At 34.9% G+C, this 71,096-nt stretch overlaps 6 protein-coding genes across 13 annotated transcripts in view; 2 read left to right on the forward strand and 4 right to left on the reverse strand.

Moving 5' to 3' along the window:
- Positions 1-2,700: 2,700 nt before the first annotated feature.
- Positions 2,701-4,406, reverse strand: LOC125193356 (transcription factor JAMYB-like). The gene is made up of 3 exons (XM_048091130.1): positions 4,147-4,406; positions 3,750-3,879; positions 2,701-3,534 (listed from the first exon to the last, which is right to left on the reverse strand). Exons 1-3 carry the CDS (start codon positions 4,310-4,312, stop codon positions 2,928-2,930), a joined length of 903 nt encoding a protein of 300 aa, XP_047947087.1. The 5' UTR covers positions 4,313-4,406; the 3' UTR covers positions 2,701-2,927.
- A 16,018-nt stretch (positions 4,407-20,424) lies between these two features.
- LOC125191717 (E3 ubiquitin-protein ligase UPL6) lies at positions 20,425-34,162 on the forward strand. Its single transcript, XM_048089124.1, has 26 exons — positions 20,425-20,734; positions 22,836-22,933; positions 23,091-23,218; positions 23,437-23,548; positions 23,817-23,997; positions 25,251-25,430; positions 25,732-25,911; positions 26,799-26,871; positions 27,023-27,141; positions 27,278-27,579; positions 27,690-27,786; positions 28,257-28,400; positions 28,589-28,672; positions 28,796-28,882; positions 28,998-29,138; positions 29,269-29,394; positions 29,847-29,945; positions 30,325-30,392; positions 31,060-31,126; positions 31,697-31,867; positions 32,030-32,119; positions 32,331-32,411; positions 33,097-33,170; positions 33,402-33,473; positions 33,568-33,657; positions 33,743-34,162. The coding sequence occupies exons 1-26, from the start codon at positions 20,576-20,578 to the stop codon at positions 33,807-33,809; spliced, it is 3,090 nt and encodes a 1,029-aa protein (XP_047945081.1). The 5' UTR covers positions 20,425-20,575; the 3' UTR covers positions 33,810-34,162.
- Positions 34,163-34,203: 41 nt separating this feature from the next.
- Positions 34,204-36,756, reverse strand: LOC125191718 (30S ribosomal protein S1, chloroplastic). The gene is made up of 7 exons (XM_048089125.1): positions 36,357-36,756; positions 35,753-36,028; positions 35,452-35,532; positions 34,969-35,250; positions 34,781-34,891; positions 34,591-34,677; positions 34,204-34,483 (listed from the first exon to the last, which is right to left on the reverse strand). The coding sequence occupies exons 1-7, from the start codon at positions 36,651-36,653 to the stop codon at positions 34,382-34,384; spliced, it is 1,236 nt and encodes a 411-aa protein (XP_047945082.1). The 5' UTR covers positions 36,654-36,756; the 3' UTR covers positions 34,204-34,381.
- Positions 36,757-38,892: 2,136 nt separating this feature from the next.
- LOC125191691 lies at positions 38,893-40,608 on the forward strand. 2 transcript variants are annotated; one of them, XM_048089096.1, is made up of 4 exons: positions 38,893-38,994; positions 39,221-39,257; positions 39,348-39,700; positions 39,771-40,608. In XM_048089096.1, exons 3-4 carry the CDS (start codon positions 39,356-39,358, stop codon positions 40,386-40,388), a joined length of 963 nt encoding a protein of 320 aa, XP_047945053.1. In that variant the 5' UTR covers positions 38,893-38,994; positions 39,221-39,257; positions 39,348-39,355; the 3' UTR covers positions 40,389-40,608. The 2 variants fall into 2 exon arrangements, with proteins under 2 accessions (XP_047945053.1, XP_047945052.1); XM_048089095.1 differs by having other exon boundaries at positions 38,911-39,257.
- Positions 40,609-47,190: 6,582 nt separating this feature from the next.
- Positions 47,191-53,579, reverse strand: LOC125194206 (eukaryotic peptide chain release factor GTP-binding subunit ERF3A). 6 transcript variants are annotated; one of them, XM_048092292.1, is made up of 20 exons: positions 53,400-53,579; positions 53,276-53,317; positions 53,008-53,076; positions 52,719-52,793; positions 52,545-52,598; positions 52,090-52,182; positions 51,403-51,514; positions 51,140-51,185; positions 50,955-51,026; positions 50,454-50,516; positions 50,201-50,355; positions 50,055-50,119; positions 49,799-49,949; positions 49,574-49,679; positions 49,108-49,243; positions 48,747-48,811; positions 48,485-48,649; positions 48,029-48,101; positions 47,867-47,939; positions 47,191-47,533 (listed from the first exon to the last, which is right to left on the reverse strand). In XM_048092292.1, exons 1-19 carry the CDS (start codon positions 53,431-53,433, stop codon positions 47,884-47,886), a joined length of 1,632 nt encoding a protein of 543 aa, XP_047948249.1. In that variant the 5' UTR covers positions 53,434-53,579; the 3' UTR covers positions 47,191-47,533; positions 47,867-47,883. The 6 variants fall into 6 exon arrangements, with proteins under 6 accessions (XP_047948249.1, XP_047948248.1, XP_047948247.1 ...); XM_048092291.1 differs by having other exon boundaries at positions 52,719-52,790; positions 53,008-53,079; XM_048092290.1 differs by having other exon boundaries at positions 53,008-53,079.
- Positions 53,580-56,193: 2,614 nt separating this feature from the next.
- Positions 56,194-71,096, reverse strand: part of LOC125194160 — a 36,488-nt gene continuing 21,585 nt past the window's right edge. For both annotated transcript variants that reach the window (XM_048092225.1, XM_048092226.1), the window contains 26 exons: positions 71,013-71,096; positions 69,679-70,383; positions 69,268-69,586; positions 69,003-69,161; positions 68,761-68,924; positions 68,473-68,653; positions 68,118-68,387; positions 67,816-68,022; positions 67,331-67,385; positions 66,815-66,945; positions 66,248-66,733; positions 65,354-66,160; positions 65,164-65,240; positions 64,177-64,624; positions 63,997-64,083; positions 62,059-62,211; positions 61,794-61,978; positions 60,644-61,180; positions 60,300-60,477; positions 60,080-60,222; positions 59,859-59,985; positions 59,289-59,510; positions 58,255-58,611; positions 57,515-57,667; positions 57,150-57,437; positions 56,194-56,818 (listed from right to left, as the gene is read on the reverse strand). The exon at positions 71,013-71,096 is cut by the window's right edge and continues 1 nt beyond it. In XM_048092225.1, the coding sequence (XP_047948182.1) occupies positions 56,675-56,818; positions 57,150-57,437; positions 57,515-57,667; positions 58,255-58,611; positions 59,289-59,510; positions 59,859-59,985; positions 60,080-60,222; positions 60,300-60,477; positions 60,644-61,180; positions 61,794-61,978; positions 62,059-62,211; positions 63,997-64,083; positions 64,177-64,624; positions 65,164-65,240; positions 65,354-66,160; positions 66,248-66,733; positions 66,815-66,945; positions 67,331-67,385; positions 67,816-68,022; positions 68,118-68,387; positions 68,473-68,653; positions 68,761-68,924; positions 69,003-69,161; positions 69,268-69,586; positions 69,679-70,383; positions 71,013-71,096 (6,667 nt within the window). In that variant the 3' untranslated portion in view covers positions 56,194-56,674. The remainder of the gene's footprint in view (positions 56,819-57,149; positions 57,438-57,514; positions 57,668-58,254; positions 58,612-59,288; positions 59,511-59,858; positions 59,986-60,079; positions 60,223-60,299; positions 60,478-60,643; positions 61,181-61,793; positions 61,979-62,058; positions 62,212-63,996; positions 64,084-64,176; positions 64,625-65,163; positions 65,241-65,353; positions 66,161-66,247; positions 66,734-66,814; positions 66,946-67,330; positions 67,386-67,815; positions 68,023-68,117; positions 68,388-68,472; positions 68,654-68,760; positions 68,925-69,002; positions 69,162-69,267; positions 69,587-69,678; positions 70,384-71,012) is intronic.

The following is a 71,096-nucleotide window of genomic DNA, read 5'->3' on the forward strand; positions in this document are numbered from 1 at the left end:
AAAATTTGATGCATTTGTCATATACGCATACAAATCTATCATATGTGTTTAGTTTTTTATATATGAGTAGTCTTTGTTCTTGTCTTAGAAGTTCTAATTTGTCCATATATGTAATGAAAAGAATTCAAATTTTATGGAAAGCCAAGAAAAAATGAAATGAATCTTAAATATGATCTTGAATCATAAATATGATCTTGAATCATGTTGTTTGATATGCACAACGAATCTTGATCTTAAAGACTTCTTACGCAACTTTTTTATTATTACACAATTATAAAAAAAATTGAATTCTAAAAACTCTCGAGCACTCATTAGTCATCCAAATATCAACTCTGTGTGGTCAAACCTAATTAACATGAAAAATTCGAGTTTCGTTCAAATTTAGTAATATCTTTTAATTATATGCATAAAAAAATTAATGGTCTTCAATCTATTAACAATGAAAATGAATAAAAGTAACTTTAGGGAATGCTACATAGTATCGTGTGATGGATAAAGAAAAGGTACACTACATACATATAGCTTTAAACCAAAGAGTAGGAGTTATTAAAAAAATATACAATTCGAAATGTTTGAAGTTGTCGATCAATATGAGGTACACATAAAATCTAATTAAATTTTGAGATCAAATAATCTTTTAATTGTGATGATAATTTAAATAATTAGGATGGCTATTCCACACGTGGCTAGGAAAAGGAAATGGGCATCTAGTTTGGTGGCTTTTTATTTCAAGGGTTGCGGCTACATAGTGCTTCCGTCTAGGAAGCCCAATTTTGGCAATTAAATAATATTTCAATCTACTTATTTTCAATTCGAATGAATTAAAATTTAGAAAGTTGAGGTGGACACGTGGAAGCTCATTAACACCTCCTCCATTGGGACCACTTCCGGTGGCTTCTCTCTCTCTCTAAAAGGCACGCTGCCTATGAACATTCCCGCCGCCAACGCTTTCTCTCTCTCTCTAGGCACATAAATACACACTATTTTTATTTATTTTATACATAAATAAATATAATTAAAATGCACGTAAAATTGGAAATGAGAGTTTTATTTGGAATATATTATTATAATTTTTTATAAATGGTTGAAACACGAGACAATTAACTAAACATATATACACTTAAGAATTATGTTGCCTTACATATAAATACCTCGCGGTGTAGAGTAAAAGTTACCGACAATTTTAATTGCTAATAAGTTAATTGAAAGTCATATATAGCTACTAGACAAACATATTATAACCACTAGACATTTTTTTAAAATGCTACTTGATCAGCTACTAATGCAATTAATGAAAGCTTTGAATTAAGTTAATTTAGCATCATTAAGTGAGTACAACTCAGTTGAATTCGAGTTATCAAATATATTCCACTTTAATTGTAGATCCAAAATTTATTGTACATTAAATAGGAAAAAGTCGTCTAATCAAGGAAACCATTCTCCTTTCAGAAATCCATTTGAAATATAAGAGTATTAATTTAACAAAAGTTTGTTTAATTAAAAAACCTTTTTATTGGAATCACTTGATACGAAAAATCAAGAATAAAGAGGGGTTGCTGAATCACTTTTTTTAGAGATTTTCAGATTCGATTGATAATGATATAGATTTATACTTACTATTTTAGTTAAATCTATATTTAGCATATTTTTCCTATTATTTATCCCTTAATGCTCTGAATTTGTGCGAAGTTGACATGTGTGACACTATAGAATAAAAGTAAGCCCCCCCCCCCAAAAAAAAGACTATATGGGAATAGAGTTTACTTTGTGTGGGGTTATGTTTCTAAAAATTGAAAAGATCTACCATAACAAATCTTTCTAATAGAACTCATAGTTAATCACATATTTGTTGTATCACAATCCTATGTGATAAAACACATATTGACACTAGTATTAAGCAAATTTGTAACATCCAAAATGAACCTTTGTCCGTACTAATAATGTGGTTTGATTATTATAATGCTTAAATGTGTATACTTGTAAGCCACTCACGTGGCATTTTTCAATGACATGATAAGATCATAGTAATTGGATGTCTTATTTTATAACAATATTGGGATATTTGGCATATAAAATTGCAGAATATTCTATAGCCTTAAATCATTACTGAATTGCTTTTTTCCTTAATCTAGACAACTTAAAAAGCATGGGGGGCTTCTCATCTGGTTCAGGCCCCAATGGCTATGTTCCCAAAATTCCACAAACTGAATAAATTGATTAAAATAACAAGCAACAAAGACATTTATGTTTGTAAAGATAGTGGAATCAATTATGCACACCTACAACTATCTTTTTATTTTATTCAATTAATCCCAAATCTTATGCTACATGTTCATCTCCAAACTCCTTACCCCTTCACCTTCTTCTTTCCCCCCTTTTTCTTATCCATCCTTCCCTCAACATATCATTTTAGCTCCACTTGGATTGCTTATGTGTCCCATCGTCAGAACTCTGAAGTTAAGCGTATTCCCATTTCAGACCTGTGATGTATGAAAATTATCATTTATTCATTAAAAAAAGAAAATAGGAAAGCTATATATAATCATTTTAGTTTATGTTGGATTGGTTTTGTCATACTCGTCAGAACTCCAAAGTTAAGCGTATTCATACAACTTCCTTCTAGAAAGTCATATTCAGAAATAGAATGCATTGAAAATATTGGAAAACAAAAATAGAAAGAAAGATATGAAAGCTAAATCATTAAACAAAAGAAAATAAATAATTAGACACTTGTAGTGAAGTTACAAATTCCTTTCAGTTATCCCCCACAAACAAAATAAAAAAGAATTACAAGCATAAAAACTACTCCACAAATACTATGAAGACATGAACCTATTTTAATTTCTAGGGTTTATGTATCCTTTGTGATAAAATGTTGATTAATTAATTAACTACATACACATATGTATTTCCATATATAATCAATCTCAAGCATTCCCATTGAACTGCTGCTGCAAGAACCACAAATCATCCGCACTCCACAAACTCTCCGTCGCATCTCCGCCGTTCATCGCCGGCCACTCTCCGGCAAAATCCAGCCCTTGATTGAAGTATCCACTCGGGCTAGTTAAACATTGATCTCCATAGCTAAATTGATTATTATTATTATTGCAATTCGCCGGATCATAGCCGTCCTGATTGCCGCCGTGGCTCGCCGGATAATTATTGTAGCAATCGGTTAAGTCCGAGGCCGGCGTCCCAAACGAGTCCGAGGAGGCGGCCGTGCTCGAGTTCTCCCGAGTGAACCCGGCCCCGGCCCAGCCAATGGCTGGGTAAGTGGGCGCGATTTGGGCTGGGCCCGCGTCGGGATTCGCGGTGTAAGAAGGGGCTGGGGCGGAGGGGGCCGTGGCCGAGGCCGAGGCTTGGATGCGCTCGACCAATCTCGGCATCCAAAGGTAGCGCATGGTGTCCTTGAATTGCTTGCTGTTCACGTCACATTTCAGCTGCTTCGCATGCTTTTGCACACGTGTGCGCCAGTAGTTCTTGATCTCGTTGTCTGTCCTCCCCGGCAGATGTTGTGCAATTTTCGACCACCTAGAAATTCAAATTTTTGAATAAATTTAGTTTCACAATTTTTTCTAAAGTATTTTCTTGGATTTTGTTATATTTTCTAAGTTTTATTCGAGAATATATTTTTCATATTCTCGAATAAAATTTAGAGAATATAACATGATCAGTGATTGATTTTTTTTTTCTGGGTCTGTCACTGATCATGTGTATATTTTACGGGAAAATGGAATGAAAAGTACCTATTGCCCCAGCGAGAATGGAGTTCGAGAATGAGGAGCTGCTCCTCGAGAGTGATGTTGCCGCGGCGGACGTCGGGGCGTAGGTAGTTCAGCCACCGTAATCTGCAGCTCTTTCCGGTTCTCTTCAAACCTTAAAATAAATCAATAAATTACTTAATTAGTTAATTATAATTTTAGATATATAATTAAAGAAGAGAAGGGAAAAAATAGGAAACAAGCTATAATTGGTAAAGTTTCACACGTAAATTCTTGGACCTTTTGTATGCTTTTTTTAGTGGATTTTAGACTCGAATTCTTTGCTTGTACGGACATAGATCTTTATACATATGCATATCTCAAAATTCAAATCAATTTAAATGATTTTTTTAAAAAAAGAAATAAATACTTATATATTTACCTGCAGAGCGAGCTAGGGAATTCCAACGGCCTTCGCCATGATGGGCTATGTAGTTGATGAGAGTGAAATCTTCATCAACTGTCCAAGGCCCTCTTCTTAGCTCCAACAAATCTTCTTCACTTTGGTTGTAATTTCTTGATGATGATTTTGTGCCTTCTTGATCCATGTTGCTAGCTATTTTCTCTCTCTAGAAATTGATCAAGAAAAGCTGGTGATGGATATTGAAAGAGAGAGAAGAGAGAGAGAGGAGTTGAAGTGGGGTTGTGTTGATGTGGATGAGGATAAAGAGGGAGGGGCTTTATATAGATGGAATAGAAGAGGGTTTGAAAATGGTGGCATGTGAGAGAGAGAGAGGGATGGTTAATTAAATTGCTAATTGTTGGCTAATTAGTTTAATCTCTCTTTCTCATCGGAAGTAATAAAAAATTGGTATTTAGTTAAGCGAGTGAGGGCTTTGAAAGTTGACTGTTTGACTTAGGCTTATTTCTCTTGTGTGGAAAATGGCTATTTTTTTAATTAGTGTGTTATTTTATTTATTTTTATATTTATATGTGTGTATTTTCGGATCAAGTTGCATTGAAATTTGACTGCGTCACTTGTCTTGTATATTTCCACAACGGAGAATGTGTTGGTGCGATAGCTAGATTTAATTATTTAGGAGCTATGGCATGTAGAATGGTTATTGATTATAAATAATGCAATTATCGTTAATTGTTGATGTGTGAAAGTACTGTTTTCGAGTCTTGGATTTGGGTTTTTGATGGTTCCATTTGGACAAGGAATAGTGTGGTGATTTATATACTCATTTAAAGGTAAACTTGACCTTTAAAGTACAAAAAGAAAATATATATTTGACAAGTTGATTTAATCATGGGCATTAGAAAATATTATTGTGGAGGCCTTGGTGAAATAATAACGACATTTAATTAGTGATATTTCCTATCACAAATTAAATATTGTAAATGTAATTATTTGGGCTTAATACTATACCGGCCTAATATTGTTAATTAATTAACATTTACTATATGTTCTGTTCATTAGTTTGAGTAATTAATATTCACTGTTGAAAAAATTATCAAAAAAATAAAAATGAGCTATTTTTATAGGACCAACTAAAATGAAAAAAGTCTCTATTTTTATGGGATGGGAGAGAGTATTTTATATATTTAATATATAATATATACATCATATATTTAGTAGATCGACCTAATTAATGAGGTGTATAGTTTATTAGGAATTAGTAATAATAAATATCGTAATAAATTAATCGTCGGCATTTTAATGTTAACACACAGCTATATATATATATATATATATATATATATATATATATATATATATATATTTATATACTTCAACCAACCCCGTTTAATTAATTATTGTGTTGCAAAGGTTTAATAAGGTTGTGATAATATAACATACTAGGTAAGAAAGTAGTGTTTTCAGCATGTATTTCTATAAGAAAAAAAGTAATTGTTTACACATTTTCTAAAAATTACTTACGTGATTTATATTTATTCATTAAATTTGATGAATTTTTAGCTAGCTTATAAATTCACAATAAAAGCTATTAATCCTATTAAATGTTTGATAGTTATGGAGTGTAAGTCTTTGGTACTGTTAAATTTTGGGAATTAAATCAAATTTACAAAAAGATTGCACGAGTTTTCGCTTATTGAATTTATTACTCTGTGTTCACGAATTAATATGTATAGAAGGCACATTTATCCCTGATTAATTGAACTTTAATTCTAGCTGGACTCTTAAACTAGGATCTCGAGCCTATATAACATAGACGGAATTATTCATATATATCTATTTCTTTTAAATCGTGTCACACCCCCCAGGCAAGTTCAATTGTCAAATGCTCTTTTGTACTTTACATTTAATCCTTGGTGAAAGTATTAAATGTGTTAATTATACATACTGTATAATATGAAAGTCTCAATGCTAGACTACACGGATAATATAAAATTTGTTTATTAGTATCATAATGCATAAGAAATTCATGTTTATCTTGATTTTAAATGTTCTCATTTTTGGCTTGGTCTTGGTTGTTTATGTTTCTCTTCATTCAGCAACTCATCTTTCTTAAGGTTCGAGCATTTTAAATAATATAAAAAATTTCAATCTATTTTTTTTTCTAAAATTAAAGTATGAACATTTAATTTGATATGAGTTTTAAAATATATATTTAATAATTTGCTATATATATCTAAGTAAGAAGATACTCTAGTTCCTGCGTAGTTAAATTTTAAAATATTTATCCAAGAACGCCTTAATTATTATTTACACAAAAATAGATGCACCTTTTCTAAATTAATTTTTGGCTTTCCGAAGAGAAGAACATCTCAGCCGGACGTTCAATTTTATTTTAACGTAAATTATAATATTTGTTGAAAATCCTCGATGATTTTCACAAAAATCAACTTGATCGATCCTTCTAGTTTAAAGAAGGAAATTCAACTAGTTGACATTCTATATACTAGTATTATTTATATGAAACGGCATTTTGCATGAATTTCGCAATATCACAGTTAATTAATGCGTAAATAAATAACATTTTGACTTAATTTAAAAGTATCTGTTGATTTCAAAAACAAAATTTCAGTAATGAGTTTGCTATGGAAATTTGTATGTCATGACATTAAACTTCCTTATTGCAACTGGTATCTTGAATTTGTAGGCTATAAAGTTATATATAAATAATGAACTCTTTTGCATGTATTCTTGCCATTAGTAATCATATAATTCTTCATTTTAGTTTCACCCATGCAAAAGATTTCCCTCCAGCTAAATGGCTACACTAGATATACATTTTATTATAAAATTAATATATAAAAATACAAATTTTACAAAATTTAAAATAATACAATAGTATATCTTAAAATTCATGTTAAATCAAGGTAAGGGTGACATTAAATCACGAGAAGAGTGAAAAAATAATACTAAGGGTTATGTCGATCATGCGCGTGCAAAATTTATTTTATTATTGTCTCGACAAAAAGAAATTAAAGGTAGTAAAAATTGTCTTTCAAAAAGCTAGTAGTATTAATTATATAAAAAGCTACGTGTGTATCTCCTATACCTAGTAGGCGACATCTTTTCTTTTTGTGCCACATATAATATAATCACACATATGATTTCCTATGATAGTGTTTCACTAGACACGAAAAAATATCAATCAAGATTAGACTTTCCGATGATGTGCTTTTTCAAAATGTTTATTACAAACTATTATATTCGCAATTAAATTAATTACACATGACAAAAATGAAACTTTTGCCCTCTTAATTAGATTTCGAACATAGATTCTACATTTATGCATTCAATTCAAAATCGAATGACTGAAAATGGTTATTCGTGCTCACCGACGTAAGCTTAATTATTGATGCCTAAGCATAATTAATTGTATAAATATCCAAAACCATGTAAAAGAAAAAGGCATCGTCTAGGAAAATGTGTGGCACATCGTAAGAATAGTTAACTATACTACTTTATAAATTGTTGTCAATTATATTCTCTGCATTGATTATTAGCTCTAAAGTGATTCTACTGGGATTCATATATTCTTTTGCTAGTATCTTCCACAACTATTGCAGATTAAAAGCTCTAATCGTTCAATTAGATTCATTTGATTTTGGCATATCAATTTTACACTTTTTTATGTCGAGGCACAATGCATTAGATACTTCTCTACAAGTTGAAATTAAAAAATTTCAAGTAGTTGTGCTCATAAATTCAATCCGACCTATTTTTCAAAGCTCAATCCGTTAGTGTTGATTTTATTACTGTCTACTGTTTAGATAAATTATGCTCACCAATTTCTAACTTTTGAACAATTTTATTCACTAAAAACATATGAAAATAATTTATAGTGTAATTAATTTTTGTATATTGATCCGAAATGTTAAAATTACCATAAAACAAAATTAAAGGAGAGTGTGAAAGGATATGTATATAACTGTGGCCGAAATGGGGAGGAAGAAATAAACAACAAATACACAGTTGTTTTTTTTTTTCTAGAGGGATTCCAAATAATTATGACTTCTCCTTAAAGGGGAGTTGCCAGAAGGAAAGGGTGAAAAGTAAATCAAGAATATTTATATTTTTACATTATATAATATGATAAATATATGTTTATATGAATGTCCACGTGGCCCATCAACACAAATTCTTTACTTACAAGACTCAAACTCTCTCCGAAAACATTCACCAATTCTTTTTTAATTAGCCCTTTTTTTTAATCATATCTGGTCACCTATAAGTCTAGTTATAGTAATAATTTATTTTTGTCACATTTCATCAATCATTTTCTAATATACTTTTAATTATATTGACTTTGTTGCAAAGTTGGATCATAAATTAGTCAATTTATTTTAATATTTCTTTACTCGGAAATGCTTATATGATTGATTCTTGCACAAATTCGGACAAAAGTAGCTTAAATTTTGTTTGTTTCTTTTTTTACATTTTTCTCTACATGACTCATGAGAGTTGAGACTCTATTTTATTTGAGAGAAAATATATAATTAAATTAATGATAAGTTCCAATTTTTTCAAAAGCAAAAAACTTTAAAGAACTAATAGTAAATCTCAAATAAAGTAATTATAATACTCACATATTTAGTCATTAATTTTTAATTACCTCATAATTATCCCTAATTCAGAGTTGCAGACGTCCACACACAAGCTAATTATTGACAAAAACTACAATAACGATTAGCTAACAGCATAATTAACTATTTAATTGTAAGTAACATAAAGTAGGAATAGGTTTTTCCAAAGATTAGTAATATATCTTGAACAGTATAGCCATTAAAATAAATATGATTAAGACTTCAAGCAGACTTGATTTTGTCAGTTAGTCTAATCTCTGTGGGTTTTGATTCGCTGTCTTAATTTCAACAGATTCTTGCAAATTTTAATCAATCATAATATTGTAATCACCATCACAACACTAGATTTCTTTCTCATTTTGTCGTTTTCTAATTCATGGCATTCTTGAAAATTAAGTTATTTACTTTATTTTGTTTTATATTCTGATAAAAAATAATATCATTTTGAAATGTTGAAACTTTTTTTTATATATTTTATTAATTTTTCTTTTTCTTTTTCCTCTTATTTTATAAATTTTTTAATAAAACTCGTACTTTTCATAAATGTGACTATTTTATATGAACAATGAAATAGTGTCTAATAGCTGAACTATTGAACTATTTTCACCAAAATTTATATTTACTAACGAGTGACGACTACACAAATATACAGTAATAGCACTAGAAAAATAAAGAAACAGCGAGATTATAAGACACTATAGATTCTCTAATTTTCCTCATATAGTAAACACTCACATTTTATTTAATCTTCGTATTTTATATAAATAAATAAATTATGCATATAATATGAAAAATGAGACCATGCAGTGAATCTCTTAATAGGGTCAAAAGATTAGCCTGATTTTGGGCTTTTGACTTTTACTGTAGACTGTTAGCTATACTAATTCCATCTTATCCTCAAAATTTTTGTATTTAAATATTTTGGAAGTATATGACAGTCGAACATATCCGAAATTAAATGAAATTCTTTCTCAATAAATTTTCTCGTTAGTCCTTACTTATTACTAGTTTTTTTTTCAGTCTATCGTCCAATATTTGTCACACTTATTTCTTTACTATATTTTTTATAATGAATTCAGATTCCCCTAATTCATTTCACTTAATACATTTTATTGTTAAAGTGATATATAAAAGTGATAGTAAGATCCATATTTTACTTTCTCATTCAATTTTTTTTATATTTATTAAAAGAGAAGGATCAACTTGTGACAATTAACAACGAACGAAAGCGAACGAAAGGAAGGAGTACTTCACTAGTGTTACCAATTACTACCATATATAAACATATTCAAAATATTGAGTAAAATTCTATTCCATGTAAAGTGTTAATTTCTTTCCCTTTAATCTAGATTAAAGACTAGATTAATCACTTTATTATACTAGTAGTAGTATTTAAAACTCATTATACCATAGTTGATACGATTCTAATTGGTTTAATTATGTGAAAGTTATGCTTGTGAAACTGTCTTGTCAAGAGGCGTCTTTGACCCAAATGCAGACTGTCACATTGTGTTAAACTATATACTTTAATTTTCTTTTATAATCTTTTTGACCTCAAAAGCATGCGTATTTGGATAATTGTTTTTAAGGTAATTACAATTGAAATTTCTAAATAAAACATTTCAATTGAATTATTGGTTATAAAGTTAATTAGTTTTGATTTAGAGAAAAAAGCTCGAACTTGCATAGGGTATGTTTTGTGACAAGTGGTTAAAAGTCTTGCCACATAAATCTAAATAGAAAATAGCATTAGAATCCAAATTAAACCACAAAATAAAAAATAATGCCAATGCTCTAAGACCATCTCCAACCATTTACGCCAAACTCAAACCCATTTTAGAATATGCGTCATAACAAAAGTAGTTTTACTCCAAATTCAAAACCTACACCATTTTTGAGTTTTTGTCTAACAAAATTTTTGCAACAACACCATATTTGATGTTGTTTCACTAAAAACACCAAAAATGAGTTTGAGTTTGTTGTATGATTGGAGAAGATTTCTACACCAAAACTCATTTTTTAGAGTATGATTGGAGAGGTGTGTGATCAAATACTAACTAATTTATAGTAATAACAAATAACTAATATCAATTTGGTGTGTTAAAAATATCAACACAAAGACATCAATTTATCAATATTCTTGTGTTGATAAACTTACGTCTTTGTGTTGATTATAAAATTATGTTGCATTGATATAATTATGTCTTTGTGTTGATAATTTTAATACACAGAATTGAAAGTTATTAGTTATTATTGTAAATTAGTTAGCACACTAACGTAACCCATGACGGGTGATGGTCTAATAACCAGTAATTATAGGTTTCTGCACTAACTATCGTTATTTTTTAACTGAATTATACTTAAATTAGTTTAAAGATAGTTCGTGCATCCAATTAATACCCTAATCCAAGACATTTCAACACATATCCCAAGACAATTTTGTTGGAAGGTTAACGGTTTAGAACTTTTTTAATAGCCAAATTTAATTTGCCCATTTTTTATTGTGTGTACACGACCATAAAATACAAAAGACTATTGGCTGAATGGAGTATACATCCATCGTAATCATACATGAAATTCTAAGAATACATGAACCTTTTATGTTTCAGTCATATGAATTAAATTCTATTATAATTTCTACATTGGCTAAACTATTGACTTCCTATCATATTACATAGGCAAATTGATGTCATGTAGTATAATAATTTCGTCTTGTGAATATTTACCAAACTCTGTATTTTTAAAAATAGCGAACTAATTAGTATAAAATGGTCAAAAATCTCAACTTATGACAACAAAATAAATTCAAAAGCCATCACATACGCACAAAGAATACATGGTGTGGTTCAAATGAAAATATTGTTAGAATTATGAGAATTATATAATTTCTACATTTAATGCAATAAAGTGCAGGCGTCGTTCAATAAATTAACTTCGTGTCATTTTAATATATTAAATCAAACAAAAAAATACATTCAAGAAAACTAGTCTACCTAAAAAAGAGAATTTATTTAATATGTTACGGACTAATGTCACGCTTCCCTTGTTCTTGTTCCACAAAATTTTTTATATTTTTTTTAAAATAAACTATCATTAACACATTCAACTATATCTTTCTCTTTCTTAATTATTATTACTTCAGTTACATTTTTCTCTATCATTAATTCGGTTCTTTTAAACATACCATTTCATTTCCTCCATCTCCACCCATTTGCTCAACTTCTATTTTTTTAAAATTTTTTTTATTCTTTTACTATCTTTTTCTCCCTCTCCACCTCAATTATTCTCTTCTACTTCATATTTTATAAATCAATTGTACTTAAATCTCACATTCAAAAGAAATACATTAACTCTGTCAACTCATCAACACAGTGTATTAAAAAAAAAGTCAACCTGATGACATTAAAATGTCAACACAGTATATTGAAATGTCAACAAAATTATGTATTGACATTCTAATGTCATCATGTTGACATTTTTAATATACCGCGTTGTTGAATTAATGGAGTTAGCAACTTAAAAAGTTAGCAATTGATCATACACCAGACGAAGAAACTATACTAAATAATACAAATTTCTTATAAAATCTTATGTCATCTCCAAATGTGACAACTAATCCGGGATGGAGCATGAGACAATTGCACACTCCGTAAACAATTTAATACAAATCTTAATATCTAACTGAACTCAAATATAATTAACTAAGAGAAGATAATTATGCAAAAATGGGAAACGAAAGCATAGACACTCGATTCGATTTCAATTCTATCCGAGTTCACTCCACCCATCTACGAGTTCACTCCACTCCACCCACCCCTATCCCAACCCCACCCCAAATTATGACAAAGAAAAGAGCTCAAGTGGTTGCACGAATGGACTTTCTCTATCTCATCATAATAAAGTAAATTAGAAGTAGCTCTGCTTTTAGTGAAAATTAATATTTTACGTATGAACTAGTTTACATCCAAATTTTTAAATGTGTGAAGTTACCTTAATTATAAGCATTGTTGGCGCAGCTAAATATGAAAAAAGAACAGCCATCAAAAAAAAGGCCAAGGCGACATTATTATTGTCTCATCTAATTAACAATATTAATTGGCTGTTTTTTCTTTCTTTTGCATTGTAAAATCTTCTACATTTTTCAACTATGCGCGTAGCCATGTAGCTGTCTTAATTAGTTTTCTTATTAAATTTTCCCCTTTTTATCTTTTTTATTTATAAATTATTGGTGTTTTCATACACAATTTGTCCTCACTACAATCGAGTTTCAAATATTTTCTTATATTATTTAACATGTCTTTAAAAATGCAATCATGCATGCTTCAAAAGGCTTTTCAAACACGAGATTTTAATTAAGACAAAAGTTTTACTATCGACCTTATATTTAGGTGCTTAATTCATATTTAGTTTATTATACTAATATACTGTATGTGAATCAACATATGTAACTAGACGTCCTCATCTAAGAAGTTCGTATATATAATATATATATCACATCAATGAATTATTGACAAACAGAGCAATTTGGGTCCCAATTACTCAAAGGACATTGACCATAGTTTTAGTTTTAACTTTATTTTATTTTATTCCTCAATCCATCGTTAATCTTGCATCATCTGCACTTGTTCTTGATTCACTAGGTGTTTTCTATACAATACCAAATAATATGTGCATTGTACGATGATTATACTTATATCTATTCATGATAGAGTCGTTATCAATTGATAACTAAATTCAATTAAGAACATGATAATTTATTAGTTTAATTGCTGATTAATTTATATCAGTTCTCAGTACAAAATCCGACTGATATTCGAGAATCAGCAAACTGATATTGATTCAGGAATTAATATGTTTTAATGACAACTGATATTAATGAATCAACAAATTGATAAGTTCCTTATAGTTCTCAACTTATCACGACCCAATTGGCAATATACCTGTGGAGTAAGGACTGTGATCAATACAAAACCATTCTTAAACCTTAAACGCCGAACAACATCATTATATGATAACATGTAGTTCATTATAATGAACTAATAAAAAACTTATAATGAATTTCAGATTTTAAAATTATGCATGATGATGCCATTGTTTTAAAATCTCGGAATTCCCTATAATGAACTACAAATAAAGTTGTAATGAACTCCACGTTATTTTATAATGATGTGTTTGGCGTTTAACGTTTATAACCTGTTTGGTATATAATACGATCCATTTAATGGAGTAATATTTTATGTTTAGATTTGTCTCATCTCATGTAATTGAGAAGTCATGAATCATGATTATATTATTGTAGGTGTTATTTTTATGCATTTTACCTGCTCTGTTTTTATTTTTTTTCTGGAACGCATAATTATACACACACACATACATAAATCATTCGAATTTGGTTTAGTTTCTGTAAAACTCTAAGTCAGCAAGGAAGATATCCGAGTAGGTGATAAGAAAATCTATCTGACAATCCACTAAATCTGGACTATTAAGTTGATTTACATTGTCCAAACCCCCAATTTTGTGACATTTGGAATGCAAACAGAGAGTCTACAGAGGGGACCAAAAGCCAACTAATATTTATATTCACATAATCACATTTAATTATGAAATCGTGTCATTTTTTTGCTAGTGATAATGAAAAGGATGTGGTAAATGTAGATGTTTTATTTCATAATCATAGTCAAACATGTAACAATGATGAGTAAGGGTTGCCAACAGCAACCACACTATTTGATCGGATACTTACATTTTACATCAAGCACGATGATGTCCTTGCTGACGTGTTGTTTGGATTTGAGTTACGCGTGGACATCGTCGAGTCAGATCGAATAGGGTCGGGTTTGAGATTTAGTTTGACTACACTATTTCAAATATCTGACGAATTACTTTATTGCAGTGATAGATCTAGAAAACAAAATTAATAGGGCCAAAACTCGTCATCTAAAGAAGGTCATTGCCGACTCGTGAGTTTGGGCTAAGGAGATATTCCCTCCGTCCCACAATAAGAGTCACATTTCATTTTTACCATATATGGTAAATAGGTCTTACATTCTTCCGGAGGGAGTATTTTTCTTTTCGCTCTTCTCTCCCAATAGAAAATATATGACCAATAAAATAACAAAGGCTTCCTACTCAATTATTTCCATTTTCTTCCAAATTAAATTGTTTTTTTTTTCACATAGCAAATCATATTCTATAAAATTCTCAATTTAACATCGACCATTTCTCTTTACGTATCAAATTTTATTCCGTGAAAATCTCACCAATCGATGATTATAAAAATATATAAAGAATCAACGACGTTTAAAATAATACTCTCTTTATTCTAGTTAGCGCGATAATGGATTCTTTTCTAAAGAATCCATTACTCGTCTTAATAAATTGCACATGCACACGTAGACTATATATAGCAAATCTTATAGACCAAAGCTAGTCAAGGTAGAACTAGAGGTAACCTCAACCAATAAATCTAGTCCAAGATTGTCCTAATGAAAATTTGGATCTTCAAAGGCAAATAGAATATGCCAATGTCAAGATTTCACTCGTTACAGCATCAAATTTACTAGACCTAAATCAATAAACACGTGACACATACATTTTTCATTTAAGATTTACCTAATTCAGATCATACAGCTTGGCAATATTTGATGATAAGACAAACAGATTTTTTGATGTTGATGGACTAGAATTCAACATTCAGATTAGATGCAAACTATCCAGATTCAGTGCTACATGTTTTGATTGATGTTTTTCCAAGTCCACGCTTTGAAACGACGTCTCATTAAGATTTGCAAAGCTTTAAATATAAATAATTATAAATGACTTATCAAATCATGCAAACATGTCTTTATTATACTCCAAATTAAGATTTTATTCGATTGATTTACTTATAAAATGTAATATAGAGCACAGAACTCAGAAGTACATTACGGGTTACAAAAAAATATTTGTCACACATGTATGTATAAATATTACTACTAGTACTACTATAAAAAAGATTATCATTTAAAATTCTAAACTATTTTGGTATATATGTTCAAATTATATTATTATGCGTAATCCACGTGTTTTTAGCTTTGAAAAGTTGAGGTGGCTCGTCAAATTGGCATAGTGTACTTCGCATTAATATAGAAATTATAATTAGCCACAAATAAAATCATGATAAAATTATCAAAATTACTGTAACTTGATCAAATTGCACATTCCATGTGGGCTCCATATATGGATTATTTTATAACGATGAGAGACTAACCGGGCACCGACACGTTTCATAGTTGGCTGTTTAATTTTATCCAAAGTTACAGTTTTTCAAAAGGCAAAAATTAATTAAACTAGTAATACTCACAATTTATTTAGTTGGAGTTTAAAAAGAGCTTTCCCTTTTGCTAATCTACGAATGAAATTGCTCCGCTATTTGGATAATTAATCCAGAGTTAATTAAGTTTATTTCGCAATATCTATAGTACTATAGTATGATATTTTTTCGTTTTAAATAGTTCACAAATTGGATCTATTTTAATTCAAAATGATGGTATCATCAAATTTTTACCATCAACTCAATTTTAACTCAATTTGATCAAATTAGTCAATTAAATAGGCAGAATATAGGAAACATCTCATTTTTAGTGGGAATGATGGAGTATTTGGTAAAGTAAGAAATATAGAAAGAAAAAGTTTGCTAGTGAAGAATGAGACTCATCTGATTTTAAGGATCGGCCAAACAAATTAGTCTATTTTTAGAGAACAGAATGAGTATATGTCCTAGCGTGGTCCATTTGAGATATTCGTAATAAAACAATATCCCAAGAGCTACAACCCAACAAGGAGAAAGAGAGAAATGTTTGTTTTCACACTTTTGTAATTAGACTAGAAATTGATGTCTAAACTACTTGCACTCTTTGCTCGCATCCTAAGATGGTTTGTATTGAGTTATCTTACTTTACCATTTCTCCATTTTAACTATTTATTATCATTTTTATAAAACGTGTGAAAAAAGTCAACAGGACTACTAAAGTGGGACTGAGAAAGTACTTTTTAATTATCCAAAAAATCTCGAATAACCAAACAGAAAGTATTAGTACAAATTGAATAACTAAAGATCACCAATATCTACCAATATATCGTCAGTAACAACTAGGGATGTCAATGCAGCCCGTAATTTGTGGGCTGGCTCGAATACCCGTCAAATTTATAGGGTTATGGTTAAACTTTTATAACCCAGAAAAAATCACAACCCGATTAACCTACAACCGCTGAACTAACCCGATTGACATCCATACTAACTAACACGTCCATGTAAATATGATACTCCAACAACAAATAAAAATACAATGATCACATCATCAATATAAAATTAAATACACGTATAATATGCTACCTAAGAAGATTTTACACACATGAAGGAGTTGATGAGAGCGCCAATATATACAAGTCAAACTTTTGGCACCTCAAAGAAAATGGCTATAAATTTTTGCACATTTAAATCGGTAGGTAATATAGCAATATTGTGTTTTTTGAGAAATTTAAAACTTAAACAACATATAGAAATGCATTGGCATAAAAATTGCAAAATGTTGAACTTGTACATGAATGCGATTTATCAAATTAAGATGACGATTTACAAAAAAGAAAAAGCAATCGTGTATGAATTTTATGTGCCTGTTGTTTGTTAAAGCTTGTCCCACTTATGTTCAAAAAGTTCCTATAATTGGATTAGAAATAATTGTCAAGAAAATAAATGGTGGAAAAGTTGCCAAAAAGCAAAAAAATCCTATGTATGAACTCAACAACCAAAAATCGGCGTTCTTCACAAGTGAGACAAACTGTAGGCAAAAAGTTGGTACACAAAAATGTAAGCTGATTCACAGTTGCATTTTGGATAATATAAAACTAATTAGTGTTGTACTATTTTTAATTAATATCTATGTCACTAATATTAAACTACTTAAGATGTAGTGTTACAGTTCTAGAATGTTTGGATTAGTTTACTTTCTTAATCATTTAACATTGCGGGTCTAATTTTACTTTAATTTTATTATATTGGCAGCTTAAGCCAAGTTGCCCGACCATTAAGGTTTAACTAATTCGAAAGTTTGTAACATAAATGTTCTTTATCACTATTAATTACATTTTAATAAGTTTGTGTTTAATTATGAATCAATTAAGCATGCAGGTCAACGACACCATGTAATTGACCAAACGTGTATGGAGACTGAAATAAAATTCCTTAAGCATTTCCTTCTTTGACAAGAGATAATTCAACTTAATAATGAATAGTTTTCTCAAATGGGCTATAACCAAAGTATCAATTAGTGCTTTAGTATTATAATCAGCTTGCATAATTAGTTGTTTTCTTGAGGTGATTTGAATAGTAGAGTGGACGGTTTGATGACTATTCAAATTTCATAAATACATACATTTTCTTTTGAATCCTCACATTTTTATAAACCAGTAGAGTGGACGATTCAATGACTATTCAAATTTTATAAATACATACATTTTCTTTTGGATTCTCAAATTTTATTTACTTGTTTTATTCTTTACAAATTATGTACAAATGACTCTCTTTCTTTTAAAAAGAGTAGTAAAAATTCGCAACGGTGAATAAAACCAAGAGAGAACAAGTCCCAAATAATTATCAAACATTAAAGCTCCTATGCAACACCTTAAATTGATAGTTAACATCAAGACACTACAAACAAAAAAAAAGAAAAACAGTTGAGTTAGAAAAAGGGGATTGGAGCAACCAAGAATCTGGTCATATCGTGAGATCCGACGTCAACTTCTTTTCGACTCTCTTATTTCCCTCCAATCATCTCCATTAATGGTTATGTTGAGAGGGGAAATTTCGTGCGCCACTTTCTAATTCATGATTGAAGCTGTCACTAAGTTCTCACGATCGTGAAAAGTCATTTTATTCCTGATATTCCAGATTGACCACAAGATTGTGTAGAATGGAGGACTTGTTTGGAAAACATTAGTATTAGATAAAGTGTGATATATTAAACTTTAATATATTTTACTATTAAATAACATATAATTATCATAGTTTGTCGCTAGGATATATTAAAATCAGATTAATCGATAGATTTGCTACATTATGGTTTGTATTAGATATATGATCAACTGGAGGTGGTATGTATCACATTATTCGTATGTTATTATAAGGCTTTTGATTTATAAAAAAATCGTGTAGTTTAGGTCAAATAGCATAATTAGGATGTCATACATATATTATACGCACTCATAACTCGTACACAACGAATAGTTTTGTACAATATTTATCTAAGTACGTCTAAATAAAAACCAATAAATTTATGAAAATAAATTTTCATTTGATAAATGGAGTACTAAATAAGAAGAACGTGGAATTAGATTTAGTTTGAATGAAATATTTATATTCAAAAAGTTATGTGCAAGTTGAGGCATAATGCATGCTAAGATGGTCACTCTCAATTCCTCTACAACCCCATTATTATAACAAAATTCAAAGGGTCAGTTGCAATGTCAAACCAAATCTCATTGGCTTTCCATTTTGCCAATTTTGGTTATGGTCAACAACACACAACGAAACCTAGGAGTTTGTTGTGGAAAGCTAATAATATAGTCATATATTTTGACATCATATTATGTATATGCATGTATTTTTCTATGAATATTGAAAATTTATTTATGGCGCAGCATGTTATAGAAATACTACAATTTTCTTTTGCAAGAAAACCTAATTACAATTTGACATTCAACGGTGGGCTTAACTCCACTTTGTATCATGGTTGCTTTCCATCCTTTGCTTTGTTATCAACAATATGTATTTATTTAGTTTTGAATTTTGTTCATCCACACTAAAAGATTAAAAATAAAATAACTAAAAGATTTCTCCAATTGACAACCTTTTTTTTTCTTGTTTTGATTTTTCAAAAAGAGATGAGAGTGTATATCACTCTACAACTCATAGGATGTGATAATGTGTGGCAAATAATTTTATTGTGATACTTTCGTAACATGTTTGATAGAGTAAATTTAAATATCTGTGATACATAGTCGTTTATTAATTTAATTATTTTAAATTAGAGTGTTGGATAAGTCCTACTCAGATTGCAGGCTAATTGGATTGAATTACAATCGAATAAGAAATTTACAACATAGAAATCTTAGAATTTTTCTATTTCAGGACATGGATCCCACAATCCACTAACTCTAATTTCACTATTTTTTCTCTTCCTCTCTTACTTTACTCACTTTTCTTTTCATCTTTCTTACTTGACTAATTCTTCTCACTTACTTTAGTAATTGTGCATTAAAACCTGTGTCGTTTTAAATATTTTTATTTTTTGAATACAGAGAGAGTAATAACCTTTTTTTATACTAAATGCGCCATTGAGATCGATATGCGAATTTCGAGCGGGATTAACATCCTAACTTATATTCTGCTATCTATTTAAACATACAATAAATTAACTCCTAAAAACAAATTTTGTACTCCATTACCATTAATTTTGGGCTTCACTGATATTGGGCCGAAAAACTTATTGGGCCCATTAAAATATTAATAGGCCCACACAGAAAAGGATAGACTAAATCTAACATTTGATGGGCTTATTAAAAGCAACAATTAAATGCTACAGTTTAAAATGCAACTTTTCTATGAAAATGAAAACAACTGTTGAATCACTGTAAACTACTCCACGTTTTTCTCTATACCTTTCTTCGGACTAGGAGACTTCGCTTGATTTCTTCATCAACAAGTCTAGCTTGTGCCTTGTGAATTAGGGTTTTGGATTGGCGGAGACCTGAATTTGGAAGAGGAGGAAAATATGTTTTTCAGCGGTGATCCGACGACGCGGAAACGGGTGGATTTGGGCGGTCGGAGCTCCAAAGAGCGAGACCGACAGAAGCTTCTGGAGCAGACGCGATTGGAGAGGAACAAACGCCTATGGTTGCGCCAGCAGAATTCGGCTGCTCTGATAATTCAGGTTTTTCTCATAATTATTTATTTTTAATTTAATTTTTGGTGCTGTTTGATTGTTCGTGGGCGAGTGAGCTGACTGGTGGCGCAATTGCTGCCTTTTTTTCGAATTGTGTGGGGGATATGTGGTTTTGTTCGAATTTAGTGATTAATTGCGTGAATTAGAATCTCAGACGATTGAATATGTGGTGCTTCTGTGATGTTCTGAGTTTGAACCATCTGGACTGGAAAATATTGAAAATATTAAGGTTTATGAGCGTAGGTGCTGACTTTATGTTGTAGGATTGGTGCAATTCTTCCTTTATGTTTGTCGGAATTGAACTTCACAACTGGAAATCTGGAATAAGGAATACGGGATGATTATGTGATGTTGAGTTTGTGAGGTAGGATTAATGCAATTATTCCTATATATTTGACATATTTGAAATTCACAACTGGAATTAGGATCACGGCCATGAGAACTTCCATACCTTTGATACATTATAGCTTTCAACTATTTATGAGCGAATGCAGCCTTTTTAAGAAAACTAACATTAGGAGCTCTTGTTAGAGGCACTGGTTTTAATTTTCCTTGATTATTCTAGTCTCGTTTGAAATTATTTCGAACCGAATATAGTAGAGAGTCTAGTGACTCCTCATAAAGAATGATGGATCACCTGTTGTGCTTCAGTCTATTCATTGGGAAAGAAGCTAGTATTTTCCTAGGTAAGGTTTATATTGTCCTTGTCATTGTTAGAAATATTTTCCATTATATAAGCAGGCCTGTGCATTTTGCGCTTTCATAGTCGAATTTGTCTTCTCCTGAGAGAATCTGACATAAATGTGGTAAAAGGTTTATTTCCTTTAAGAATAAGATATGTTTAGTTCCTTGTGAAGGTTCATTGCATTACAAAGTGATATAATTGTCTTTGTGATACGTGACCTAGGGCCTGGGCTAAAATTTAGCTTTTAGTCAGAAGACCCTCTGCTCTTCTAATAGTGTCTGTAAACTATTGCAAATCCCCTTCTCATCACTCATGCTCAAGTTTTGAGTACTTTTCAAACTGAAAAGAATTAAATAATAGTACTTCAATTATTTCTTGTTAGGCTAATAGTACAACAGGCTTAACAGGATGTATAATTTTCATGTCCAGTGTATGTGATGTGTAATTTTAGTGATTTGCATCAGTATGCAACAAGCTGCATGTAATCAGTTATCAGACATAGACGTCAGTTCTTATCTTACCTTAGGGTTATAGTCATCTTTCTTTAATACATGTCACACGTGTAATACAAACCATGACTATCATTAGTTTCTGCTGCAAAGTCCTTCATGATAATACTTTTCTCTTTGGTTATTCAAATACGTTATCAAAAAATTGATATGGTGTTAGTGGTGTTTCCGATGGAGAAACCTTAAGAATGAATATGTGGTTGCTAGCTGAACGTGTTATAAAGTCCTTGAGTGGAACTCCATTCGTATTGGTGTATACTGTTCTTATAATGGACTGTAAAATTTTGTGGTCCCATCCAAATTACTGTTCTTATTTTCTATTTTAATGTATAATCCCTCACATGCATTCTCTTACCATAATTACTTAAATAATGCTCACATATTGTACAGCTTCTATCATTTATGATTTACAAAAGACAGAAAGAAGAAAAGTGTGGCTATTGTTGTATAACTAGATAAAATAGTGATGTATAGCAACATCTAATTTAATTCTGGAGATTGGATGTAATTACAAAGAGCTAGATATTGTTGTATAACTAGATAAAATAGTGATGTATAGCAATATCTAATTTAGTTCTGGAGATTGGATGTAATTACAAAGAGCTAGATGCGTGAAAAACCTAAAGGTTATTTCTCAACCTTTTTCTGCAGAGTTAGTTTTCTTCCTTCACTTACCAATTAGTGAACATTATTATTTCTTCTGATGTTTATACTAATAAAGTTCGAGAATTGTTTCTGCTAATTCTGTTTCAATTTATCAATTATGATTTTACTTGTATCTGTCTTCTCATCTCATGGAGATCAATGTTAGTGTATCCAAATTCTTGTTTGAAATGAGTTCTTGTGACTGTAAAGTCCAAGAGTTTTATGGATATTGACTAATTGTTACCCGCAGAAATGCTTCAGAGGAAGACGGGTGGTCGAGGGTGAACGTTCCAAAGTCCGTCATAAGTTTTTCCTGAACTATGGGCAGTATTGTCAAGATGTTAACAGGTGCAGAATTGTATTAAATCTTTGCCTTGAATGTCTGTCCTGAGTATTAATTCAGTTGTTATTTTCAGTTCAAGTCTTATCTAACCATTAATGTTTCTTGTTCTTCTATTGCATTCATCCTATGTCCGTCTCTTATTTTTCTTATCAATCTTTTCAGGCAGTGCTTTGGACCAGATTCAGATTTTATCTACCAGTTTCTTTTCTTCTTTAACCCGAGATATGTAGCTGATTTTTCCGCCCTTGTGGAGATATGCCGATTGCTTCTAGAGTTTGTTCGTGATAGTGGTGTGTTTTCTTCTTATCCTCACACATCATTCTTGATTGTCTCTATTATTAAATGCTTATTTGCTTGTTTAGTACCTAGTTTTGGTGTTCATGCAGCTCCTTGTTTTTCATGAATTGTACTGATTTTCAGTTCTGCGTTTTTGTGTTTTGAGGTTGGTTTTGCTATTTTCAGTTAATAGCTTGATTTTACCTACTTAGTCTACCTGTTCTTACTGCAGGTGATGCGGTGAGCCTCTTTGCTGGCATGGATTACTCATCCAAGCATGCTCTGGTGGAGTACAGGGTTAAAAATCTTGCTTATGCTTGCCTTCGTGCGATCTATGAAAATAGGTTTGTTACTAGGAGTCCTTTTAATTCTTTCACACAGCAGTTTGTATTGACTCTTGAACTCTTCCCATTTTGTCAAATATATGAGCGTCCTATATTCTCATCCTTCTGTCTCAAGCATTAATGACGTTAGTTTATGTGTAAGTCAACCAGAATAATTACCTAATTGGTGAAAATCACATTTTCAGGTCTTTTATGAATCACAAGATGTTGAATTAGGCTATTGACTTATCTACCTTAATTAATGAGTCTATCCTTTTGATCTGAATAGGGATCGTTTGAATGATCAGTTATTTTCCACACCTGAGAAGTCCAATCAATCAGCGAATGTATTACTAGATGCTGTTATTTCACTGATTGATCCAAAGCTACCTTGGGCATGTAACATACTATGCTATTTGTCAGATAGAAACATGTTCTCCATGCTCAGAGAAATTTTCCTGCTGGTGAAGGTAATCAGCATGAATTTTTCTGTTCTTTAATTACATGTGGTGTAGGTTTTGCTTTATGTAGTTTATCCTACATTTCGGTCAATTAATCTTTACAAACACAAGTAATTTGATATCTATTCTTTTTTGGTTGTACGTGTGCTCTCTTTTGCAACTTGTAAGCAAATTTGTGTAATGTAGAGGTTCATTGATGAAGTCTGCGCATTTGTTGCATACTGTAATGTGGGTTTGGGATTATAAATTTATTGACCAACTTAGAATGTGTGACATTTATTAATAAAATAATAATTTACTTTAAGAAGAGAACTATGCAGTCCTGCACCAACAACTTTTCATTAAGTCACCTATTGTGGCAAATGGTTTACCACTTGAAGAGTAACAAGAGTTTAGAACTGCAGTAAATTGAAAAGGATTCTTATTCACTCTACAGTAGTATGATCTTTTCATCATGCAGAATAGGAGCATTTTAGATGTCCCATAAGCTTAATCTCCATGAACTTGTATATAGCCTAGATAAATAATTACATTAATATATCAATATCATGTGTGCCTCTTCTTGTTGGCGGAGTAAAATTTGATTAGGTTCAAAGTTTATGTCCAATAATTTCCAAAAATAATGTTCTGGACTTTGTTCATAACTTCATTCTGATATATGCAAAGATGTTCCTTATCATTTATAGAACTGAAAATTTCCTTACCCGGGTAGAAATGGGAAATAGTCATTTTGTAAGTACTTCGTCAAAATTAAATATATAATTCCTAAAAAGGTAAATATATTAGGAAAAAAAAATCTTAATTTGCATAGTTGGATCTGTATATATCGATGCCAACTTTTGAATACTATGTCTATAATTCAATTCATGCTTGCATTTGGTAAACTTTTTTCAAGTTGAGTCAAAGCTGAATTCCATTATTGTAAATAAAAATTTATAAGTTGGGCCATACTTCGCTGAAGTTCAAAGCTTTCCGCTTAGTGGTAGCCTGGTAGGTGAACTCTGTTATTACATACATGGAATTGAATGGCTAAGGAAAACATAATTTTAGTTGAATTGATTCCACTAGCTTTTGTTGTGCTGGCGATGAAACTTAAAGGGTACGTTATCATCTCATTATATAGACATAGCAAGGTGCCTGGCATTTTTTTGACTATTTGCTGCATGAATACTGAATAGTTGGTTACATATACATGCACCATGCAGATTTTATGTCTTGAGTGCATACCAATGAGCAACATTGACAAGCTTTAATCTTTGTAGAAAAATTTTTTGCAAAGCTCTACGGGGACTATCTCTTCATTGGAGAGCCTTCTTGCCCTTATACTTTCCCATGTTGATCAAGCATCTTGTACATGTTCAAGTAGTGATCCTCGAAGGAGCTTCTCATCCCAGATACTTGTGGTTCCTTTTTTGTGGCGGCTGTTCCCACACTTGAAAGAGGTAGTTTCTACCTTCTTTACCTCTTAGTTTTGATTTTTCGCTAGTACTTCCTCATCCATCCGAGACATGATTCACCGAGTTACATGCAGTCAGTATTTAGGTGAATGTGGTTTAGGGCCGAGTCTAGTGGCTCTCTGGCTCTGGAGATATCAACCCCTTGCTTTATACTTGGTTTAGTAAAGTAACTTTTAACAGTTGTTTTCACATTGTATATGTTTTCTGTCTGTGCAGTTTAATTATTGTTACATTTCTTATTTGTGTTTTTGATGACTATTTGGCTAACTTAATCTTACATATTCAGATTTTTGCTGCACCACATTTGAGTCAACATTATCTTCATCAAATGGTATCATGTGTGAAAGATCATACCAATGTTCTGCCTGGTGATATATCAAGTGATTTTCCCAGTTATGCTTGTCTTCTAGGAAATCTGTTGGAAGTTGCTGGGGTTGCTATTGCTCAGAATGGTTCATTTGCTTGGGTAAAGTAACTTTCCTTCTTCACCTCAATGCTAAAAGCTTTAATAGATGTTTTTCAGTACGTAATATTGTCAGCTGCTATTAAGTGTTGGCATTGGATCTCTGAATCTTTTATAACCATTGGTGGCATTGCTGCATTTGTTATGGGAACTCTGTATGCTTTCCTCTGCTCATAAAATATTCTGCACACAAAATTCCTCCTGTGTTTTACCTCTGTTTATTGTATACATAATTCTCAAATGACCCATTCTTATAATGATCACTTGGGGGGAGGGTGTTAGAGAAAAGAAGCAATGGAGACGAATCTGTTGTCGACAGTCAGACAGCGTTTGTGAGGAAAAGTAATAAAAATATGACTCTTTTCTCATTGGAAGTCCGGATAATGCATTCAATACAATACTTGACGAAACATAAACTCCTCTTCTAACCTCAAGGAATACTTATAGAAGCAAATGCAATAATTATGAAATAAAGATAGCATGATGCCACTTCCTCTTACCATTTAAAAATTGCCACAGTGTTAACTACACCTAGTAACAGTCCCTGTAACAGACGGTGACAGCTCCACTTTCTTCAACTTAATAGCCTACGTAACTTTGTTACAGACAGGAGGTTGCGAATCAGAGGGGGTGGACTTGTCCTGAACTATTTTTTCTTATAAATCACCGATCAACAATTTTGTTGTTCTTGCCACCACCTTGTGAGTTGGAGCCATACATTTACATCTGCCATAGTTTGGTTGTCATTTTGCTTAGAATTCTGTATCATTGCCTTCTTTCTAGCTGATGGAAGTTGATTGCTCTGATTTGTTTTTAACCCCATCCCTCAATTCTGTGGTTGACTTGCACGTGTGGCTCTGAATTCATGGCTTTCGATCTCTATCTGTCAGGCTATAGATTTTGCTACCGTTTCAACATACTTAGTCCAAGCACTTCCTCCTCTCCGAACATCAAATCAAGGAGGTACAGATCTGTTCTATTTTCTTGGCAGAGTTGAACCTTTTATACAAGATACTAGTACAGTAGTACTACAGTCATTATTCTATTTTAAGTTACATTTGTTTTTCTTATATAAATGAGCTGGTCCATTATAACATTTTTCTCCATAATTCAGATTCTTCCATGAATGAAGATGAAATGCTGGTTGGTGATGAGCTGTCACAAATTACTTTGAACAGGGACCTGGAACAGCAGATATTTAATGCTTTAGATTCTCGATTTCTTCTACAATTGGTACGCTAGATGTTTTATCTTGTGTAAGGTCAGATACAATAATATTATTTTTGCTTTAGTTTAGATAACATGTTTACTTTCTGTTTCTCCCTCCATCTCTCGGTCTCGCCCTCTTTTTTTGTCCTACACCACACAGATTAATGCCTTATTGGGTGCGCTTGTTCCTACAAATTCACGTAAAGGCAGGCCTGATGACAAAGAGGTGGCTGCTGTTGATGCGGCTTGTTCTTTTCTGCACGTGACTTTCAATACTTTGCCCCTAGAGCGGATTATGACTGTGCTAGCTTATAGGACAGAGCTGGTTCCCATCCTATGGAATTTCATGAAGAGATTGAATGAGAATAATTCATGGTCTTCTTTGTCTGAACGGTCAGCTTATATGCCTGCCAATGCTCCTGGTTGGCTACTGCCTTTAGCAGTTTTCTGCCCTGTCTACAAGTATGCATTCATTTTTGTTGATTCCGAAAATTCTGCAATGCATAATATGCACCCAATTATATTTGGCTTATTATTTAAGTTAAGTTGATAACTTATTGCTTGTGGATTAGGCACATGCTAACGATTGTTGACAATGAGGAGTTTTATGAACAAGAGAAGCCACTGTCGCTGAAGGATATTAGATTGTTAATCGTCATCTTGAGACAGGTAAATGCTGTACCATCTATTTTTTCCGTACAAAGCTTCATTTAAGTTTCTAAGTCGTCTAGCTTGTTAACTCAAACTTCTACATATCATGTCACTTAACTAAGATACTACATAGGTATAGTGACCAGTAATGTCACTTTAGAACTATGTCGTGACTCGATAAACAGTTGTTCTTGCTATATGAGCCATGATACTATGAAAGGAGACAAACAGATCAGTGAGTGCAGCAACTTCCATACTCTGGATTTTCTGAGCCTTAATAGTTATTAGTTTCATCGTCCATAGAAAATTTAGTTTCTGCTTATTTGATCATTTTCTGGAGGCTTTTGGAGCCTTAGTACCACTAATACTTTTAAAGAAAAATAACCACTCATCAGTCATGAGTCGTGTGGTTCTATAGTATATTTTAGTGCTTTAATATTCTTATTTCATTTGTTATAAGTTAACTCAATATTCATTCCTTTGTCTAGGCCTTGTGGCAGATTCTTTGGCTTAATCCAGTGGTAACACCTGATTTCTCAAAGTCTGGTGATGGTCCTTCTGCTATGAAGAGGCAGCCCATAGAATTTCTTCAACACAGGGTTTGTGTGGTTGCTTCTGAGCTCATGTCACAGGTACATTAGGTTTCATGCTCAGAGTTTTACAGATTTTAGGAATTTTTTTCTTTACCCATTTTTATTGATTCCGGGGTTTCTCAAGTGTTACTACACTTGAGTGTTTCTGTTAGATATATCTTACTGTTGTTGTGCATGTGTAATTATATTGTGCTCATATAATCATTCTGAACCGAAATTGTTTACAGTTGCAAGACTGGAATAACAGACGGGAATTTACCTCCCCTAGTGACTTCAATGCAGATGTTCCCAGTGATTTATTTATGTCTCAGGTAATATATTGTCTGTCAATGATGTTGGATACAATATTAAAATCATTAGTATTTTATTTTTATTGCTACCATCTCCTCCACAACTACTTACTGACTGACCAATATTGCGATCAATCATCTCAGGCACTGACGGAGAATACACGGGCAAATGACATTCTTAAACAGGCTCCTTTCTTGGTACCTTTTACAAGCAGAGCTAAAATATTTCATGTGAGTGTGTTGTGCTATGTTTCCTTTTTAGATTTAATGTAGCTTTGATAGATGTTGATAAATATTGTAGAACTATGTCTGTTTTAATCCACCACTTGATATTGACTTCCTGCAGTCACAGCTAGCAACTATGAAAGAGAGAAATAGTGCTCATTCAATTTTTACCAGAAACAGATTCAAAATAAGAAGAGATCATATATTAGAGGATTCCTTCAGCCAATTAAATGCATTGACTGAAGATGATCTTCGGGGAGTGGTAAGTCTCTATATATCTCTGCATGTTGTGCCTGTTTCTCTCGGCAACATATGCTCAACATTATTAACTTTTGCATTATTGTCTGATCTAATGCCCTTTCCTATATAATCTTCCTGTTCTTTTCATCCAGATCCGTATAACTTTTGTTAATGAACTTGGAGTTGAGGAGGCTGGTATTGATGGTGGAGGTATTTTCAAAGATTTCATGGAAAACATTACTCGGGCAGCTTTTGATATCCAGTATGGACTGTTTAAGGTTGTGAATTCTTCATGATTGAGAGATTTTTTTCATCTATGTTACTATTTTGATGTGCTTGTATTCTGTATACGTCAATGTATGAATTTAGCAGCCCAACTTTTGTACTTATGCTATACTAAGATGCGATTTGACTACTCTCCAAGTAATAACACTTATGATTGCCTGAAGTGGCAGTAGTGAATGAGTGGTAACCATTAACCAGAAAGTCCTCTGTACCCTATTTGTTTCCTTACGTATTTAATCAGAGTTATGCTTATCTTGGCCCTAGGATGATGTAACACATGAAGTATAAATTTTTAAGCTAACCAGTCCGAGAAATTGATGTGCCTTTGCTTGCTTTTTTTTTTGCTTACTTTTTCTTACATACCTCCCCTTTTATATGACACGATCTTGTATTACGTGGTACTTTCTATCCTCTTATTCCATATTGAGCTGGCTTGCATGTTCAGGAAACTGCGGATCACCTCCTGTACCCGAATCCTGGATCTGGACTGGTACATGAACAGCATCTTGAGTATTTTCACTTTCTCGGAACTATTCTTGCTAAGGTATTAATGGTTTCATGGCTTGGATTGCTAACATCACACTTAGTATTTCCTGATTGCTGATTGTTGTTAACAACGTCATGATTTTTGCTCAATGATAAGAATTGAGTTAAGGAGTTACTTTACACGCTCAAGTTGTGATGCCTAAACTAAAGTTGACTGAGAATTGATGTTCTTCTGCTTGCTACTTGTCATTACTTTCTTTCTTCATCAATATTGATGTCTTTTCCTGTTGTCTTTTATTTCATGTAACTTTCTTTTATTTTTGTATGTATTCGATTAGTTACCTTACTCACCTGGCAAAATGCTCATCAGTGTTCCAGTGAGTAGATTTACTTTCACTTGTGTTTTGGCGATATGCTGATACAAAATTTGCTTTTAGGCAATGTTCGAGGGCATTCTGGTTGATATACCATTTGCTACATTCTTCTTGAGCAAATTGAAGCAAAAGTAAGTTCCTGCTCAATGGCCCTGTTGTAGAATTAGTATATATGCAATATACTTGTTCTGCATACTTAATAGCTATGCTTTAGTTCTAATTGATGCGGATTCATGAGTCATGAATGTATGAAAAGACAATTTCCCAGGAAAGAAATCCAAAAATATAGGGAAGTAGGGCATTTGTGATCGAAGGTTGAACCTTCTAAATATGTAGCATTTGGATGTTCCCTTGTTCAAAATCCGGTTAAAGCACTTTGCTGTCAGATATCCTGCAGCATTTTTAGGCTCTAAATCTCTGTTAGAGTGTTTTAGCAGTAGGTTTAAAGCTTACCATCTGTACTGAGGTTGTAACTTTATAAGCATGAGGGTGTGCATGTCTTTGATATAAAAGGGTATATATATAATTGCAAACATGTGGTTCTTAGATCTGGGCTAATAATTGGCTTCTGCTGTCATGGGATAAGAAATACTGGCTTTATTGGGACCCATTAACAGCAACTATATTGCCCTGCACCTTCATAGCACAATTTTGGTAGCTTAATAGTGACTGCTAACATCTTTTTGCAAATTTTTCATATTCCACTCTTGAAATGTGGATTCATAGTCTCTGAACTTTTTATCAGGAAAATTATTCTTTGGTGTGTGATTCAATATATTGAGTAGCTCATTTTTTCAGGTATAACTACCTAAATGACTTGCCTTCCTTGGATCCTGAATTGTATCGCCACTTGATTTTCCTGAAGGTAATTTCCTTAACACCTCCTTTACTAATAAATATCATGATGTATTACCTCATGCATTTCTAGTAACAATGAGTTCACATGCTCTTTCTCCTTCAAAAACATACCCTATCTTTTGTACCTAGTAGTTCAAGTAAATACTACCCCAATCAAGTCTTAAACAACAGGGAAAAGATGTAATCATCTGATCTTTGAAGACTTTGCCTGAATGATAGTTGCACTATTCTAGCTGGAACTGATCATAAAGCCTGGAAGATTTGCAAAATGGTTATTTTATATAAACTGACTCCAAATATGACGAGGGGTAGCGGAAATTTTATTAAGAGATGCTAAAGTAGAGATAGAATATAGGCTTCCAGTGGCCTCTACTGTATGCTTCTTGTCCTTCAGCTGCTTTTACAAATAATGGAAGTTAAAATCACATTATAAGAAAAAATCTCTTGAAACGCACAAAACCCCTGGTGATGGATATGCAAGGACGTATTCCCTTAAGCTTGTACACGTGTAGTGTTTTGTATCAAATTCAGTCTTATTTATGTTTTTTATAATTTCATGTTTTATGATGACTTGCAGAACTATGGGGGTGACAAAACGCAGTTAGAATTGTACTTTGTAATCGATAACAATGAATATGGTGAGCAAACAGAAGAAGAGCTGCTTCCAGAAGGAAAAAGCAAACGAGTTACGAATGAGAATGTCATTACTTTCATTCATCTGGTAGCCAACCATCGGTTGAACTTTCAGGTAGATGCTTCTTGGATTTGGTCTACAGCTCTTTATTTATATCCATGTCAAGCCGTCCAAAAGTAAAAGAGGAAATTACGAAATATTTCCAGAATAATAAGATCAAATTGTTTAAAGCTCGTCTTGATATCAACTTCTTCCATTCTTGGGACTGTTGTGCAGATACGTCAACAAAGTTCACATTTTTTGAAAGGATTCCAACAGTTAATACCAAAAGAGTGGATCGACATATTTAATGAGCATGAACTTCAGGTAAACTGAGTTTATGTATTGCTTAATCTGACAATAGGGTTGTTCTGTATTCATCTGAAAATTGTTTAGCTTTGGTTTAATTGGTTTCTTGCTGATTTTTCCATGCTAGAGGAAAAAAAAATATATTTGTCATTGGTCACAATATTATTCAGTAGGAAATTTCATCTTAGCTTCCCTAAATGCTTGTTTGTTGTTGTTGTTGTTGTTGTAGCTTCTAATATCTGGTTCAGTAGATGGATTCGATGTGGAAGATCTTCGAGCTCACACTAATTACACTGGAGGCTATCACGAAGTAAGTTTTTCTGGTTCCACTTCAACTATTTTGATTCTCTCATTATGTTTACCTTGTCATTTAATTCTGCAAACTGCGCATGAAAACCCCCCGCTGTTATTTTGTCTTCTCGAGTGTTGAGTTTATGCAAAGAATGTTGATAGTTATTGCTCCCTCCGTCACAGAAAATGATGCACACTTCTTAACTTTCATTTTCTCGACCACCTTTCCTTCAATCTTTACCCTCATTTTGCATACCTATTTACAAGAAGGAAAAAAAAACATGGACCACCATTATGTACATTTTACTAACATAAAAAACAACAAAGTCGGACCATTTTATTACTCACAAAACACACTAAGGTGAACTATATTGTGGGATGGAGTGAGTATTGTTTTCTTTGAGATTTGTGTTCTTCAATTTGAGTTTTACTCATGTTTGTTGTTGTATTCGTAGGAATAGTACCTACTGTTCTTCCAAATCTTGCGGTATACCTATATTTCCTCTTTGAACAACCAATTTCATCTACAGATGTATATACACACATACACACTTTTGAAAGTAGTTCCCAAATATGCTCTGCTCTATTCCCATTCCTAATGGGTGAATTCACTCTAAAGATTAGTGTTTGTGTCTGCTGGCCTTTATATTTGTCCGTTGTCTATTTAACTGTCTAACTACTTACTTCAAAATTATTATTGTCAGGACCACTATGTTATCGAAATGTTCTGGGAAGTAATTCAGAACCTTAGCTTGGAAAATCGGAGAAAACTTTTGAAGTAAGTCTTTCATCTGATCCAGTTTAGAAGCATTATTTAACGTTTGCTATTCTGTAAAGTCGGATGTAATTTATGTTAGTGTATATGAGAATGCATAAATATCGAACTTTAATGGTTGAAATCTGACTACTGCAAGTTATGGTGAATTCCATTGGTCAGTGACCATGTAATTATACTTGCTGCATCTATGTTGTGGCATTAGTAACACTTTCTCTTCATCTCTGCTCTCAGATTCGCAACCGGATGTTCTCGCGGGCCTTTGCTTGGATTTAAATACTTGGAACCTACATTTTGCATACAGAGGTGGCACCTTTATACATTTTTCCTATAATTAGTCCATCTTTTTATGTGCAATTTTCTTATACATATGCTTATGTTCCCCTCTTTTCTCCAACAGGACTGCTGGTAATGCATCTGAGGAGGCTCTCGACCGGTTGCCAACTTCTGCTACTTGCATGAATCTTCTCAAACTTCCTCCATATAGAAGGTTTGTATAAGTTCAGCCGCGACTCTGTTAAGTTGTTATTGCTAATGACAAGGGGTCTTGTTTAATGGTTATTTTGTTTGTTCAGTAAAGAGCAAATGGAGCAGAAACTAGTATATGCTATAAACTCTGATGCTGGCTTCGACTTGAGTTGATCGAGGCAGATTACCATCCAGCAAAAAGATTGCTTTCAAGCTTTCCTAACAAGCTCTCAACTCACTGTAAACTGTCCAACAGAAGAGACAGTTTTCCGTGGAGACAGCCACACAACTCCGACTCAAAGGTAATGAGTCACGCTCTGCTACAACAGTACTGTAGAGTTCAACCACACGCGTTTCAGGTGGGGATTGATTGCAATTTTAGCGAGACGTTGTAGATACTACCATTACTGTATAAATATGGCTGGGGGAGAATCAGTTGTGTATATTTTGGGTATTGCAGCAGGACCTGCGCAAGTGGTCCTGTTTGTAAACTGTTTTTAGTGCAAGTAATTTCAATTTGATATCCATCTACACAGTGAACCATATTATTATATGCAAACATAAACAATTTGTTCAATACCAGCAGATGCTTTATTGAATTTTGCCAAATCGTTGAATAAAGTTAATGTTGAAACAAGATTGCAATTTAGAAGAGGTAGATCGATTTACATATATTTGAAAGGTTAAAAACCCTTCAATGAATCATAGGAAAGAGAAGAAAAGGAATAAGATGAGGTTGTCGTTCTTTAATCTAATGCTGGGGGGATGTCGCTCAAGTCCATACCGTCTTCTGGCAGCTCTGAAGTCAGAGGTCCTAAGATCCCTTCAGAGCTTAGAGACAATCCGCTCTGGAGAGAGAGAAAGAGAGAGAGATTAGCTTAAATATGGCATCCACTATTTAGGAAAGATTCCAAACCCATCCCATGTCCCAAACCCAAGGAAGAACGCCCATTACCTCAGGTTGGAATCTTAGCATATCAGCACGAGCCATGGCTTCTGCTTGTGCTATTCGTTGCCTGAAAGTCTGAGCCATCTCTTCGGCCTGTCAGCACAAACCACAATACTCATGCACACGACAATAGTATTCAAGGCACAACATTAAGCTTATATAATATATTTTGCAGGGGAAATTATGCGAATCTGACCTTCTCAAAAACTAGTTTAGGGTTGCGAATCATGTCACCAGGAGTAGGCTCCAACTTCTTGGTTGATAGGCTGACGCGACCTCTCTCCCGGTCATGGCTAAGAATCATAACCTACAAAGAAAGATGTGAGAGTTGAATATAAAACTATTGGGACTATGTTGCAGGGACATAAATATGGCGATATGCACCTTCAAAGAGTCACCAGGCTGAAGAACTGTAGCTATATCTGAGACACGATCGTGACTTATCTGGCTGACGTGCAAAAGGCCGTTAATTCCCCCAATGTCAATGAAGGCACCATAAGGTTTCAAGCTCTGAACAGTGCCGACTACTACAGAACCAATTCCAAGCTGTGCCTGGCTATCAGCCATGGCCTTGCGGTTACTGAGGACTAGCCTTGACTGTTCCTCATCAACCTCCACAAACTTAAGAGGAAGTTCTTTTTCTAGAAGATCCTCCGCAACCGATTTCTGATGCAATATCAAGAAACGTTAATCTTTATCTAAGCATAGAATGAGCTAATATAAACCTGAATTGATACTTTTGTGATGATCACTGAAAACTGATAAACATGGGATATCAAAATAAGGTGATCGGATAAAAAATTTACAGTAACCAAATATCAACATTTGACCATGATAAAGAATCACAAGGATGGAAGAGAATTTAACTGTTGATATTTGTGAAAATGGAACAAAACCACGAAGACCCTCCACAAGTGCCACGATACCACCTTTGTTAGCACCAACTACCTGTTCATTGAAGCCAAAGAGAAAAGGTGAGTGAAACGATGTCCTAACTTTTTTTGCTGGAGTAAGAGCAGATTATAGCAAGCTATCAGAAAAAGTTGGAAGTGTTGAACAGGAAGGATCAAAATGACAGCAAATGGATTATATATATAATATTGAGTAATAAGATTAACAAAGAACACCACAGCAAACTCTAATTGGCAGAATTGTAAAAATTACTCACCTTACCCTTCACAACAACATCTTCAGCTTGAAGCTGTCTGCATCGTTCCCACGCGAGATCGTACTGAATTGAACGAAGACTCAATATCAAACTATCATCAGCCTCGTTCTCTCCAATAATCACAAATTCTTCAACCACACCAGCAACAATGCCGGCCTCTTCTACGTGTTTGATATTATAGATGGATGCCTCTCTTAGAGGCAAGTATGCTGATGACTTTGCAGTTATGTCTACCAATGCTCCATTTGAGTCAGTATTGTAAACCTTTCCTTTTACCTAAAAAACAAACCCAAAATCAAGCCAGATGGATAAACCTCTCTCTCACACACAAACAAACTCAGAAAGACGAAATTAGATTGCTATATGTCTATATGTAAAAGTAAAACTTATGGTTATCAGCATAATTTGAAGATTCAGCCTAACAACTGAGGGCTAGAAAATCATGATGACAGAAAACCAAATGAATCGAGTTCCTAGTCGAAATTGAAATGCTAACTAGGTCACCTCAATCCTATAAACTACAAACATGACGGAAACGGTCAATAGAGTAGCTACCACAACCACAGAATCCACAAATTGAGTGAAGGAGGTACTGAATTGAGACCTTGGCGCCAATTTCGGAGGTGAAATCGTATTTCTCTAGGGCGTCATTGAAGTCCTGGACGGTGAAGGAGACGCCTTCCATGGGCGCGGTGCGGCAGCGCTCGTAGGCGTCCTCGAACATCTCCTTCAGCTTCATTCTCTCTCTCGTCTGGGCGTTAGCAATGACTGAAGCCGCTGTAATCACGCTTCTCCTCCGCGGCAGCACCGACTTCGAGTTGGATAAGAATTTGCTACTCTTCCTACCTGCTAAAAACGGCGGGCACTTCAGACCGCCGATTTGCTGCGCCAGAGATGCCATGCTTGTCGCGGCGCTCAAATTTGATTCCTCGTGATGAGGAGAAGCGGAGAATGCTCGACTGTGTGTGTGTGTGAGAGAGAAAATTGAAATGTAATTTCTGGATTATGAAATGGTAAGGTGAGATAAGGTGAGGAAGAAGAAGGAGAGCGTGTGGGGCCCACTCTTGTTCTGGGCTTTGAAAATAAGCGGGCTCTATATAATGGGCCCGGTACGAGCTTGGCCCATGCAGGAATATCTGGACCATTTTAATGCTTGAAAGGATGTACTATTAATGTATACCCAAAAGGAGCAGTCCCTCGTCCCATTATAAATTAGTTTCACAGTAAAATGTGATTGAAAAAAGTTGGTGTAACGTGAATCTATTACTATTTATGGAATATTTTAATTGGGATATTAAGAAATGGTCAATTGGAACTCCTAAAGTAGGACGGAGAGATTATTTTTAAGACATCACATCAAAAATAAGTCATTTGTTTTTTACCAAAAAATAATACTTCATTCGTCCCGATTTAGCAGTCCAAGTTACTTTTCTGCACTCGTTTTGTAAAAACAGATAGTAATAAATAGTTAAAGTGGAGAAATAGTAGAGTAAGAGAGAGAATCATGTAGAGTTATCTATATTATTCTCTCTCTTACTTTACCATTTCTCTACATTATTCTCTCTCTTACTCTACTATTTGTCCACTTTAACTATTTATTACTCCCTCCGTCCCACTTTAGGAGTACCGGTTTACCATTATTGAGTGTCCCACTTTAGGAGTCCCGGTTGAAATATTCCATAAATGGTATTAGGCCCCACATTCCACTAACATTTTTCCATTCACATTTTATTATAAAACTAATATAAAAATGTAGGACCCACATTCCACTATCTTTTTTCACCAACTTTCCTTTACATTTCTTAAAACCCGTGTCGAACTCAACCGGGACTACTAAAGTGGGACGGAGAGAGTATCATTTTTATAAAAAGAGTGCAGAAAAGTAATTGGGATTGCTAAAGCGGGACGGAGGGAGTATTATACTCTTCACTACTTTATTTACTCTTTAATTCTTCAAATATAATTTTTTTTTCAAATTTGATGTCCAAATATGTGTATCGCTTATGGCGGGACCGAGGGACCGAGGAAGTATAGTAAACATTTAAATGAAAAATATGGTTACCATTTTTCCTTTTAGTTATATCTTTCGAAATTGTGAAGATTACCGTTTGAGAACAATATGATTACTATTCCCCCTGTCCCACAAGAATATGCAATTTAGATTGGGCACGGATTTTAACGTACAATTGATAAAATAAGATAAAAGTAGAAAGAAAAGGTAAAGTATTGTCAGTAGAGAATGAGTTTCACCTCATTAGAGAGAAGAATTTCTAAAATTAGAAAATGCATACTCTTGTGAGATGATGGGAGTAATATTTCTTAACATCTTTGTGCTCGTGATGTGTTAATAATGAGCATCACTAGCAACGGTTGGCTATTAACAAATTAGTCTAAATAATCACAATGCCATTAAAAAAAATTCATTTATGCTAAGTTAGGTGTGTGATCAAATACTAACTAAGTTATTAGTTATTACTAATAACTAATATCAATTTTGTATGTAAAAAATATCAACACAAAGACATAAATTTATCAATCTTCTTGTGTTGATAAATTTATGTCTTTGTGTTGATATTTAAATTTACGTGTTGTATTGATATAATTATGTCTTGTTTTGATAATTTTAATACATTGAATTGAAAGTTATTAGTTATTACTGTAAATTAGTTATCACACTAGTGCTACCCTGCTAAGCTAACTAGATTTATCAACTGAAAGGGTGACAATATCGGATCCTAGTAATGATAATAAGTAGTCGATCAGGATTGTCATCAATAACACATAGATTATTGATTAATGTTTAAGGGCGTGTCTGGTACATTGAATGCAAATAAACCCATACTCATTGATAATGGGCTATCAGTAGTGGGCTGATTAACTTATCCAGTGTTTGGTTCAGCCATTTTATGGTGATTGGGCTATGCAGGGTTTGGTTGAATCTTGGATTGTAGGAAATCAAATAATATGGGTCTGAATTACCCTTTACTGATTTAAATTAGCGCCGGATTTTTTAACCCAAATTAGCGCCAATGACCCAAAATTTGTGGCTAAATTAGGCGGTAAATCTCTGATGAATCCCACCAAATCAGGGTCAGACCTCATAACTTAGCCTAACAAGGTTATATAACAATGAGAAAGTCATAACACATCATTGTAGATCGACCTCCTCGTCCAGCAATAGCAACAGGCAACCGTCGACGAGCTTAACCCACCTATAGTTTGAAGTGGGTTCCCGATTCAAGGTTAGTGAAGCTTGAACGATAATGTTGGATTGTATATATTCTTGTATGGTATAACTCATCGTCCACGCTACATCTTGAGCACATAATTATTCATTTCACATAATTTGTGAGCAAGCTTTGTACTCCGCCTCGATTTAGTTGAGTTGTAGTTCAGCCTTCAGTGTTGTTAAGTGCTATTCGCCTTGATTAATATGATATGTGTCTCGTTACAACCATGGCGTCAAAGGGCAAGGCGAAGGTGACGACCATCGGGAGTCTAACTGGTATGCAATCGTGCTTATAATGTGGTTGAGTAATATGAATTTGTGATGCGATTATATAACCATGTTGTATTTTGTTTGCTGTTGTTGTAGTTGGTTCTATGGGTGGTCCGTCTGGTGTTGCTAAGCCGGAACGCACTCGGCGTTCTTGGTCGAGGCGCGAGGAAGATGTTATGATAATGGCTTTGCACGACATCGTTGCGGGAGGATGGAAGGCGGACAACGGCTTCCGCCCCGGCCACTCAAAGATGATCTACGTCGTGCTGAAACGGGAGATCCCGAACACTGAGCTGAGGGTGTCGCCCCACATCAACTCGAATATCGCTACTTGGAAAAGAGACTACCACTCTTTGTCAAACATCCTAAACCGTAGCGGGATCGGGTTCAACTCCGATGGTGGGCATAGAATTGAGTGCAATGATGATCAATGGGCTCAGATTGTTAAGGTATATCTCTGTTAAAGCAATGGCATTTCCTCCCTCATGGATCTCCTTTAACATTAACCTTGTTCTGTAGGCTGACAGCCACGCCAAAAATATGCGGTACAAAGCTTGGCCCTATTACGAAGACTGGAAAACGATCTTTGGAAAAGATCGCGCAGCGGGTGGCAGGGCAGAGGAGGTAGCCGAGGCTGATGAAGTCCTCCATGGCCCAGCAGCCTCCGTGGCCGATGAGTCCAAGCCGAATATGAGTCCTTTCCACCTCGATGATTTCTACACTGAGGAACAGATCAATGAGGGACTCCAGTATGATGGTCAGGGGTATGCAGCTTCTCTGGACAACGACGTAACAACCACACCAAACCTTGCTGCTCCGAAGAAGGCACTCCGCAAGCGCAAGGTTGAAGATCTTATGGAGTTGATGTTGAATGCGATGAACAAGATGAATGAGAATACCAGTGACCGGCTCAACACTCTATCGATGCGTATTGGATACGACTATGATCTCAGCGCAAAGCGAGTGGAAGTTGCAAAAATGCTAGATTGCATCCCAGAAATCACAAAGAAGCAGAAGTTCATTGCTTGTGACATACTGGTCAAAGAACCGGAGCGTCTGGACTTATTCTCGGGCTTCTCCCTCGTCGACAAATCGGACTACATTATCCACATCCTCGAGGAGAAGCTTGGTATGTAGTGTTGGTCGTGTATCGGCTGGTAATATCGTAGGGCTGTGGAATGTGGACGAAGACAATTCTGTATGATGCATAAGTATTAGTTATCTAGATGCATAAGTATTAGTTATTTTGGATCAACATTCCACTCATTTTGTGATTTGCATCGGCTGGTAATATCTTACGGCTGTGGAATGTGGACATATAAATCCAAATATGATGCATAAATATTAGTTATCCAGATGCATAAGTATTCGTTACCTAGATGCATAAGTATTCGTTACCTAGATGCAAAAGTATACGTTTACCCTAGAGTACTGTGGTGCGGTATGGAAGGTTAAGATCTCGACGGCTAGTGGGAGGAAGCGCACCGGAACCGGATGGCATGAGTTTGTGAGAGCCAACAGCATCAAGGTCGGCGATGTGCTTGCTTTCCATATGGTCCCGGCCCGAAAGCTCTACTTCGTCGTGAAAATCATCCCATGAAAAACGTTCGGACGCTTGGTGTGTTGATGTTTATTATTGTGGTCGAACTGTAGGCGTGTGTTTCTATTTCTAGTAGTTAAGCGTGTGAAGTAGAGATGTCAAGTGGGCTGGGCCAGCCCGGCCCAGCCCAGCCCGGTGTGGGCCGACCCAGGCCCGGCCCGTTAGTGAAATGGAGCGGGCCTGGACTGGGCTTTGTTGTTTAATCGGGCTCCAATTGGGCTGTTTTCTAAACCCAAGACCGGCCCAGGCCCAGGCCCAGCCCATGACAACTCACTTATGTAATTAGTAGGTAAATTTGTTCCATATATCATTTCAATATTTCAAGTGTTTCACTTTTTAATAACTTTTAAAAGAATAACGCATACAATCAAACAATATAAATTTATTGTTACTTTTACACCACCAACTTATTTGGCACAATTGATGAATTCAATTAACAACATCATGTGAACTAATTATATTGATTTGCATAATGATTAGTTGACTATTCTTTTCCTTTCAAGATTAATTGATCTTATTTTTAGATTAAATCATAATTTGCATAATTATAGGGATTACTTGTTCACTAATATATCCTATAATTAATCGTGTAATTGTGTTATGACAAATTTTATTTGTATAATTGTAGAGATTAATTGTTACTTAATTTTCTTTATGAAAAATATTTCCATAATTATAGTGATGGAATATTAAGCGTATGCCTTAGATATATACGTATAAAAATTATATATTGTTTAAATACTAGCATATCTTAATATCCAAGATTGATCCATAACCATAGTGATTAGTTAACTAATTTTTCTCTATAATAATAGTGGATCATATTCTTAGAATAAAATTAATCGTTATTTCCATATCAATAGAGATTCATTGTCAATTAATTTCTCTTTACAAAATAGTGGATTCTAAAGTCAAAAGTAGTGATTTACGTAATTATAGATATTAGTAGTTAATTGATTTATTTCTATCAAAAATAATTCCATAATTATAGTGATGAATTAGTTAAATTTTTATAAGTGTTAGATTAGTAGATTTTGATTCCAGATTTTGAGGGATTATATAAAACTATGTGGATATTTTTGCTTGTATATAAATCAATATACATATCAAGACATTGGGGAGACATTGGGGAGTGATTAATTGTTAACTCATCACTTAATTGCTAACTACAACTAATTTAAGGTCATAGGATTTTAGAAAACGTGTGGTCTACAATTTGCCACGTGTAATTTTCGTTTTTATTAATAAAATAAAAAAAGATACAAAAAACGCCAAATTAGGGTTTTAGATGAAAATGTCAATATAGTGTTTCGGAAATATCAACACAATGCTTTGAGAATGTCAACACAATGCTTTAAAAATGTTAACCCATTGCTTATATTGACATTCTACATGTATTATATTGACATATTTTATATAGTATGTTGACATTTCTGCTTTACGAAAAAATTGATAAAATTTTGAATTTTTTTTCAAATTTTGACGTCGGAACATATGCATGTATGATATCGTTGGAATCCTTATAAAATTATCTTTAATTTGATATATGTTATATGAATTTAACGTTTTGGAATTTCTTTTAAAAGTTAGTCATAACTAAACATGTAGTTAATTGACATTAATACCCCTATTGATATTTTATGGAATTAATACTATGGCATTATTGACGTTTTTTGTTGATCGTATTGATATTTCGTGGTTGATGATCTAGACCCTTAATTTGAATATCTAATGGCTATTATTTAGTTGTAGTTAGCAATTAGGTATTGAGGTAGCAATATAACACTCCCCTCAAGACATTAATATGGAGTATATTTTATGAGTGTATATATGCGTGTAGTATGTTCTTATGTTGAATACTAAATTTGTGGGAAATGTATTTATGTGCTTATATATACAACTACTACTATTTCAATATATTTTGAGTAGATTTGACAATAAATCACATCTTTTTAACTCTACCCAATATTCCAATTAACATATGTAAGTTGGCCCAGGCCCGGCCCGGCCCAGGACCGGCCCACTTATTAACTGGGCTCGGGCTGGGCCGGGCTCATCTATGCAAACCAAAACCCAGGCCCGGCCCGGCCCGTTCTAGACATGGGCTGGGCCGGACTGGGCCTAAATATCATCGGGCCTGACCGGACCCGGGCCAGGCTGGGCCGGCCCGGCCCACTTGACACCTCTAGTGTGAAGTAGTAGTTGGTTGCCAACGCATTATAATCTTATGCTTAAGGTAGGACGTAAATTGCGGTTGTATCTCCGCAAGTGTTGTGAATGTTCCTTCAACCGAGAGATGTAATTTTCCGGTCAGCCATGTCGTAGTGGCTGTTAAATAACATTTCGTCGGTCTTGACTAGCCATAAGCTTCGACAAAAATCTTGCAATATCTATCTATGTCGGCACAATTATGGGACGACATATCAATGCGTGTTGTATCCGAATGAGAATTGTCGGTATCCAGAGCACTACACAGTTTACCTAGCAAAAAGGAATGCATTAGGGAACCAACTCTTAATTAATACAACCCACAAGCACCCAACAGTAAGGACAATACAAAATCAGTTTATAGAGGAACAAAGTCAACAAATTACACATCGAGTCCTCAAACTTATTTCTACTGATTCTCCCACATATAGTTCGCCAAGTCGACACGCATTTGATTCCAACCAGGAGACGCTTCAATCGTATCGATAAACTGGGTGTCTGCGGCTGGATCAGGCTGCCCTCCCTCAGGTTCCTCGTCACCATTCCCGTTCAGGGCATCTAGTTCAGCTTCAACCGGATCCACACCCATTTCCCCTCGGATATAGTTGTGCAAAAGGAAGCAACACATGACCAGCCGGTTTTGTGTTTCGATTGGATAAAAACTACCGATGCGCAGTATACCCCACCGCATCTTCAGAATGGAAAACGCACGCTCGATGACATTGTGGGCCATTGTGTGTCGCATGTTGAATATTTCCTTCGGTGAGGATGGTCTCTGATTGTCGGGGCGCCACTCCTTGAGATGGTAACGAACGCCCTTAAAAGGTGTCAAGAAACCCTCGCTGTTGGCGTACCCATTGTCACACAAATAGTATGAACCTTACACGTAAAGGAAGTAAAGTTAATGAAGGAAAAATTAAATCCTCTGGACCAGTAGCTGTGTCCCAATCCAATCCACAGTGAATCATAATAAAGATGCCAATTTGATAAACATAAGTTTTTACCTTTTGGAACCTTGAGACCATTTGGTCTACTAACGGCATCCCTCAACACCCTTGAATCTGCAACAGACCCCTCCCACCCCGGTAGGATGTACACAAACTGAAGAAATCTGTCACAAACTGCTAGTGTGTTTGTAGCGATTTCCCCCTTCCTAGATCGATAACGAGGAGCATCTGCGGTACTGACCCGGACATTAATATATGTCCTATGAAAATTTGATCATTTTGGTCCTCCGTCAATAATTCCGTTAAATACTAACGGTCAACCCAATTTTGACCAAATTAAATTCTTAATTCTGATTTTTAATTCACTAATTAATCTCCTAATTATTTTAACAAATATTTATTTACAATCTCAATAATTCACTAAAACATGAGACATGGAAACAAGAAAACTCACAAACCTCAAGATCGCTACTGCAGAATTGGTCATTCCTCCCAAGACAAGAGAAGAGACCAGAATCCTAGTGGGACATCTCCGTCATGGATTCAGACACGGGTAGACCGTCGGCCGTCCATCCCACCGGGACATTCTTGCTGATGGGGACGCCGGATTTCTTCTCGTTTGCCATCTCAACTTCTTCTTGATTTGGTAAAAGTGGATTGGGTTCATCAGAATTCGCCATTTGCACTAAAATTGTTCTTAAAAAGTCGCAGAGGAATTAGGAATCAACTATCTCAGATTTCAGCTCCCAATCAACAACTGATTTCAGCCCAAGCCTTGGAAACCCACCACTACCTTCATCCCTAAACCCCGCCACTCCAAATCATTCTCCGCATCCAAGAATGAAGCTTTATTAGGGCAGGCGTAGCAATCCTCCGAGCTCCAATCTCCGTCAATTAGAATTATTTTTAATTGTAGTTGTAAATGGATATTTATTAAAATAATTAGGAGATTAATCAGTGAATTAAAAATGAGTTTAGTTTGGTCAAAATCAGGTTGACCGTTAGTTTTTAACGGAATTATTGACGGAGGACCAAAATGATCAAATTTCCATATGTGCAGGACCAAAAAATCTAAAAGATAAAGTTTATGACCAAAAAGGTAAAATGACCATATGTTCAGGACCAAAAAGGTAAAAATTCTCCACAAAAAATTAAGCTTCACTACTACCAGATCGACCCTCAAATAGCGATAAATACACATACCCGGACGACGGTAGAGCTAACGGACCGGAATTGAAAAAATCCAGAAAACAGAAATTAGAGGATGCCGACGTCGACCAATTTTTCCATGCACAACACCGACGCCTCAATATCACCTGAAACGGTAAGCAAAACGAAAATGAAAAACAGCTTGCGAGAGCATTTCGGGTAGAATACCCAACCTTTCAGCGATATCAGTGGATCCCCAAATCTAATACCACTCCTCTCGCTGATTGTGTCTCGATGTCACGTATACAAATGATTGGCTAGGATATTGCCGGCACGCGTCGCGCGACGAGATGTCTCGTCTCGTCCAGAAGAGCTTCGCAACGTTGTCTCGATGCTGGTTCGTCTCGTCGAGACGAGACCGAGCCAGCATCGAGTCAGCGATGCGGATGCTCTTATTCTCATATTCGCATGTTACGTCGCACGATTGACTAAGTAATTAAAGTCACAAAATCCACCCAATTAAGTACGCATCAAATGCCCACCTCATTTTTTTACCTTAATCTTAATTGGGTGGATTTTGTGACTTTAATTACTTAGTCAATCGTGCGACGTAACATGCGAATATGAGAATAAGAGCATCCGCATCGCTGACTCGATGCTAGCTCGGTCTCGTCTCGACGAGACGAGCCAGCATCAAGACAGCGTTGCGAAGCTCTTCTGGACGAGACGAGACATCTCGTCGCGCGACGCGTGCCGGCGAGGCCGGCCTCGAGCTGCCGAGACGACGCGCGCGCCACGTAGCATGGCCTGACGCCCACTCGCCGGCCGCGAGTGGGCGTCGGAATTATGACGTAATAATTTTTTTTATATAAATTCAAAAAATTCGAATTTAATAAAAAAAAAATTCAAACAGTTAGGATTTTGAATTATGTATTTTTTTTTATTTTTTAGGCTTTTAAATTGTAATATTTATTTTATTTAATGAAGTGTGTTTTTATTAATTGAATTTGTTGGAATTAAAAATAAAAAATGAAATTGAATGAATAGTTAAGAGATGGTCAAGAGATGGAGGGATGCAGGTTTTGTCTCTTAGTTAAGAGATGAGCTGAAAAATACAGTAGGGCCTATAAATAGTGAAGAGATGAGACGATTAAGAGAAGGATAAGAGACAGCGTTGCGGATGCTCTAAAAGACATTTTAGTCATAAATTCATTTCAATGACAATATAATTAGGCATGCTTAGTATGATGGAATGGAATGAGGATGGAATGGAATGAAGATAGGAATGAAATGCCAATTTCCTTATATTTCCTTTGCATTTTTATCCATTCACTCATTCATTCTATCACACCAAGCAAATGAATAGAATGGAAGTAGGAATCACGTTATATTCCACTATTCCATTCCATCGTACCAAGAAGCTTATCAAAGTATTAAGAGTACTATTAGGGCGTGTCTGGTACGCCGCAATATGCGTGAAACACAACTCTTATAAGCCTATTCCACCGTTTGGTTCGCCTTGCGGAAATCGGCCGACCCGGAATAGATCTTTCGGGTTTCACGGCTATACATACTACAATCAGAGGGGGTGTGTCAACACAATCAGCGAGACACCATCTCTTAAAATAACACCATATCATCATTCCTAGCCAATCATTTGTATACGTGGACGAATAATAATCTCACATGACAAAAAATTAAAAAAAAATTCTAAAAAAATCGGCCAGCAATATTTTATACACTATACAACAATTTTTCTTGCCCAGCAATATCCAACACGCTATACAACAATCTATAGATTGCTATGTAGCTTTTATAATATTGTTGTATAAGTGGTGTCACTTTAAGAGGGGTTGTCATTTTAACACAAACATACTTTACCTAATGCGAAAAGAATTACATCCGTGAGTAACGGGATTAATACCGTACTATAACATCTACATTGGAATCAACACAACGAATTAACATACTGTAATATATTTCAATATTCCAACCTGAACACACCACATTTATTTCACCAATTCCGACACCAAAATAAACATCTGAGGCCAATTTTGAGCAAAGCCCAAAAGAGGCTATATGTATAATAAATGAAAGTGAATTGTTGAGGAAACATGGAGCAAGTTCATAATAAATGCGACCACATAATCTGTATATATCGAAACTGTCTATGAAGAGGACTCTAGGATAAATAAGAACCGCACAAACTTACAACTGAGCCACATCTTACACTCTCAACCAAAATAATAACAAACCACCGAAAAGAGCACCTAACCAATCTCATTCCAATCACCCTCAAATTCATTTGAAGGAGACGATACTAGAACCAGGTGCTGTCATGTTGCCTCTTTTCACCAGAAAGCTCAGAAATCAGCCAGCTAACCAGAAAGAAAGAAAAAGAAAATAGTTATGTTTTGCAAAATATTACGATTAGCATTTTCATGCACACCAAGGTATCGTATTTAAGCAAGAGTGTCACTACAGCTCATGAATGAATATCTAATAATGGCCTTTTAAATAGTCTAGTTGTAAGTCAAAAAATCAATCTAGCCACATAGCCAGTCCTCTTGAGCTAACAAGAATGTCCCAAATACACTTTCATAATTCAAAATATGAATGGTTTGTTGACAACGGAAGGTGTCGGAGCTGCAAGTATCAGCAAACATGAAGCTGCAGTGTAATATGACATTTAACAAGTCAGAAATAACCACCTCTCACGACAAAATTTTTAAGCGCTCTCACTTGAAGTCAGCCCAGTTACTTTTCCCACAGCAACAGTTTTCCCTGTGAAAAATTGTTAAGAGTTGTAACTTATAATTTTCTTGGAGAAACAGTTCCAATCCAGTAGAAGCAGTACATAATGCCACACTAACCTTCAGTGCGGAGAGTAAACCGCCCAAGCTGTGGAAAGTCCGAGTACTTCTCAATGCAAATCATGTTGTTCACCTATACAGAGAATGAATCAAAAGAAGATTTTGGTAGTGAATACACAGATGTCATCCATAAAGCTAAAACATAAATATTTTAGGAGATTATCTTGTCAATTAGTTATAATCGTCAAAATACAGATGCATATGACAACTACTGAGCAAAAACAGTTACAGATTCTTCACTAGCATCAATAATACAGTAGCTCAGGTTTTTCATTTGGGAAAAGGACAAAATCTAGGACAGCAGTAACCATATTTAAAGTGACTTTTACTCAAAAGCTTGTATTTTATAGTCACTACAAATAACAAGATAATATAAATTCTATATTGTGCGAATTAAGTATATGCCAGAAAAAGACACATGGATATAATTAGTAACCCGAGTTGCAAATGTAATACCTGAACGCGGCATTCCACAACAGCACCTTTTTTAACAAAAAGTGGTTTCTTTTTCAAACGTTTTCTGGTTTTTGGATCAATTTGCTGTGTCAACTCAACAATCTCACATTCTTCCACAACAGAATGGATGTGTAGAACAGCCTTGTACCCAGCACAAAAAATTGCCTGAGGATGGAAGGGACAGCAAGTACAGTTAACAACAAAGATCATGAAAACAAAAAACGGAAATAAGAGAACCGAATGAATAAATTTTAAGCTTTACATTGTCGAGTAACTCCAAAATTGACAGCTGGGCAAGAAACTCTGATACAGCAGCTACTGGTCTTGCTGCAAAAGCATACAATGTTTAGTATAACCTAAGCACAGATCAACACCGAACTTCATTGCTTTAATTAATCAATACAATCAAACTCTTGTAAATGTGATAATTGCATTCAAGCATAAATTTATATCCATAAAATCGATTCTTCACTGTAGAATAAGCTAGCTGCAGGTCTGAATCCAGATGTCTAAACCAATCAAAATTAGATTAGGATATTGGTGCTTGGTGAAGAAAAAGAACACCTGATACAAACAAGACTGAAAAGGAAGAGAATGACAGAAAGCCAGACCAAGAAACTCACCAACGCTACTTAAAACAAACCCGCCGATAATATCCTCTTCTTCAATCCCCGACAACCTGACACGCAAGTTTTCACCAGGTCCAGCACGCCTCACTCTATTTTCATCACAGAAAATGGCAAGAACTTTAACTTGTACCTGGCACAATATATTATAATGTTAGCTAATAGCTACAAACTAAAGAAAATTATCATACTCCCTCCTTACACAAATAGTACGCAGCATTTGATGGGCATAGGTTTCAAGAAAATGATTGGTAGAGCATAACTATGGGTCCCATTGTGGAAAAAGTTTGGTTTAAGAAGTTTATAATGTCAAAATATTAAGTAGAGTGTGGGATCATATCCGAAAAAGGAAACTTGCATACTTCTCGTGGACACCAAACATAGTAAATGTTGTGTACTTCTTGTGGCCAGATGGAGTATATCTTATGTACCAGAACATGAAGATATGCATTTGAAAAGGCACCTTATTAGGCATGACTACCATAGTGTCCCCATCACGGACGGTCCCAGATTCTATTTTCCCCATGACAACAGTTCCCATGTCCTTAAATTTGTCGATAATAGGCATTCTGCCAAAGAAGAAAGCTTATATAAAGTTATAAACAAAAGTACCAGTTCATCTAGATTTAAAGGTCAAGTTGTGTGCAATAAGAAAGTGAGTGGAGAGTAACAAAAACTCCTATTTCACCTGAAAGGACCTTTGGGATCACGTGGTGGAATTTCAATAGCATCAAGAGCTTCAAAAAGACATGTACCGTTCCACCATGGACATATATCTTTGCCCATTCTAGTCTTCATATTTGTGCCCATAAGACCAGATATTGGGAGAAACTGAACATCTGCAAAATTATATTTTACCCAAACAATCGTAAATTAAGTGGAGAAACAAAAATTGCAAATGAGAAGCACACTTGAAACCACATAAACTTTCAAAGGAAAATTACCTTTTTTCACATTATAACCTGAGGATTTCAAAAATAGAGACATTTTTGACTCAATCTCATCAAATCTGAAAGATAAAATACATAAGAAAATTGCATACAAGAATAATATCTGACAAACAAGAGAATCATCAAAACCAATAAATCACCTCTCTTTGGACCACTTCACAGTAGGCTCGTCCATTTTGTTGACAACGACAAGAAGCTTAGAAACTCCCAAGGTTTTTGCTAGCTGGACATGTTCACGTGTCTGTCCACCTCTCTCATAACCAGTTTCAAATTCTCCCTTTCGAGCTGAAATCACCTAGGAGTGTAGATGAGACGACATGTATCAGTAATAGAGACTACACAGAATCACAAATACCATCTAGTATAACAACAAAATGATGAAGCACTACTTACTAGTACACCTATATCTGCTTGAGATGCTCCGCTGATCATGTTCGGCACATAGCTTTTGTGTCCCTGGAAATTAAAAGTTAAAAGACCTCTTGCTGAGGCAGTAGAATATACCAGAAACAAAGGGCTGCCTTCCAAATTGATCCAATAGCTAATAATGTACTTCCAAGCAAAAAACATAATACAATGTTGCTTTACTGTGCAATAACGAATGAAATGGAGAAATAGCTTTATCTAAAGTTGGCGGTAAGAAGAAAAAATTAAGATATTTCATCAAAACCAATTTGAACAGTATGTATAATTCCAACTTGTTCACTGAATTTATAGGTATCACTATCCATTATCAGCATAAAAAGGCCCTATTTCTGAACAAATCAATTTCAAACGATAGGTAACACCAAAGAGATGTAACATATATGATTGATCATTGCTTGTGTCAATATCATCTAGATATTTCACATTTTTTAAGAAAAAGAGTAATAATTATGAGACTTTAGGAGTTACCGGGGCATCCAATATTGTAAACCTTGTGGTTTCTGTCTCAAAGTGAGCTCTCCCGACTTCAACAGTTTTCCCCTATATATTGGGAAAAAATTATGCATGTGCTCAGCAGATGAGTTATTTTAAAAAATACATGGCTGCAAGGATAAGTGGAATAGTCTAAAACAGCCTAAACCACAGATACATACCTTAACCCTCTCTTCTTCGTTTGTGTCCATGATATATGCCATATACCTGATACGTTTACAACAAAATGCTTAGTAGCGAATGACCAAACAAGTTTGAGTGAAACCATCAATGTCCATGACCAGAAAAAATGGTAACACAAATAATACACATGCATTTTTTATCAAAAGGATTCACGAGTGACATCTCTCGGCATCAAAACAAAATGCAAGCACATACGTGAGACAATGCACTGGTTTAAATCGATTCGACTGAAGTTACTTACCAACTCTCCCTACTTTTGTCCTTAGCTTCTTTCTCATACTTTTGTATTGTGCGTTCATCAACTTGCCCACTAAGATAAAGAATTTGCCCTCCAATTGTGGACTTCCCAGCATCTGCAGAAAAAATAAGACTTCTAATAAGATACTGCCACATGATATCTAAAGTGGATCTACATGAACTTTCATATTCAGATTCTTTATCCTTACTTTAATATTTTATTTTTTGTTTCAAATGCTCAATCTAGGAAAAGAGGAAAACAAGCATCCAGTTTTCCCATACAACACGTTATTGATATAGCTCATGGGAAATTAAAGTTAAAAAATAATGAATATATACTGAATAATCTCTTGTGAAGATTAGTGGAAACCAATGGAAAACTCCTTATCATAGAAGGATGTCCACAAAGAACGCCAAGTTTACAGAACTGACAGGACAACCCAATTACTTAAGGGAGTATTATAGTTCTGACCATACATTATATATCTACAAGGAACTACAGATACATCATCAGTGTTATTTTCCCTAAAATAGTTTTAATCAACCAGAATACTTACATTTAAGTATGACGCACGGATGCATTTTAGATGTAAACTTGATTTTTCTTTCTTGAAAAGTAGAACTCGATACAATAGCATTCAGTTATGGGGGAAAGGATTATAAATTGCGACTTTTAAGGAAATCCCCTTACCAACATGACCAATGAATACAACATTCAAGTGTCTCTTTGTCTGCTCATCCACATCCTCGACATCATCCAAAGGAATGCTTTCCTTCTCTTTCACTGGATAAAAGAAAGTGGAAAAAATCCATAAATAAAAGCATTAAGTAACAAGTTCATGAGGACAGAGGAGATTAATTCATATGATATTAGCAGTACACAATTTTTGAGGTAGGTGGGATAAAAACATAAATTAGTGGAATACAGAAATACATTACAACATGCAATAACTTACGAATTATCAACAAACTACCATGACTAGTCTTAATTCGACATAGGCTGAACTAAAGAGCTGTAGGAAATAATACCATGTGTGCCAAAAAAATGCACTTACAGAATCTTTAAGTATGTAAGCTAATCAGATAGGGACTGTGCACATAACTTAGCCTGAATACAACCAATTATATACTAGCAGGTCCACCTACCTCCATCTGTTGTATCATGCTTCCCATCTTCTGAAGTAGCCATCACAGCATCGTCTGCAGCAATCAACAAAAATTGAGCAACATAAAGCGAGAGATAGTAAGACACCAACAAGATTGATGTATATCAAACTACCCTAGGTCCACATAGCTCACTTGGGACTTGTTAATTCATACCTACATCCGTCTTGTCATGATTTACAGATGTATCAGGCTTCCCAGCTTCTGTATTCGCCATCACAGCATCCTCTGCTAGCAATCACCAATGAGCCCCAATAGAGAAAACAAAAAGTAAACTCAAGTTACACACATAATTTGCATGCCAAAACCAGTTACCAAAAAGAGTATCAAAGAAGGTTGTTATTAAGCCACATATATTTAAAATAATAGATTCGTTAGCAAGCAAATAACTCATTAATTTTAACAGTATTCTTCACACCACAAAATCATGTTCGTCACTATCTACCTCCGCTGGTATCGGGATTTACAATTATATCATGCTTCCAGTCTTCTGTGTTAGCCATCACAGTATCCTCTGCTAACATCCAACCAGAATTCACAAAAAAACACGGCATCATGAGTGTTACCTTTACAAATTAATAACAGCAACAAGAACAGTTCGTCATACGCATCATAAAGCAAGTTACAGAAATTGAATACACAGACAGATCGTATGCTAGAACAACTATCCAGAAAAAGGAACAAATATTTTTTCAAAAAAAAACGTAACATACCAGCTGAATCGAGTTGCAGAGCCTTGATATCATCCGCGATATCTACAAAATGCACAAATCAATCAGCAAAAGGAAAAAACAAATCGAATTCAGCAACAAAGCGTAATTGGATAAGCTATCGGACCCTGCGTCGGATGCGTGGTGGCCGATTCCGACATGGCTGGCGGAAAAGTGATACGAAATCGCAGTAAGTTCGAAAACAGGAAAGTGAACCGAATTCGATTGACTAGTAACAGAAGGCTGCGGAGCGGAGATTTTTTGGGGGTGGGGCGGTGGAGGTGTTGATGATGATTCAGAAGGGAGTAAACTAGTTCGTGATTTGGGTAAGGGGGTGGGGAGGGGTAGCGGGTAGGGTTTCTAAGGCCCAAATTTTAGTCTGCGTTAGTGGGCTTTACTTTTTAATTAGTTAGGCCCAAATAACTAAACTCCCCCTTGTCTCATCGATTTGAGGCATTTTGTTAGATACGAAAATTAAGATGATTATTTAGTGAAAGAGTTTAGGAGATTTAGTGGTAGAAATAATGTTAAATGGATTATATTTTAAATTTAAATAATTATTAAATAAATTTATAGGGTATTATGCCAATTCTTATATATTTAGTGAATGAATTTAAAAGATTTAGTGGTTGAAATAATGTTAAATGGATTATATTTTAAATTTAAATAATTATTAAATAAAGTTATAAGATATTAATGTCAATTCTTATATATTTAGTGAATGAATTTAGGAGATTTAGTGGTTGAAATAATGTTAAATGAATTATATTTTAAATTTTAATAATTATTAAATAAAGTTATAGGGTATTAATTTCAAGTATTGTATATGGTAGTCAAACTTCTCATTTAATTCTAGGGATTTTCTGATTTTGATAACTGGAATTGTGTTTCTGCATTGCTATATTTTTTTATTTGATAGTATGGACTCAAACATTTTGATTGGATTATTGGTATTTTGTGGTAAAACTTATTTTCCCAAACTCAAATAATGCTCTCTTTAAGTAAAAAAGATTAATAGATGTTATTGCAATATCTGAAGTGTTTGATTTTCTCTGATTTCCACTGCAACAAGTATTGGTGATATTATTAGAAAAAATTTAAATGTTGCGCCATTAACACTATAAAAAACTAAAAGTCCTTCAAAGCGAACAATAAATAGTATTTTCCTTGACAATAAACGGCAAGCTTTTTATTCTTCAATACTTTGGATATTGATCTATCACCATCAATATATTTGTATAAATTTGATTATATTTTTAAAAGTAAGTATAAAATTAGTATTTTTAAAAATATATATATAACAAATTTGAAAAACTGGTAGAAATTATAAACATAGATATACAAAGCCATTGCATTGCATAGAAAAAAATATCAAGCAAATCAACATTTTATTACATAAATAAAACAATGTCAATAAAAAAAATCACACTTCGTTGTCAATTTTCTAATAGTCCGTATATATATTGGTGAAAACATCGACATAGAAAAAATTATGATGCAGTTTATATATTGAAAATGAAGATTCACAATTCACAAAGTAGAAGCAACATGTTGTCATTCAACATTATAAACTAACATAACACTCTTTTATTACCAAACTAAAAATATAAACTCAAACTTTTCCAGCCAATAACTGCTTGGACATAACCAAAACTATGCTGCAAACATTTTGACCTTGTAGATCGAGGCTATTGAAATCAGATGGCTCAGAGCCCTTCTCAAAAAATGTTGCACAAGATTGAGCTTGATTCAAAGCATTGGATGCTGAATTCAGAAATTTTTGATAATCACCAGATTGGAAGGATTGATTTGCTTGATCAAGAGAGTTTGTTGCTGCAGTATATGCCGCTCCACATTTCTTGTAAATTTGGTTCAAAGTTGGATCGTTGATTGTTTCTATTTCGCGTACATGAATTTCATCGTAGATTAGAAACAAGAAATTTGTGGTGGTTGGGACTGTTTTTTGAGTGAGAGTTTGTAGAGTATCACCGTTTTTATAGAGTTGATTTAGATATTCCAAACATTGTGATGAATTTAGTGTTTGAGAGCAAATATCGTTGATCAAATTTGGTGGTGAATGGGCATATGAGTTTGAGAGGAGTGATGTTAGGGAAATGAAAGTATAGAGAAAGGAATAAATTGGAGAAACCATTGTGTTTTGATGTGTAGTTTGAAAAAATGTGTTGGTGTTTTTTTGGGGAAACAATTACTGAGTTTTATAGTCTGATTGGAGGTATAATTAGGTAAGTAAGAGATAGAGAAATGATGATTTTTATACTACTATATTTGGTTAATTAGTAGTACTATTGAATATTGCATTCCATATGGACCAGATGAAAATCAAGAAACAAGTTTATTCGATATCATTGAAATTAAGATTTGTCAGTATTTGATACAATGATCTGACATTTACTACTCTTTAATGTTTTTTGGAGAAGAAAATAGTAACAATGATTATTTTAATAAATATTCATAAAAATAATAATTATAATTAATTTTCAAATACTTTTTTGATACTTATGACTTTTAATTAAATTTTCATCATTCTTTCCACCAAAATTAGAGAGAAAAAAATGAGTACTATTTTATTAATCTATTTTGATTGTGGTAATGTATAATCGAATTTACAAAATTGAAATAAAACATAATCAAATATTTTCTAAAAAATTATGTATATTTTATTTTTAGTGGTGTGTGCACATTATAATGCGGATCTTTAGCATCACTATAATACAAATGTTAGAACTTTTTATTTTATTCAGGACAATTGAAACCTCCTGATAACAAATGAACCTCTATCCGCACATGATTATTTGTGTTTTGTCAGTAGATTTTGCTTTTCAAAGACTGAAAATGTACTGACATGCAAAATAAAATGACATACTATTTCGTAATGATAATATAAAAGAAAACACAGTTAATTGGTGTAGAAAGTGGGAAACAATGTACTCAAAATAAAGATGATACAGTGCCTTCTTCCGTTAAGCGCTAAATATACAAGGGCAGCACTATCTTGTATAGTATCTATTGAAAAAAGGAGAAAAACAAATATGTATGTATATATATATATACGTAATATGATTCTATAATAAAAATACATGAAACTATTGATATGTGACTGAAATAACGTTCATTCTCTTACAAAAGCAAGACTGCGCTCTGTATGTGCATTATTTGTATCCTCGCTCACCTCAGGAAGCATTGGCTGCTGATTGAGAACCCTCTTCTTCCGTCGAGCGTATTTTCACCGTTGCATGCTTTAAAATTTGTGATCGTCTCTATATAGGAGCACGGCGGGGTTCCACTCATCACCAAGCTGTAAGGCGACTCATCTTAATACTGAATTCTCTGTCAGCTCCGCTTCGCCTATCAAGAATGTGTAGATGAGCTACTTTTGTTGTATCAGTCACTGTTCAGTGATCCGAGAGATGAATATGAGGATACGGGTGAAGGCATCTGTGGTGACATTATGTACCCCCCTCCTTTAAGATTTGGATGTTCGACTGTTGGAGCGTAGGGTCTCGTCACCTTGCTTTTCTTTGAAAACTGAAAAAGATTGAATTGTGTGTAAGAAGAAAAATACATGCTTAGAAACATACTCTCAAGCAGAGAACGCTATAGTGGTGCATTGTGAGATAACAAAAACGCGTGTCTGACTGTCTGATGGGACAGGTACCCATATCCGGAATCAAGCTCATATCCAGTGCATATTTGTAATTTGTTAGTGTTTGGTTGTGTTTAGATTGGGATATGGCTATGTACCGGATGGATCTTGACCCAGACGTCTAACACAAGACTACCTCTAATGAGAATCATCTTCATACATTCTCTATTTGTATCAATTGAAAAGAAGAAGTGGTTGGAAATGAAATCAAACCGTTGACAGGTCTGGCAAGTAGGTTGATCTTGCTAGCTCGATTGCAGAATAAACCTCGAATGCTTGATTAGAATCACGATTGCACTTTATAATTCGGTGTTGATCCCTTGTGTCAGCAGATTTGCTATGCAGATACAGAAGAACGCGTGATGGTGGAGCAATGGGATGATCTTTCTTCCCATGAGTCAGTTCCATTGTCACTAAGTTGTCCCATGCCACGTCCCAGATCACCGAGCATGGATCTCTGGCTGGGTTGAATTTTTTCTGTTGAATAAGGTTGGATGGTTGCTGAAACAGCACAACAAAACAGTCAGAAACATGGTTTACGCGACAAAAAACATGCAGATTGACAGAATCGAACTAACTTGAAGCAGTATAACTCTTCGGTGAGTGACCATAACAATTCTGCCTTTCGGAAGTGCAAAGTGGTCCTCGTAGGCGTCTGTCAAAGCAAATTTCCCACGGACCTTGAACATGTCAACCAAAAACGATCCAGATTCCGCTAATTGCAGTATCGCCTTCATCATGAAAAAGAATCATATAGTCACACTTACCAAAGTAAGAAACAGAGGGAGCTTAGAAGCGGAACTTGCAATAGAATTCAGCAACGCAAAATTGACATAGTTATTTACCGAATACCATACACAAAAAAGGTAGGCATTAGCATTTCAACCTTCTCTGGTAAAATATTTAGGCTGACCTATAATTGGCAATAGAGATAGTATCTTGGGTTTATATCCGCTCAAAAGTTAGATAATATATCATAAATTCATAGATGTACAGTTTGAAAGTGAAACAAGGGAAAGAAAAAAAATTTGACTTAGGTGAGCACTGTGAAAAATGGAGGGGATAGTCAGGCACAGTACGAACCATAAAAACCCCATTTAACCGATCCTGGTCAGAATATTGACTAAAAAGTAATTCTGGCAAGTCCGACGTGTTTCAGCCCAGTTATTGATTAAACCAAAAATGCTCACATAATACCACAAATCATCCATCTTATCTTGATAAAGAATTTTTAAGTTGCCAGTTGATGCAGCAAACATGCCAAAAAGCAGCACCAAATCGAAAATGTCATAAATCATTTGAGTAGAAGAGAATGTACCTGGCCCTTTGCTTTGTACTCATCATAAGGCCTGAGCAAATTATCACCACCAATAGCCCGGGGTAGTCTTCGGCGTAGTAGCTGATCTTCAGAAGCAATGGCTGCTGCAATCTTCATTCTCATTGCATTTGCGCCTTCTGTAGTTTTGGACAAAAGATCTAAAACACCACTGACAGGTTGCGCTGCAGCACCTATTATTCCTTTTCCGACACCCTGTACAAAGCCTTCAACACCAGATGCTTTTGCTCCTTCAAGAGGCTTCGTTAAAATGCCAGTGACTCCACGGAATATGCCTTTAGCTAAAGCCCCACCACCATCTCTTATGACATCGCCAATGTCCTCCACACCTTTGTTATCCTGCAAGATAAAGAATGTATAATTTGAAGAACAATACTTAACACAAATTATTTATGTGCATACAACAGAAGACAAAATGCCAAACGAGGATCAGTGTTCAATAAGAAATTAGTCAACCTCTGTTGCATTCTTTAAAGGGTAATACCATTTACCACTCAAATGTAAGCATATTAACAAATCAGATCCCAACCTTTTCATTTTTTTTAACAATTGTACTTTGGTAACCCAAATTAGGCCTGTTTTGTCTAGTTGGCACTTTTATGTCTATAATTAGGTCATTTTTTCCAAGTTGGCAAACATGGAATCTAAAAAAAAAAAGCAAAGCGACATTTGATTATTGAATTCATGCATTTTTGAAGGGTTAAATTCATATCTTTTTGTTTTGTGAAATAACAGAGAAAATATGTGAAATGACAGTTTTTTACATCCGAAAGTGCAATTCCTACTTGCCGGCTAGGCAAAGCAGGCCCGATTCAGGTAGCCAGAACCTTTTTATGAACCTGTTTAAAAAGTTAGAGCTTTATTTGTTAACATGCTTACACTGAGACACAAAATGAAAAAGTCACAATCGTTGGAATGTTAAATGGTATTTACCCATTCTGGTCAAGAGTAACTTTATTAAAAAAATAATGATCTAGAGCTCAGAGTCACAGCAAATAGGCATAACTAGTTCACACCTGTCTTTGACGACTTTGTATGAACTTCTTATCCATTGATAAGGCAGCAACCCCTTTGCTCATATGTCCAAGTGCACTACTTGCATTTCCCAAAATATCAACCCCAGAAAGAAGCTGCAGTGGCTGACTTAGTACATCCTTTGTGATATTTGAGACAACATTACTGACTAGAACACTGTGTCTCATCGAAACATTTTCCTGAAATCTCTGATTTACCCGGACCTGATTAAAGCAAATATCAAAGACACTACAATTAATATCACTTCTATATGAAAATTTGAAAGATTATCTCCAATTTAACAAATCATAAATGTCGAGTCCTCATAACTAGATGATTCATGTACAAGCACCATGTTCTGAAACAAATCAAATTAAACCACCTACGGAAAAAGAAGATACATATGAGAAAAAGAAAAAGTAAACAGTGACCAAAGGGAGTAATGCATATATCTGAAAGATGAAAAATGCAAGTTCTCAGAAATGAAACCTAAGTTGTTGAACTCGTGACCAGCACTCACTAACATCACATTAAATGTAAGATAGAGAAGAAGACAGGGAAGTCATGCTGACCGGCATATTTTCAGTATTTCCAAGAGCAGTCATAAGGCTAGCCCAAAATCCAAGGACACCAGCTGGCCGTTGAGTTGGTGACATAACCATGGTTACTTTAAAACGGACTTCGGACATGTTCAGGACACTGTAAACACAGAGCAGTACGATCAAACCCTATTCTTTAAAAACATCACGAATACAGGAGTAAATAGTTGCACAAGATGTTGCTTCATGCATACCCAATTTGAATGATGGGATCAACTGAAACAGAACTGGTCTCAGAATCAAAGATTCTGGATATATTAGCTTGCTGGATCAGCCCATGAAGGCGCCAGATAATTGGCTCATGAATATTGACCAGAAAGGCTGTATTTTCCGGACCCTGAAAGAATATTTCCCCATGGTTTCTTAGCACTGGAAAATCAAGATTATGCAACATATTATACTTAATATAATCACCTGAAAACCTATATACGGATATATGCACAAATCTAAGGATCCACTAGATTGTTGGGTTATTGAAATCTTCAAAGTATATTCAGAGTCTTCCGCTACTCTTTGTGTGCGAAAGAGAACTGGCATTGGAGTCAAAGGCAGGTGATTATCTATCTGAATACCCCCCATTCTCATTTTTAACCTGAGTTATAAAATCCAAAATTAGCATAGAAACATATAAAGTTGTGATCAATATTAAAAAGGGTAAAGGAAGATCCTTCATCAAAACTAATAAGGACAAAGTAACAGAAATAATCTAATGAACATATCACAAAAGGAAGCTGGAGTGCTATGGCTGAGAATTTTACCGACTTATACCCGAGCCTAGTCCAGTGGCATATGACAGCACAAACGTTTTGAGCGACAGATATAATATCTCTTCAGGTGTATGGTCAACAATGGACAACCCAAGCTCACCAACATCAAGACTGAAATGAAATTCACTCTCTGAGACCAACGGTGGTGGCTCAAGCTGATAGTTACTTTCACATATTTGTTGTACCGATGAAGCACTCCGGTTAAGAGGAACTGGTGTTTCATTTTCAGGCATCCAGTCACTGATTTTGACCACATTTACCTTCTCTTCCCTGATGATGGTTACTCTTAGATTTCTCCTAGGTCCTCCAGCAACTGGGATGGGCTGATGATCTTTGATCTCATCAATGTTGTACTTCTGTGATGACAAGGGATCATCTCCATCTACCAGTAGTTCTAAACATCGTTCTCTACCAAGATCTTCCCATGAAAAAGAAGCAGAAGCATTAGGAAGTAAAGATCTCCAAGAGTCGCTGGAACCATTGACCTGACGGAATTGTATTGGTAGAAAGAAAGAGTGGTTTTCGATCCTGCAAAAGGATTGCATCAGAAATATAGAAACTAAAGTAGCAGGAATTAACATTTAAATTCATGCTCTAACAAGAGACCGCCACTGTGGATTTTAAATTATTTGCAGGAAATATGCATGAAAGTTCCACAGGGAACACATTGTCTTTTCTATAAGAGTGACAATATGTTGAAAATATAAAGTGGCAACCACAGAAGGCCACAGAGTACAAGCAGCATAAAATAGTAGAGTGCAAAAACAATATATCTCTGGAATTCTTTTTTTCCAATAAGAGCAAAATTTGTGTAAGATTGTATTTGCAGTTGAATCATGACAGGAAATCATTTTAGTCAAAGTCATATTTAATGCTTATAGGAAAACTGATTTGCCGAAAGTTTAGAAAAATAAGAAAAAACCTAAGTACACTAGTGTTACTTCTGAAAAGTAGGTTGTATTGGCTTTATAACCACAAGTCCACAACACATTAAGCCGACATGACTCTCAATAGAGATTGAACTCTCAAGAAAGAAGCACACAGTTTCTTTTGTATGAATTCCATCATATACAAGTGAAATCATTGATTAACCACAGTTAGAAGATGAAGTTGATTTAAGGAAGTAAGATTTGAGAATCACCTGTAAGGACTTGAGAAAGAGCAGCGACGCAGTATAACTTCATAGCGGCACGTCTTTGCCCCACCTCTTACTTCAACTGAAAGAGCCATGTGTTCACTTCCTTGTTCACTTCTCAACCATATAGACATAAGACCTTCAGATCCAACAGTGAATGGTGCACTCCACTGGTACCCTTCCATTCGCAGCTTCAGCGAACAATAGATACAGTTAGAACTCAGATTGGAAGGAAAGCAAAAAATAAAGGGTATGGATGACTATTACACACCTTAATCAGTTCAGGCACTTCAGACTGCCATCCAAAATGTTTGGGAGGTCCAGTAGGATCAAGCCATTCCAGTAACTCAGTATCGCATTGTTGCACACATACACTACACCCAACTCTGTTCATGAACATTGTATGTGGCTGAAAATGTACCACCTGCATAGATTATTGATTTGTCTCGTTAAAGGTAAACTATGAAATATATCTAGAAAATAAAGCACTCAGTAGATAGGAGCTCTCTTTTTTCATGCACATAGACACAAGTTTTCTCCTTATAACCCTTGGAATCTGAAGAAGATTGCAATTATAAATATCATCCTTCCATGCGAGAACACTATTAACACGTGCCCATAAATTGGCAGGGATATTTACATAGATATGGAAGATATCAGAAATGGGCCGCTCAACCCCTTAAAAGGCCTCATAAGGGGGGAGGGTTATCCGCTCTATATAGATTAGATGAGATTTTCACCAAGTCGGCGTGGGACAGAATTTAAGACATTATAATACGCCCCGGCACGTGTGGGCCGGAATGACACATTGGACTTCCATCACGTAGGCAGGAAAGACATGAGATATAAGAGAACCATCATCGATGTGCGCTAGAATTAACTTCCACTTGTGAGGCAGATAAAACATTTTAACAGAAGATATTCACATAGAGATGGAAACAAACAACTAAAAATGGGGTATCTTGTCATTGCAATAAAAAAATTATTTGTCTTAAAAAACTCTTAAATTACCCCGGAAAAAGTTATGGATCTGCGTCCTACATGAAGTTTGACAAGCCAAATATGCACTTGGCCTGTCAGGTAAAAAATAATGATACAGGATGATAGACATCCTAGTACAATTTAACATACCCACCATAATATATTACGACAGTGGATGCAGTTGAATAAAAAATAAAGAATTACTCTTTTTCTTTATCATATACACTCCAGAGTGAAAAATGTGAAAGTATTAGGCATCTCAATGTTAATCATATTACTAAAACCATCTTTCCCACACTTTAGCATAATTCCCTTATCAAGGACATACATCTTAATCTTATTGAATTCACAGAACATTATATAGTAGATATATTTAACGACCTAGGTTAACACAAGTGCCCATTAAGCAAGGTAGATTAGCGAGAAATTAGAAGTGCCCACAGTACAGATCCCACAGCAGCCCATTTGTAGGAGAAACTATGCATTCGTAATTCTTCTTAGCCTTGCTCAATGGAGGCTGTTGTATAGTTATATGTAAGTATCTCAAATCGGTTATGTGTCCTAGTCAAGCTTAGTCACTTGTAATATATATAGGTGCTTTGTAAAGTAATGACATATATCTACTACTTGTCTACTTTTCTCAAATACTACCTCCATCTTTTTAAAATAGAATTATTTCCATTTTGGTCTGTCTCTTAAAAATAGAAACTTTCCATACTTTCTATTTTAGGAAGCTTTTTTCACACTAATAAGATGGGACCCATTTGAATAATAATTCAATCACTTTTTCTTTCTATCTCTCTCTTACTTTACCAATTATGCATTATATCATGGGATTATTTTAGTTGGAGAGAAGTGGCTATGACTAATCATCAAGTTATTTTTGTACGAGTACTACTTATCTTAGGATTAAGCTGTAACCTAGTTTCTACTCTCTCTACATATACACGAGAGTCTCTACTGGTTAATACAAATAGTATATTTCTCTCCAGAATTTATCTTTTATATGCTTTTCTACAGAGGCTGGAAGGCTGGAATGCCCTCTTCATCAGGCTCTATCTCACTCCACCACAATTTTTTTTAAAAAGAATGAAATCTTTAGATCTGTTAAAGAAGACAGTAGATCAATGAATAAACTAATCAATTCAACTTCACAAAAGTAAATTGCAGATAGCCCACAAGTGTAACACTAGCATTTAATGCCATAATTGGGTTTAACCATTTCTACCTTTGTTCTGTCTGATGTCATCTGCAGAGCAGCTGAAAGCTTGTAGTAAGTTCCGTCAGAACCGAGTGCCCTCACATCAACTCTTTGCTAAAGAGACAAATTAATGAAAAAATACAGATGTAAGTCAAACAAATAATCATGCAACAGAAAAGAAACTTTGAATTATAGGCACCATATCACCTTTTTCTCCAGTTCAAGAAGTGATACCCCAGGACTGAAATTGACAGAATTTCGAAGCGCAACGGCTATGCCCACCCTTGGGGACAAATACATATCATTTCGTGTTGAAAACAACATAACACCACCACGACCAACATAGTCTTGTGGAGAAAGCATACTTGGTATTGGACTGGTATCTTCAATAGCCTCCAATACTTGGATATTTCTCTTCATATCAACATGTCCCCCACTCATTGAGGTTGAAGCATATCTCGATGAAGATCTTTTAAAAGATTTGGTGCCCAAAAAAAAGTCCTTCTCCCCAGTTTCAATTGGTTCAGTTTCCACCACTCTATATGTTAGAGGGAGGGAGGAATCATTACTTATCCAATAGGGAACAAAAAACCTTATTGTTTTAGGGGCAGTCGTACTCCCCCCCAAGTCACGCTCAACGCTGACCCGTAACCTCCTGTATCAAAGGAATTGCAAAGGAATTATACTAAAGATAAACCAATTCCTAATAAAATCAGCTACCAAACCTCATTAAGGCAGGACATTATCCCTTGGGTCTTTTATAAAAAATACATTTGATCATTTAAGCACTCACAACTTGTACCTAAGTTATAGGGGTCATAAATCACATCATAACTTCTAATATTAAGATAAAAGTTCTCAGGGCCTTCAGTTTCACATAGGACTTCTAAATAAAACTAACAGACAATCTAACATCACTTTTCAACAGATCACTAGATGAGAGGACTTGTTCTTGCTGGGATGCCTCCAAATACATCAATATGAGAAGTTGGTGGCTGTCAAACAAACACGGAGTATAGAGAACATAACATCCAATAAAAAGAAAATAAATCAGTATATGTGCCACTGACACCATTCTTCACATGAACTACGGGATCAATAAGGCAAATCCAACTTCTCAAATGTAAGAGCAGACGGAAAAAAGGGCAAATATAAATATCGAAACAGATATATCAAAGAATTCAGAGACTGCACCTTTTTCTCTGCTGGTGAAGCATCCAAAATGATGAAACATGAGTAGCAGTTGCCATATCAAAAATAAGAACAGGGTCCTGATTATATTACGTGAAGAGACAGAAGGAAGAAATTCATCAGATAAGTTTGTGAAACAAGAGTATTATGCACATTCAGAAACATGCTCATGCACATAAACAAAGTGAAATACCTTTTCCATAACCCAGCCACACTGAAGAGTTAACATTATATATATTTGGTTCCGTATGTCAGCAGAGTATATCTGTACAGTTCCTCGTGATGATACAGAACCAACCTGTCTTTCTATATTTTTACCATCTTTTAGTCTTTCCCATATTTTGAATTCTGCAGAACAAGGAAGTCTGTTCTCCAACCTTAATGGAGCACTGGCTGATACTCTCCAATCATAAACAGGAGTATTAAGATCTGACTGTAGAACTGATGCATCTGCGCCAACAGAGAGCCAAAATAATCCACCATTAGACCCTGGGCAACACCAAAGAAGATCCTTCTTCTCTAAATGATCCAGCCTTAGTGGAGAAGTTTGGGTCTTATTTGCAGACTTCATGGTACTTTGACGAGAAAGTGAAGCATGATCGACTGATGATGAATCCTTCTCAAGTGATACTGGACGGCCCCAAGCATAGGAAATTTCAGAATGATCAGTGGATGGACGAATTTGTAGACACTGGTTCGAATCTTTGGACGTGCTTCTCCATGGTAAAACTGCAGAGTCACCTGGACATATGGTAATATCAAGAAAATTTTGGTTTTTCATGGCCCGTTCATCAACCTCTTGCCTTGTACGGGTCCATCTTCTTCGACGAACAGCATCAAAGGCTTTTTTTGTCCCCGACTTCGGAGAACTTGGAGGCCATTTTAAAGTCTGATAATCAGGCCCATAAGCCCAACCATCTGTATCAACAAATTGGGATTTGTCGACAGACCATGTTGATGCCCATTTCCACCCAGGGGGAAGAGGAGGTTCAAAGAACTCCTTCGGGGAAAGCAAGAACAAAGTAAGAAAAACTTATTAATTGCACAATAACACCAAGACCTTTAAAATAGTTATAAATAAACTCACTTTTGATGAGAATGAGAAATCCCTAGTACTCCAACGCAATGGACAACTGTCACCATCATTACCCCAACCAGATGCTTGACATTGCTGGTTTTCAAAAATTTCTTCAACGAGAACGTTGCTCCGGTTAGTTCTAGAAGAATCATAAATCACTGACGCATGGCATGTTGAAATATTCAGTGTGATATCTGCATCATTTGTCACAATAGCAAGACCCCTGAAAACAGCATGCTTCTTCCCATTTTTCATAGAGACCTCTAAAGCCACAAAATCATCTTTTAGTTTCCTGGTAATCACTGATAGAGGAAGTGATGAACGAAAGCCATCCCATGGACCTTCTGGGCCAAGTGCAACCCAGAAACCCATATCTCTGTCTAGTCCGTTTGTATCTCCCTGTTTATTGTCAAAATCAGCAACCATGCTCTTCTCAATGAAAGAAGTGGAAACCAAAAGGTTGGAACCAGAATGCAATTCCCCGAAATTGTGGCCCTGAACAAAGAAAAAGTCAAGAAGTGAAGAAAATATACTTGGAACTTAAGCCGAAAGGTGATAGGATACCGGTCCACAAACCTTTTTTCGTAGTGGATATGATGTAATACTCTGAACATCAGGTGTTTGATGGAGCATTTTAACAGAAGCAACCTTTTTCAGCATGCCCATACTTTGTCCAACAGAAATTAAACATGCACCCACCACCTCTCCTGGTATTGACCAAAAAGGAGGCGTTAGATCAACAGGAAGTCTGACAAGCATATCCCAGATATATTCAAGTGATACATAATATAATCAAGACTACAATCCCGGTAGGCTATGCTATCAACGTTAAATTATAGACCATGAAAATAATTATTGTTTATTCTAGTGGACAATTCTTCAAAGAAAAAAAAAATGCACATCGGGTTGGTCGATTGATAAGAAAAACACAAAAAAAATGAAAAAATTGTACAGGTAATGTACGTCAAGTGCACTGTTTAACATTAAGGTAACCCATCACCATCATATATGGATTACATAAACAGTGTCAATCAAAATTGAAAAAAGTAGTAAAGAATCATTTCTGGAGTTGCAAGAAGAACTGGCTGATACCTTTACCGGCTTTGGCAGCAAGGTTCGTCACTTCCACCTCCAGCATAGCCACTCCCTACAAGACTTATACATAACTTAAAGTAATTGAAGGTAACCAAATAGAGACAATTTTAAAACAGACCAATTATTACCACCAAAATAATCCTCCTCATGAACCAAAAGAACCCACTATTCTTAAGTATGTAAAAACTAAAATGTAAAGTATAGCATCACTGAAGGCAATGCTGCTGCCTCTTAGCCTCATATGCCTACTCTTCTAGCTCCTGAACCCAAAGGCAGGGTTTTGGGAGGAGTGGGAAGTGAAATTCATCTTAAGTTACTCCCTCCGCCCCACTTTAGGAGTACCGGTCACTTTTGCACACCCGTTTGTGCAAAAGTGACCGGGACTCCTAAAGTGGGGCGGAGGGAGTATTATGTATCATTGGGTTTTCTGCCTCAAATATTTTAATGGTTAAGATTAGCTGTAGAGAATTCGATATTCATACCTTTCTAGGAAATTCAAAGAGGAAGAGTTCATTCCACTTAGCTGTGCCTTCATCAAAATCATTTACTTTATCAGTTACTGGTTTAACACACTTTGTTCTCGCACTTTGAGGAAAAACCTTTTGCGAGTTAGCTTCCTGATTCTCCACGAGTAAGCGCAAAGCGCAGAAATATTGATGACTATTTCCATCATCAACAAGGGGTAAACCCTGTAGAAAATTACCATGACAATCGAAAACTTAAATCAATTTCATATGTTTAAAGAAATAGAGTTATCAATTTGTGAACAATGTAAGCCAACAACCTTTGCTTCAACTATTTGAATTCCAACATAGCACTGAGGTTCCCTTGATTCATCCGAAACATTTAATCTGTCGGAATATCTTGGAGGCGGTATCCACAAAGTGGCATGATCATTGTCAGGCAATAAATTAATTGTATCAGAATCATCCTCCACCTTTTTCAGATATACATTACAACCAAGTTTATTTTCCACTGTCACGGTCTGAAAATCATCTTCATCCAAAGCCAACTGGGATGATTTTTTGACAGATTCATCAGGACCAGCAGCTTCCTGCGCAAGCAAGCCAGCAGTAAGAAACACGAGAAAAAGTAAGTTATGAAAAAGTGTCCAGGGGTGAAAATAGGAATCATCAGACCTCATACAATCTCATTGCTTTCTCCTCGAACTCCCTTTGCTTTCGCCATGAAGCAGTGGCTTGTGCTAAGGTATCGACATTGGCAGCACTAAGATTCACATTCAGTATACTGGCTGCTGAAACTCGCAATTTTTTGGCTATTCTTATTGGTTGGATAAGATTGGTTTCACATGTTTCGAGCCTTGCAATAAGGATGATTTATTAGTGCAATAGGATTGCTGATGGTTCACACATAAGTTATTGAGCTGCGACCAAAAGTAAAATAAAATGGGAACAAAAAATTCTTACTTGAATATTCCTTCAAATGGCTCAACAAATGGCTCCCATGCCTCTAAATGGACATTGAATGTTGATGCGGCAAGATTAGAAACCAGGCATGCACTCATTGCATCAAGACCACCTTGAATTACTAGCCTGATGTTGGTGATTGTGGCGTCAAACAAAGGAGTCATCTGGTAAACACGAAGTATAAGATCAAATAGGAAAACAAAATTAAGCAATAGTTAACATGGCAAGGGAAATTAATCTACCATTCCACAGAAGCTGTCCAGAATAGTGAGGGAAAAGTATCTTATTTTCATCTCAGCGTTCACATTATCCCTTATCTTTGGCTGTATTTGATCACCAATAGCAAAAGCTAATGTGGTATTTGGTTTTTTAAAGTCAGCACGAGCAAGAAATGTGCAGGCCTGCAAAAAGAAACAAGTAAGGTAAACGAAAAATACTTCCAAGTGAATAGACTGTTTAGGCAGAAACGCTGAGGATGTTAAACAATTTTTTAAATCTGATACTAACATGATTCTCAACTTTCCAAATACTCCAGCAATTAGGTGCTTTCGAACTTGACGATTTTGATAGAGGCGCCTCAGGTATGTTAGCTTGACTAACCAAATCAATTATTGGGCAACAAACAGATTCCAGAGAGGGTGCTTCATCATGTAGCGTTACTAAACATCCAACAGAAACATAACCAGCAGGAGCAACAGGGTACCAGATGAAAACTTCCTCTGGGCCTCTCTTCCCAATATAAGCAACTTTTGTAAAATGTAAGGGCTTTGCAGAAATGTCAGGGTCACCAACTTTGAAAATGATGCCAAGTGGAGGAGGTTCCAAGCTGAGAAGCAGACCAAAGACAAAAATAAGTAACAAATGATACATCTAGCACTATGATATACATAACATATAAGTTATATAAAAAGATCTAACCCTTCAGTTATGCAGTCACCCAGCATGGTATATCCAGGACGAGGAACAGGTCTCCATATGGAGAATGGTCGACGAATGTCGCCACCCCTATCCCACCAGATTCGCTCAAAGTTTGGTGTTGATATATAACATGCACTTGGTTTAGAAACAGATCTTATAACATCCCAGCCAGATGAAGTTTCACTATGGTTACTCGACTGGTGGCTTGATTCTTTTTTACTATTAAAATCCAAGAGAGATTCATTTGATGAAGATTGCCGCTGGCTAGAGTTACACAAGAGAAGATAATTCAGATCAAAGCAAAAGTCTTTTGAAGGGCAAACAGTGGATGGATGGGAATAAAATGATCCAAGACAGTTGTCTAGTCGCCATATGCTAAATCCAGATTCAAATATATGATTGGCAGGAGAATTGAGTAAACATTCAAAAGCTGTTGTTGACGTAACTAGATCAGAACGAACACAGTGAACAATGTGATTTGGAGGTGGTTGACTTCCAACATGTGCAACACATCCCAATGCCAAGTAACCAGGAGGTGAAATAGGTAGCCAAAGAGAGCAGTCATTGTCAATGTCTGAGGGGACTTCACCAGTCTGTTGGCCTTGAATGCTTGAAAATGAAGCAACGAGCTTAAAACCAAGGGGCTTCCTTACACGGTCATATGCATTACTCACAGCCAGAACCGACTGTGAAGGAGGACTTGGCCTGCAAAGCAAGAAAATGAATCAATAAATGTCAAGATAGCTAACCGCGAGGGAAATCCTGTAACCTACCAAATAATGTATTGATGAGAGTTACTAGACCATGACAGTGTAAACAACTGCACATGCAAACAAAACATGTCCAAACCAAAAGAGTTGCATAAAGAGCCAATAATTGTCATAATTTTCAGAGATATAAGATATGTAATATTAAGGACTTCTCCTACATTACCAACTGTAGAGACTAGCCTTCTAATAGTACATGACAAAAACCATTACTAATTTCACAAGGATGGAGGGAAGGTAGGCTAGAGGACGAGGGGATGTAGATAAGAAACAGAACATTCACAGTGCAAACAAACTTTCTCTAAGTCGCAACAAAGTTCATCCAAACTGCGGGGGAGATAATGGCATAGAGATAGTACAAGATAAAACTTAGCAAACCCAACGAGCTTCTATACACAAATACCATAATCAAGGATATGGTCTTTTATTACAGCTTACCCAAATAGAAAAAGGAGGAAGGAAAAAGATGGATACAGAGAGTAACACATGCTTCATCCAGCAGGCCAAAACTAATATAGTCAAATTAACTCTAAATCTAAACGACAGTAATATGCATTTCAGAAATACCGTGATGTGACACAATCTCCCAAAATAACATAGTTTGATGGAGCTCTAGGCCTCCAAAATGTCAGGTTGCTGAGACAGCCATTG

Source organism: Salvia hispanica, chromosome 6, assembly GCF_023119035.1.
Source record: "Salvia hispanica cultivar TCC Black 2014 chromosome 6, UniMelb_Shisp_WGS_1.0, whole genome shotgun sequence".
Lineage (NCBI taxonomy): Eukaryota > Viridiplantae > Streptophyta > Magnoliopsida > Lamiales > Lamiaceae > Salvia > Salvia hispanica.

Coding starts and splice junctions, on each gene's coding strand:
- LOC125191691 (XM_048089095.1), top strand. CDS start 39,191: ATGTGTCTCGTTACAACCATGGCGTCAAAGGGCAAGGCGAAGGTGACG. Junction 39,258..39,347: donor GACCATCGGGAGTCTAACTG/GTATGCAATCGT, acceptor CTGTTGTTGTAG/TTGGTTCTATGGGTGGTCCG. Junction 39,701..39,770: donor AATGGGCTCAGATTGTTAAG/GTATATCTCTGT, acceptor CTTGTTCTGTAG/GCTGACAGCCACGCCAAAAA.
- LOC125193356 (XM_048091130.1), bottom strand. CDS start 4,312: ATGGATCAAGAAGGCACAAAATCATCATCAAGAAATTACAACCAAAGT. Junction 3,880..4,146: donor TTCCCTAGCTCGCTCTGCAG/GTAAATATATAA, acceptor ATTTATTTTAAG/GTTTGAAGAGAACCGGAAAG. Junction 3,535..3,749: donor CATTCTCGCTGGGGCAATAG/GTACTTTTCATT, acceptor TTGAATTTCTAG/GTGGTCGAAAATTGCACAAC.
- LOC125191717 (XM_048089124.1), top strand. CDS start 20,576: ATGTTTTTCAGCGGTGATCCGACGACGCGGAAACGGGTGGATTTGGGC. Junction 20,735..22,835: donor CGGCTGCTCTGATAATTCAG/GTTTTTCTCATA, acceptor TGTTACCCGCAG/AAATGCTTCAGAGGAAGACG. Junction 28,673..28,795: donor GTGATTTATTTATGTCTCAG/GTAATATATTGT, acceptor CAATCATCTCAG/GCACTGACGGAGAATACACG.
- LOC125194206 (XM_048092290.1), bottom strand. CDS start 53,433: ATGTCGGAATCGGCCACCACGCATCCGACGCAGG. Junction 50,120..50,200: donor GTGAAGTGGTCCAAAGAGAG/GTGATTTATTGG, acceptor TTTATCTTTCAG/ATTTGATGAGATTGAGTCAA. Junction 49,950..50,054: donor AGGTTATAATGTGAAAAAAG/GTAATTTTCCTT, acceptor ATAATTTTGCAG/ATGTTCAGTTTCTCCCAATA.
- LOC125191718 (XM_048089125.1), bottom strand. CDS start 36,653: ATGGCATCTCTGGCGCAGCAAATCGGCGGTCTGAAGTGCCCGCCGTTT. Junction 35,533..35,752: donor ATGTTGTTGTGAAGGGTAAG/GTGAGTAATTTT, acceptor TTCAATGAACAG/GTAGTTGGTGCTAACAAAGG. Junction 34,484..34,590: donor TGCTAAGATTCCAACCTGAG/GTAATGGGCGTT, acceptor CTCTCTCTCCAG/AGCGGATTGTCTCTAAGCTC.